Here is a 63,798-nt window from a genome sequence, read left to right as displayed (position 1 = left end):
AGAGCCGTCCAGATATAGAGGAGGTAATGACAGAGGGGATTGAGTCCAGGTGAGTCCAATAATCGCTGACGCGCGTGACGGGGGAGAGGCAGGTGTGCGTAATGATGGTGGCAGGAGTGCGAAATGCTGGGGAGCCTGGCGCCCTCGAGCGCCAGGGGGGGAAGAGCGGGAACAGGTGTGACAGATTACTTCATTGGCAAAATGGACAAACTTAAGCAGAAGATGCCAACAACAAACAGTGAGCCAACGTATTCATGCGTAGAAAAACTAATAATGAAAGAAAAGCATTGTAAGATTGAATTTTGTAAAGTTAGTGAGGGAGAGGTGGAAAAATTATTGTTATCTATCAATAATTATAAACCTCCTGGCATTGACCACTTAGATGGAAAAGCAATGAGAATAGTCGCTGACTCTATAGCCACGCCTATATGTCATATTTTTAATCTGAGCCTAGAGGAAAATGTTTGTCCTCAGGCCTGGAGGGAAGCCAAAGTCATTCTGCTACCCAAGAACGGTAATGTGGCCTTTACTGGTTCTAACAGACAACCTACTGTGTCAGCTTGCTGCCAGCTCCTGGCAAATTTGTATGTAAACAAATTAACAATAGACTTCCAGCATGCGTATAGAGAAGGGGACTCAACATTTACTGCACTGACACAAATGACTGATGATTGATTGAAAGAGATTGATCTTAAGAAGATTGTGGGATTGACCATAACCTGTTGTTGAAAAACCGTATGTGTTATGGCTTTTAAACCTTTGCCATATTGTGGATTCAGAACTATCTATCTAATAGAACAGAGAGGGTATTATTATTTATTGGAAGCTTCTCTAATGTTAAACATGCAAAGTGTGGTGTATCGCAGGGCAGCTACTCTTTTTTATTTTTTACCAATGTCCTGCCACTGGCTGATGATTCAACCCTATAGGCGTCAACAACCACAAATAGTGAAATAACTGCAACCCTAAACAAAGAGTTGTAGACAGTTTTAGAATGGGTGGCCAGTAATAAACTGGTCCTGAACATCTCTTAAACTAAGAGCATTGTATTCGGTACAAATCATTCCCTAAGTTCTAGACCTCAGCTGAATCTGGTAATGAATGGTGTGGCTGTTGAGCAAGTTGAGCAGACTAAATTAATTAGTGTTACCGTAGACTGTAAACTGTCATGGTCAAAACATATTGATTCAATGGTCGTAAAGATGGGGAGAGGTCTGTCCGTGATAAAGAGATGCTCTGCTTTTTTGACACCAGACTCCACAAAGCAAGTCCTACAGGCTTTAGTTTAATCTTATCTTGATTATTGCCCAGTCATATGGTCAAGTGCTGCAAAGTAGGACCTAGTTAAGTTGCAGCTGGCACAGAACAGAGCGTCACGTTTTGCTCTTCATTGTAATCAGAGTGCTAACATCAATAATATGCATGCCAGTCTCTCTAGGCTAAGAGTTGAGTAAGGACTGCATCGCTTCTTGTTTTTATAAGTAACATTCATATGTTGGAAATTCCAATTAGTTTGCATAGTCAGCTTATACACAGCACTGACACACACACTTACCCCACCAGACATGCCACCAGGGGTATTTTCACAGTCCCCAGGTCAAGAACAAATTCAAGGAAACGTACAGTTTTATACAGAGCCATGATTGCACGGAACTCCATTTCATCTCATATAGCACAAGTGAACAGCAAACCTGGTTTAAAAAAACCTCATAAATCAACACCTCACCGCACAACGCCTATCCCCCACGTGACCTACTCGTTGTGTATGTACTGACATGTATGTGTAAATGATAGATGCAATCACACACGCACACTACCTGTTAATATTTTTAAATGCATGTCAATTGTAAAGTATTTTTTCTGTAATGTCTTTTTCGTTTTTTGTCGGACCCCAGTAAGACTAGCCGTCGCCATCGGGGATCCTAATAAAATACACCAAATATTAATGTATAAACAGTGCAGCATACCTTGCAGCAATGGATTTTTTTGTGTAATATAGGTTACTTTTAATCATGTTGGTTCCACATTTCCACATTTCAGTGCTGAGACAGGTTATAATACAGATATTACAAAGATTATTGTGCATGCATTATATTTCCATATATTGTAGATGTTAAGACTGATACAACAGAACAAAAGTGGTTGGCTCTCAGACGATATTGAACTCGCAGACAGACGCCTTCTCAGCACGACAGCTCTCATCAAACCACTTTCCATTGGCAGTGGTGGAAAGGATGGCACAGTTGTGGGTACGTCCACCGTCTGGTTGGTTGGTAATGTCAGTCTCCCAGTTCTTAAAGCGCAGGTTGGTGCCCGCCTGGTCGAGCCATTCCCCCTCGGTCACCATGTCATTGATGCCCAGCCAAATGTGTTCCTCAGGGCCGATGCTCCGGCGTACGTAGTCAGCGAGCTGATCGTTGTCATCCCCTGTCAAAGGGGTGCTGATTGTGCCCCCTTTAGCAATGCAGTCATCGTAGGCTGTGTGGTAGATCTTCTTAGCGGCGTCGGCCAGGAAACACTTGCCAATAATCTTGATGCCTTTCAGGCAAACTGGAAGAAAATGTATATCAAAGTTGGATTATTTTTACAGCCCAATATCCACAACATCGTCACAGAAAATATTGGATTAAAATACAAGATAATGGCAGAGACTGTGGCTCTCAGATCCGTTCATATGTATTGTACTGCCATACAATGCCTTCAGAAAGTATTCACACCCCTTGACTTTTTCTACATTTTGTTGTGTTACAGCCTGAATTTACATAATAGGGGGTTTTAATTTTCTCGCCCCAAACAAAAGAGCGAGGTGTAAACCTCTAAATAATACACGGGACAAGACTCGTAAAACAAGTGCACAATAACACATAGCATGGAAGCCGATACAACAGCACAGGTGCTCACAAGACCAACAGACATGGTAACAATAACCGACAAGGACAATGGGGAACAGAGGGCACATATATACACATACTAATCGGCGGGAATGGGAACCAGGTGTGCGTAATGAGACAAGACAGTCCGGGGTTGGTGGTAATGAATCCAGTTCAGTGGCGCTTTAAAATGCCGGTGACGTAGACCTCCGGAGCTGGTGAACGGAATGAGCAGCAGTACCGGGGGGATCCGTGACACAAATATTGTACAATCCAGGTGTGCAAAGCTCTTAGAGACTTACCCAGAAAGACTCACAGCTGTAATCGCTGCCAAAGGTGATTCTAACATGTTTTACTCAGGGGTATGAATACTGATGTAAATTAGATATGTCTGTATTTCCTTTTCAATAAATGTGATAACATCTCTAAAAACAACACATTTTCATTTTGTCATTATGGGGTATTGTAGAAAGATGGATGAGAACAAACAAACAAATTCAGGCTGTAACACAACAAAACGTGGAACAAGTCAAGGGGTATGAATACTTTCTGAAGGCACTGTACATATCAATACATGCATGCTTTATGGGCATACTTTATAATCTAGACCAACTGTTTGAACATAACATATCCTTCTGTTAGTACTTTAAATATTCATGTTAAGGCAACACCCCAAATTGAATGCAGACTAAACAACGTCCCTTGACCAATGCAATACATTCCCTGTTGCGGGGCACAGGAGCTCCCTGTCATGTGAAGTGGTCTCTAAGATCGCTTTAGGGCACCACAATAGAATAGGACAACCAGATCACTTGTGACTTGCATTTTCACTATGCTTCACTGAGACTAGAGTACATTTTCAATATCAACAGTAACATATCCCTTACCTGATTGCAAGGCTTGCTGCTCTTTCAATAGATTCAACTCCACCACTATGTTATCAATCTGTTTCTTCAGCTCCTCAATGGCAGCGTTATTTTCAGCATCTATGTTGAAGAAATTGGAGAAGAATCAACAAAGTTTTACAACTAAAACTGTACCAAGGAGGATGGTTCACGTTTGAGCAGTATTGTGCTCAACCTCTTATCTACCCAAAATAAATGATAAACTAACATTGACTCAAACATATTGAGCATTTATTTTTTTTAAACATAGAGATAAAATATGTGTCCTACCTTTCTTTCCGCCCTTTTTCTTAGATGAGGTCTGTTGGAATGTGGATTGCCCGAGGAGGAGAAGGCAAAACAACAATTGCACACCACTGACATGCATGATGTATATCTTAGTAGCCTATAGTTCCACTGATATGATGTGTAAATGAAAAATATGTTTCGAGAATTGCCACTGTGGGAGTCGACAGAGGAAATCTCAACTTGGAGAGAACAAATGTTTTACAGATGTCAAACTGGCGTTTGTTCTTTTATTCCCTTTTTATTTTTACAAGGGGTGGCGCAGGATGTTCATTAATGACTTTTTAACCCTGTTGAGGCGGGGGTGACATTAGTTCTCTGTGTTAACATAGGTTACCCATATGTTTCCTTTTTGGTTCCCATAATAAAACATTTAAGGGCCATTTTGTATTTTATCATTGGCCTATGTATTTCCCCTGCACCTTGTATTCTAAATTGAACAACAAGTTGTCGGGCTATTAGAATTAAATGATCAAAGCAGCATTAGTATAATCTTGTATAAACATTAGGCCTATAACTGTTAGCCTATGCATTTATTACCGTAACAAAATGTGACAAAGTTGTATTAGTAAACTCGGGCACTCTTTATACACATCTGTTATAATTGTAGTAGAATACTGGCTGAGGTCCAGGGAGTATGTTTCCTTTGTTCCAGGGGCTCCAATGGTCTATGTGTTGGGTGGATTGGGAGCTCCATAGACCCTGCATCTGGTTGTTCTCAGCTAGCTGGACAAGGTTTTGCTGACACGTGGCAGCCTTACACCGTGAAAAAAGAGTGTGCTTTGGATTGTGTGTTTGTTTTTGTATTTCACATGCACAGACCACAGATTCCCATTGTCTCAAACTTGTGGCCACGCCAAAATGCAAATATATCTCACACACTTCATTGCTGTTGTCACGCCCTGACCATAGTTTGCTTTGTATGTTTTGTTTGGTCAGGGTGTGATCTGAGTGGGCATTCTATGTTGTATGTCTAGTTTGTCTATTTCTATGTGTTTGGCCTGATATGGTTCTCAATCAGAGGCAGGTGTTAGTCGTTATCTGATTGGGAACCATATTTAGGTAGCCTGTTTTGTATTGTGGGTTGTGGGTGATTGTTCCTGTTTCTGTGTCTTTGTGTGTGTCACCATACGGGACTGTTGCGTTTTCGTTCGTTTGTCCGTTTATTGTTTTGTTCTTTGTTTTCAAGTTTTCTAATTAAAATGGATAATCATCACGCTGCATTTTGGTCCTCCGATCTTTCTTACTACTCCTCCTCAGATGAGGAGGACGACGTTCGTGACAGCTGTGGGGAGTATAAGAAGAGTTTATTTCCAAAATGCTATCAACACATTTTTCACATTTGTGTTTTTTCATCAGAAGTTATTACTTATGGTACCTTTGTGTGTGTGTAAAATATTACTGTTCTCAGATTTTTTAAAAAATAGATTTTAGATGTGTTAAAAAAAGTTTTTTTTTGCAAAACACTATACAGTGCCTGCAGTATTTACACGCCTTGACTTTTTCCAAATTTTGTTGTGTTACAGCCTGAATTTAAAATTGATTAAATGTAGATTTTTTGCACTGGCCTACACACAATACCCCATAATGCCAAAGTGGTATTATGTTTTTAGAAATCTTTACAAATGATAAAAAATGAAAAGCTGAAATGTCTTGAGTCAATAAGTATTCAACCCCTTTGTTATGGCAAGCCAAAATAAGTTCAGGAGTATAAATTGGCTTAACAAGTCACATAATAAGTTGCATGGACTCACTCTATGTGCAATAATAGTGTTTAACATTATTTTTGAATGACTACCTCATCTCTGTACTCCACACAAACAATGATCTGTAAGGGACCTCAGTTGAGCATTGAATTTCAAACACAGATTCAACAACAAAGACCAGGGAGGATTTTCTGATGCCTTGCAAAGAAGGGCACCCACTGGTAGATGGGTAAAAAAGCAGACATTGAAAATCCCTTTGAGCATGGTGAAGTTATTAATTACCCAGGAAATTGCTCTGGGATTTCACCATGAGGCCAATGGTGACTTTAAAACAGTTACAGAGTTAAATGGCTGTGACAGCAGAAAAAAGAGAATGGATCAACAACATTGTAGTTACTCCACAATACTAACCTAAATGACATAGTAAAAATAATGAAGCCTGTAGAGAATACAAATATTCCAAAACATGCATCCTTGTTTGCAACAAGGCACTAAAGTAATACTGCAAATATTTTGCAAAGCAATTCACATTTTGTCAAGAGTACAAAGTGTTATGTTTGGGGCAAATCCAATACAACACATTACCGGGTACCACTCTCCATATTTGCAAGCATAGTGGTGGCTGCTTCATGTTATGGGTATGCTTGTAATCGTTAAGGACTGGGGAGTTTTTCAGCATAAAAAATAAATGTAATGGAGCTAAGCACAGGCAAAATCCTAGAGGAAAACCTGGTCTGCTTTCCACGATACACTGGGAGATTAATTCAAATCTACACTGGAGTTGCTTACTAAGAAGACAGTGAATATTCCTGAGTGGCCGAGTTACAGTTTTGACTTAAATCTATGTGACAATCTATGGCAAGACTTGAAAATGGTTGTCTAGCAATGACCAACAACCAATTTGACAGAGCTTGAAGAATTTAGAAAATAATAATGGGCAAATATTTTACAATCCAGGTGTGGAAAACTCTTAGAGACTTACCGAGAAAGACTCAGCTGTAATCACTACCAAAGGTGCTTCTGCAAAGTATTGACTCAGGGGTTTGAATACTTATGTAAATGAGACGTTTCTGTATTTTATTTTCAATACATTTGCAAACATTTCTAAAAACTTGTTTTTACTTTGTCACTATGGGGTATTGTATGTAGATTGGTGAGATAAAAAAATATATATATATACATTTTTTATTCAAGCTGTAACACAACAAAATGTGGAATAAGTCAAGGGGTATGAACACTTTCTGAAGGCGCTGTATATCCATTGTTTCGGTGGAATGGAATATTTGTATACTGTATATTTGACTGTGATATGTGGTTGTCTCACCAAGCTGTCTTAATATGAATGCACTTAGTCGCTCAAGATAAGCGCATCTGCTAAATGTTTCATATATAGATCTCATATTACTGTATTTAATTATTTATTTTATATATATATATATATATATATATATATATATATATATATATATATATATATATACACACACTACCATTCAAAAGTTTGGGGTCACTTAGAAATGTCCTTGTTTTTGAAAGAAAAGCACATTTTTTGTCCATTAAAATAACATCAAATGGATCATAAATACAGTGCAGACATTGTTAATGTTGTAAATGACTATTGTAGCTGGAAACGGCTTTTTATGGAATATCTACATTGGCGTACAGAGGCCTAAATTCAGCAACCATCACTCCTGTGTTCCAATGGCACGTTGTGTTAGCTATCCCAAGTTTATTATTTTAAAAGGCTCATTTTTGAACTGTGGTGTATATTCTTAATTTTCTACATTGTAGAATAATAGTGAAGACATCAAAACTATGAAATAACACTTGGAATCATGTAGTAACCAAAAAAGTGTTAAAAAAATTATTCAAAGTAGCCACCCTTTGTCTTGATGACAGCTTTGCACATTCTTGGCATTCTCTCAACCAGCTTCATGAGATAACAGGCGTGCCTTGTTAAAAGTTAAATTTGTGGAATTTCTTTCCTTCTTTTTCAAATGTTTTTCTTCAAAAAATGTAACCCCTTTTTCTCCCCAATTTGTGGTATCCAATTGGTAGTTACAGTCTTGTCTCAACGCAGCAACTCTCATACGGACTCTGGAAAGGCGAAGGTCGAGAGCCGTGCGTCCTCCGAAACACAACCCAACCAAACCACACTGCTTCTTGACACAATGCCGTACACCTGGCGACCGTGGCAGCGTGCACTGCGCCGGCCTGCCACAGGAGTCGCTAGTGCGCGATGGGACAAGGACATCTCTGCCATCTAAACCCTCCCCTAACCCGGACGACGCTGGGCCAATTGTGCGCCGTCCCATGAGTCTCCCGGTTGCAACAGAACCTGGACTTGAACCCAGAATCTCTAGTGGCACTTAGACCACTCTGCCACTCGGGAGGCAATTTCTTTCCTTCTTAGTGCGTTTGAGCCAATCAGTTGTGTTGTGACAAGTTAGGGTTGGTAGGAACTGGACTGTGTTTACAGGCAGTTGCAACATCAGGAAGGAAGATGGCGGACTGAACGTAGTTATGTAGAGCACCTCAAGATAAAAACATAATATTCAATATCGGTAAGTTAGACTAAATATTAGCACTACACAATCTGGTGGGTGATAACCTTCAATCTGGATAACAACACAAAACAAATCTTAAGACTAGAGAAATGTATAGACAAATATTACGAAAACAAGCAACACCAAAACATGATGAATAGTAAGACAGGGGAACCTATTTCAAAACGAAAACATGACTCTTCTACAGAGAGACAATTTAATATTTTCACCACCGGGAATGGTAAAGGTCGAAACCGATCTGTTAAAATCAATAAATGACAAACTGGGTATACTTGAACTAGTCAGTAAGGATATAAGAGAGATGAAGTCCAAGCCTTGAGATGAGGGATGAAAAAGCTGCGACATTGGAGAAAGACACAAACAAGCTAAAAGTGACAGTCAATAAGATTGAAACCGAAGTTAATGAACTTAAAAAGGAGAACACCGTTCTGAGAGAAGCCTTACTTGACATACAGACTAGATCCATGAGAGAGAATCTGGTACTTACAGGTATTCAAGAGAAAGAAGAAGAAGTTCCTGAATCTGTAGTTAGAGAGTTCCTTCGTACATCGCTTCAGGTTCCACGCGAAGCTATCGACAAAATCCAACTCGAACATGTACACCGCTTCGGGCGGAGAGGGCAGTGGTATGAACGCCCAATCGTTACCAAATTTGCTTTCTTTAAAGATAAAATAATGGTTAAAAGCCTGGGTAAAATCTTGCTGGCACAAAAATTTGCATGAATGACCAGTTCCCGAAGGAAATTGCAGAACGGCGTAAAGTTCTGTATCCAATTTTCAAGGAAAATAGATTAAAATGGAAATGAGTAGCTCTCGTCGTCGATAAACTATATATTGATAACCAGTTGTTCAGAGACACAGACTACTCAATGGCTATTTAAAAAATTACAAAGTTCTTATAGACGAGGGATTTAATGAAACACACATTTCTTGCCCGATTATGGATTGTAATAATACAACAAAAAATATAGCTTTTCTATATATCTTCAAATATAACTAATTGGAACAAAAAAGCACTAATTCAACATGGTGAAGATAAAAACTCAGTAAACAGAAGGCACAGTATGTGTGGATGGTGTGGTGTGTGTTTTTTGGTGTTTGGGAAAGTGTGGCGTTGAGTGAGAAAGGAAATGGTTGCATATTCCAGAACCAATGTATTGCTGTGAGCAGGGGTTGTGAGAGAGCTTTCAATGTTGTTCAGATGATGGATATACTTTTTATAATGAATTATTCATCTTATTTATTTATTTATTGTCCTATCATGGTGGAACAGCGTTTTAAAATAAATTATACATGTAATGTATTTATTGTCCTATCACGGGGAACCAGTTTTTTAAAATGAATTATACATCTAATTTATTTATTTATGATCCTATATTGATGGAACGGTCCACATTTAATCTCTTCAGGGCTACGGGATCCGGGGGGTCGGGGGTGGTCTGCCGAGCATTGGGATGACAACCCAACTCGGGATGAGGAGGGCTTATAACGGGTGGAATAGTGGGGACCAATTGGAGGTTTACTTAGTAGCAATGCAAATATCATGGTACAGCTATATAGACACTCAATCATCATGTTACTTTTTAATGGTACGTTTACAAACATATATTTTGATAAATAGAATTGAAAGTTGTGTCTCATTATGGTAAGTGGTGAAATAAGTATAGCCAGTTATAATTGTAATGGCTTAGCAGATAATAAGAAAAGACGATCAGTATTTACTTGGCTAAAAGAGAAGGAATATAATATCTATTGTTTACAGGAAACTCATTCAACAATTTTAGATAAAGTTTTGTGGAAAATGGACTGGGGTGGAAAAATATATTTCTCCCATGGGCAAAGAAATTCAAAAAGGGTGATGGTATTAATTAACAGTAATTTTGATCCAAACGTGCAAATTGTCCAAACAGATCATCAAGGTTGATGGATTATTTTAAATATGTTATTGTACAATAAACAGATATGTCTTATTAACCTATACGGTCCAAATAACGATGATCCAAGCTTCTTTTAAAAAATATATAAGAATTTATCAACTCTACAAGCAACACTAGACTCTATTATTATGGTGGGAGATTTTAATATGGTCTTAAATACCTCTATGGACCGTAAAGGAAATCACACTACAAACTATCACCCTCAGGCACTTAAGGAAATCATGAATGTCATGGATATATTGGAATTATTGGATATATGGAGACTTAAATACCCTGACCTAGTGAGATATACATGGCGGAGGATTAATCAAGCTAGTCGTCTTGATTACTTTCTTATGCCATTCTCTCTGGCACCAAAAGTTTAAAAAGTGTTGATAAGGGACAGAATGCGGTGGGATCATCACATAATTGGCATATATATTACTCTTACAGAATTTCCACATGGGCGAGGATATTGGAAATTGAATCAAAGCCTACTAGATGATAACTTATTTAGAACTAGGACAGAATAATGTATAACTGACTTTTCAGACATAATATAGGTACAGCAGATCCCCTTATTGTATGGGACACTTTTAAATGTGCATTTAGAGGCCATGCAATTCAGTACTCATCTATAAAACAAAAGCAATTTAGATGAAAATAATCCATATTCACAAAGGAAATTGAAGGACTAACAGTACAGTTAGATAGCAATAAAAACTGTACCATAGAGGCACAGAATAAGTTAGAAGAAAAACAAAAAGAAACAAAGGAAGTTATTCAAGAAAGATCCAGTGTAATATATTATAAAAATAAAGCGAACTGGATGGAATATGGGGAAAAATGCACCAAATTATTTTTAAATCTTCAATATAGAAATGCTACCATTTTTTTAAAAATTGAAACTTGTTACAAATGATGGAGTCACGCATTATTCACCGAATTATATTTTGAAAGAGGAAGTAAAGTACTTTAAGAATATGTTTTCGTTTCAGTCTCCTCCATCTCCACTAACCGAAGCTAATTGTATGGATTTTTTTCACTAATAATAATGTAAAATTAACACCTGTACAGAAATACTAATGTGAAGGCCAAATTACAGAGGATTAACTTATTTATGCAATTAAAGCCTTTAAGTCTGGGAAAACTCCAGGGCTGGATGGCATACCAGTGGAAGTATATCAAACTTTTTTTGATATACTCAGAGAACCATTATTAGCATGTTTTAACCACTCCTATATAAATGGTAGATTATCAGACACGCAACAAGAAGGTCTGATATCATTATTACTGAAACAGGACCCAAGTGGTAAATATAAAGATCCAGTCCATAAAAAAATTGGAGGACTCTTACACTTCAGTGTTGTGATGCAAAAATCCTAGCTAAATGCTTGGCACATAGAATTAAAAAAGTATTGTCAGATATTATTCAGCCTAATCAGACAGGTTTTTTACATGGACAATACAACGGAGATGATATAAGACAAGTACTGGAAACAATAGAATTGTATCAAGAAGCAGTGCGGCTCTCGACCTTCACCTCTCCCGAGTCCGTACGGGAGTTGCAGCGATGAGACAAGACTGTAACTACTACCAATTGGATACCATGAAATTGGGGAGAAAAAAAGGGGGTAATATAACATTTTTTTAAATTTAGTTATTTATTACATTTGACTATGTAAAACCTAGCAGTACTACTTATTTCTCTGAGTGAGGTAGATATATAGCATTTTGCAAAAAAAACATGACTATTTGTCTCTGAAATGAAATCCTCAAGTGATCAATTTTACACAAATACATGTCTGTCATTGAACCACACCATGCCATGATTAGATAGTGAAAAACACACCAATCTCTTTTAATTTCTTTAAACAATAAAAGTTAATTTACTGACATATATATGGTAAATCATATATCATTTTGGAATGAACCTCTTCATATGTTTTTTGCAGATAAGGCCTCTATTAAACATGAGATATTCTGTCATGTCTCCATTCATATGCTCCATTTAGCAATAGTGAATGAGTTTATCTCAGTTTACCATGATGAAAATCTGATCATCTTAGATATCAATATCAGTTTCCTATCTTGAAATGTAACTCCATTTGGATATAATTTGAAGCAGTGATATTATCTCTAGACATGATCTTTGTGTTTCATTCTCATTCCAAACAATAGTGATATTCTTGTGGTATCTTTAAGTTCTTCATGGGGTGCCATGTGTTGGTTTGACTGTCACATGGCCTAATTTGGCATATATCATCCCACACATCATGCAATCATGTTCCCACCGGTAGCTACCTACTAGCTTGGCCTAGCTGCCAAAATACCCTTTCATTTATTTATTTCATCTGGATCCTCTCAGCTAGCTGGACATGGTTCGGCTGACACATGGCCAGCTGATAATGAAACAACAGTGTGTTTTTGTATTTCATGTGTATTATATGCACGTGTGAGTTACTCTTATCCTCAAGTATCAAGAAGCCTACTGCTGAGGTGAAAGAAACTGGTACCAAAGGAGCCATCTCTCTCACATTAGCACAAACCATTTGTTGTTCCTCTTTCCAATGTTTTTCTCCTAGTTGGAGTGAAAAATTGTGTTTATTGTCAATATTTCGTGTTCAATATAACACTAGCTTTATGATTTCCCATGTTCCAATGAGGATTAGACTACAGTGGCATTGAAAGAGCATGGTTACCTGTTACAATATTAAAAGCATTGGCTGGGGGTATTGGCTAAAAGCAAGGTTGGGTTTGCATAACTAAATAAGTTTTCTATGTTGTTCCATATCATTGTCATTGACGAGTAGCTGGAGTAGGCTGTATGAGCAAGGAGAAAAAAAGGGAGTTGACTCAGTAATGAAACAAAACCAGATTAAATTGGGTTTATCATTGACTTTATACATTTATTTGAAATAAAATATTTACAAAATAAATTAAGAGTTTAGCAGATAAGTAGCTTAGTATAATAACTTTTGGTTAACAATAAGTCAATGTACAAAAAATTCTGGCAAATACAAAGGCATCTTAATTTCTTGTGTATAGAAATATAATAATGCCCAGCCTTCACAGACTGGCCAGGTCTGGGCTGCATGGTGCCTCTGATTCAGGGCTTCAGTGAGTCATTATTTACTCAAATGCATAGCTAGTAGTCACATCAGTGCTCTGTAATTAATTACAGTTCTGTTCACATTACCTTTGCAATTCCTTCTAAGTATGACAACAATGGTACTACTACAGTATTTAGCTATGACTAAAAAATATATGTGCAGTGCTTTTAGGGAGGCCAAATGGTGGACTGAGTTGTGTAGACATTTTTTTGTATTTAGTTCAAGGTTTATTTTATTAATGAAATGTGTTTAAGCACTTTTAAAGTAATCTAAAATGTTTCATATCCCTGATATTACAAGTGCTGGGGAGTGTAGCTCAGTCGTTTCTGAGACCTTCAGATTAGCTTAATCCAATTAAGACAAACCTTTGGATATGAGTAGCTTCGATCTTACTTCAGGGCCAAAAATGTAAGGCTCCCTATCGTCCAAAAGGCTGTTGAAATCAGCCACATACAGTAGATGCTACACTAGAATGTATGAGTATCTTTCTTATGACTTTGAGTACTGAATTTGACACTGTACTTAAAGTTTAAAAAATAAATAAAAAATACTTGAAGTAGTCAAATAAACAAGGTTTGTGAAATCCCCATGCTCAACACGGAGAAAATAAAACTGTATGAGCTATAAAACATCTATGGGTGTTACACAAAAAGGAGCAACTGGTAAAATACCATGCATTATTAAGAATAAATGAAGTGTGGTTATGTTTTTATTTTTTATACACTGAGCAAGTCCTCTTCATTTTGCTTGTTGACATTGAAATCAGATCCCTCACCTCGTTTCCAAAATGTCAGTTATTGTCCTTCCAGTCTATGTTGGACAAATCACTGTGGAAAAAACACATATTAATGAGTATGGCTGAGACTAGGTGTGAATGCCAGTTAGGCTACTACGGGAAAATACAAAGTAAAAAATAGAACAGGCTTGGGTGGAGAAAAAGGAATGAAATAGTAAAACAGAAATAAATAACCAAGTACCTGTATCTAGGTTTGATCAGGAAAACAGTCTCAAGGAATCCAAACACACTTGAAACAGATACGGCAACAATACACAATATGCCAATACAGCCATTTAGTATTCAGTGAGCCCAGAAAGAAAAATTGGTTCCGATGGTTGTAAAAGTAGTGATTCCCAGGGAGCGTTTTAGTAGAACCTGTAAGGTCCATTTGGGATCACTTGAGGATGTGAAGGGTTAGGCAAAGCAAGGTCGTGGGTCAGGGATAACTTTGTGACACCAACAGGAGCAGCAATGGGGTCTACCATACCCTAAACAGCAGTAGTGTGACAGTGAGGGGTGGGGCAGGGCAGTGACAGGACACAACGGCAGAGTACAGTTACATTACACTAAAGCTCAGTGGCCACTAGGGGTGCTCTCACGCAATGAGTGAACTACACCACACAGTACAGTGTCTGAATGTGTGCCACAAACCTCTCTGTCCATGGCTCTCACACCAGAGCTAGCAAGTACAATGCAGCGAGACATTGAACAGAAAATTAAGAATGAAGAGAATTTGTTTTAAAGAAATGAATGAAGGAAAAAGGAGATCACTCAACTGTAAATTGCCCTGTACAATACACACAAAAGAAAAGGCACAACAACTTAAACAGTAGAAAAGCCTAGCTTAAAATAGCCTAATGTGAAAATCATGAGTTATCAATAAACGTTATGTTCTTGAATTCTACAAAAATGCAGAGACAACCATATGCCAACCACACATAACTCACTGTAATATAGCCTACTAATGTTAAAATGTACATAGAGAGAGGCTGAGTGTATTCACCTTTGAGAATGTAGTCTGTCAGAAGGCTGGGCACCTTGTCACTGTCGTCTCTCATAGCTTGCAGGACTGCAACAGAAACACAAACCAATCAGAAAAAGGTATTTATTCCAGGAATGTATTTGACCAGGGTATGTCAAACATCTATAACACTAGATAAACAACTGTACCCTGTACTTCAAGTAGCACAAATGTTTTCATTTATTTAAGATTCATGTGATGGGTGGGGGATAAATGCTCTGCACCTTACAGGTGCTACTTACTAAGGTGCCACTTACTTTGGGTAAGGATCTGAAGATCTTCCACCGATGGAGGACCTCCTTTCTTCTCATATGGGATGACTGTGGTCAGATACTAAGAGAGACCATGGGGTAGAAACAATAGAGAAAAAGAGAGAGAATAAGTACAGTGCCTAGTGAAAGTGTAAACACCCCTTGTACACGTTTCACATTTTTCTGCCTTAAAATTCAATTACACATTATATTGTTTTCCTACTGATCTACACAACCTATCCCACATTTTCAAAGTGAAAGAAGATTTACAGAACATTTTCCAAATTAATACAAATAAAAATACAAGTCTTGATTGCATATGTCTTCACACCCCAGAGTTAATACTTGGTGGAACCACCATCGGCAGGCATTACAGCTGTGAATAATTTTGAATGAGATCCTACCAACTTTACACAAATGTTAATCTCACAGCTGTAATGGCTGCCAAAAGTTATTCCACCAAGTATTAACTATGGTGTGTGAAGACATACGCAATCAAAGCACCTTTGTTTTTTATTCTATTTAATTAAGAACATTTTCTATAATTTTCCTTTACATTGAAATTGTGTAGTAGGTTGTGTAGATTGGTCAGAGAAAAAAAATCTAATTTAATCCCTTTTTACATGTAATTTTAAGGCAGAAAAAAACGTGAAAACTGTGCAAGGGGTATGAAGACTTTTCACGAGGCACTATACATGCTAAATACAATTGTTCAATTGCTGCTCCAATGTAGAAAGGCAAATAGTGATGTTCGTTAAGACTCCTTCTTAAATACAGCAGAGGTGAGACAGCGAGTAATTCATGCTCAGTTTATGGAAATGTGACGCTGGGCGAATCAGCATTTTTAGGTGGGACTTGCGAAGCAAAAGTCCAGACTTTAAATCTTCGTCATAGTTCTGACATGTTATTATTATTATTTAGCACGTACTGGTCAGAACCAGTGTGCTTACATACAACTTTAAAAAATATATATTTAATACTTTTTTAATACTTTTTAAGTTGTAAATTTTTTTGTCCTTCATCCACTTTCATGGCAATTTCCTCAACATTCTAAAGGCCCCATTGTGACATCATCAATTCCAACATTCCATTCACTGTAAATGAAACAATGCAACTTTTTACACAAATCATCTAATTTAACCCCTTAGTCAACAACTATTACAAAATGTTAGAGCATATGAAATCTTCATCTACTTCTCTGCTTTTCAAATCTGAATGCAAAACAAAAATATCTTATTCTGATACAAAGTTACAGCTGTTTTAGTAACAACATCAACAACATTTTCTGAAACTTTGTATAAACAACTGAAATGTGTACCACTTTAGGCAAAAAGTTATGGGTATGACACTTCGTCTACTTCTCTGCTATTCAAATCTGGCAACGGATTAAGAATAGTTTCTACCAATCAATCGATAGAGCTGTTTTAGTAACCCATCAACTGCTCTCTTTATAGATGCTGTTAGTCATGTCAGAAGCTAGCAGGTTCATTACTTACCAACAACAGCTGCATATTCCATTAAAACTGAAACACGTTTTGAAGTTCACTTTCCTTGCTTTGTCTAACAACACTATCATGAATCTAGCAAATAACTTTTGTGGGTCAGAGTGCGGTATTTATTTAGTGTCAAAGCACAAATGTTTGTTAGCATGTTTTCACACTGGCTTTAGCCATGGAGGGAGCAGGCCTGCCAAGGCAACTGTTGCCTAGAAACTTTTGCCTTGGAAAACAACTGCCACTGTTCACCCTCTTCATATTTCACCCAATCACTTCTCATCATTTTTTTTCTCCACTTCTCATCAATGTTGTCATGTTCGCAGTTTCCTGGACAAATTGGGCTACTTGGAAAACAATGTCGGGGTGAAAATGTACTGGTCGCGGGTTTTTGGGCTATTTCTAAATTGCACCGCAGCCGCCATGGCATTTTTCTTAAAACATATATATTTCACTGTGACCTGCTCCTGACTGTAGGCATTGAGTCATGCAGTTGCTGAGCGATTGAGAGATCAGGAGTGGTGTGTGTGTTGAGAGAGCACTACAGTTATTGGCTGAGTCAGGTGAGCGAGAGGAACGAGAGCAGCACGCGCGTAAATTGTGACAACTTTTTACCACTTGTAGGTAGGCTATTTAGATTGTCATTATGGAGCCACCTTTTTTCCATAAAATATGTTCATACTCTAGAACTGATGCACATCAAGAAATAATGGAGACAAAGCACTGGAAAATGACTTTGGGCGCACTAGAACGCATGACATAAATCCGCTTGGTTTAAACTGCATCCTAAAGTTGACTGCTTAGGTATCAAGCAAAGCGCTTTATGCATGCTCAGTTCATGGGTCTCAGGGGCTGCCCGAGTGGACATTTTAAATGGTAGTTATGGAACTTCCTCGCCTGGTTCTTTTTATGGGGAAAAGTCTTCAATGAAACTGACATTATACATTTGCCTCTGTTGGCCATCAAGTAAACCTAGTAATATATATGCCATTGTAGGCTACCATTTTATACAATAAATATGTTGAAATGACGATATCACTGGAGTCATTGCAAATCAATTTGGTTCGCACTAGCTCTGGTCTGCACTATAAATTATAAACACTTAAATTAACATAAAATACCCACCAACAATAATTGTAACTCTTGAACCGTTCAAGCTAGAGACACCAAACCAGCTTTCACAAGTTCAGGCTATCCTAACCTCCCAACTAACCAATCAAACAATATTTTCATCTACCTACCTTTTGAACTATAACCAGTCACCACCATTACTACTGCAGACACTACCGCCAACTTTCACATGTTCAGGCTTTCCTAACTTAAAATTCTTTAAAACTTTTATAAACTATAACTACAGTATATACAATTGGATACATTTCCGTAAAAGAACCCACCAACAGCAACTTCTGAACCGTTCAAGCTAGATACACCAAACCAACTTTCATATGTTCAGACTATCCTAGCTTTTCATCTACCTTCTTTTTCAACTATAACCAATCACCAACATTACTACTGCAGGCACTACCACTACTATAACGTATTTAACATATAACATACACACTATAAAACAAGATAGCAAACACACCGTGTTAACTTCAGGAAATGTACTTTTAGCATAAGAAAATTATTTATTAGCTGGAATTACAGCTAGCTATCAGTAGGTCTACATACAAATCTATTATACATACAGTGTAGGGCTGTCCCCGACTAAAACAAATCTTAGTTGACCAAGAGTCGTCTGATTTGGTCCAAAAAATTTAAATTGTATTTACATCCTATGTTTGAATAAAATCAACTATATGTAGGCTACTGAGCTTGTCTGATGCTTTAAGCACCGCAATTAAAAATGAGGACATAAATTACTAAAGAGAGAGCCAGAGATCAATATAGCCTACCCAGAAGAAAAACACCTGTTCCTGACTTTCCTCCTCCCGTTGTTGCTGGCTTTCTCAGATTCTGTCTCTGCTGTTAAGCTCCTGAAGTTGCCGGTAATGGGCTACACCAGCGGTCGGCAACCTTTTCCATTTGGAGTGCCAAGTTATCATACCATTTCTACTGAGCCAGTTATGATTTTAATATGCACATTTACATGGAACTTTAATTTAATGTAATTTATAATAAAGTCTTCATATCTCAAAATGAATGTTATGTGGTATTATATCTAAATGAAAATGATACATCTAAAAGTAACTTTTATTTTCATTGCCAATATGTAAAAATAGCCTACAACAAATAAAAACATTGCAACCTGCAGGTAGAAAATATCCTGATAAAAATAAATATAATCTAAATCACATTGGCTATGCATGACCTGTCTGCAAGGAACTTGCATTGTGTCAGCTATTATATTAACTTGGTCTGGCCTGAAGCTCCTGCTAGCAAACTTGCAACATTGTATAAAATATTCTGGTTCCTCAGAGTTTCCAGCTCCAGTGAACTCTAGACAGACAGACACAGCTGCAGGCTATTTTGCACAAGGGATAAGAAGTAATCAGGTAGACCTATTTTATGACGCTTCCACCGGATCAGAGCATGACATTTCTTCCCCTTTCATGCTGAGCGGTAATCGAAAGGGAGCGAGCTGGAAAGATGTTTCAAATAGGCTGTGTTGAGGAACAACTGTCATTTTCAATGGATGTAAAAACAGACTTTGTCTACTCGCTGCTTGATGTGAAGAAAAAATTACTTTCAGAAATTCCACAGTGATGGTGAGTTAAGACAATCATAAATAGTATTAGATCCTGAAATGGGCACAATTATAGACAAACATTTGCTCGCAGACCAAGTAGACTAGTCCTACTTCCATATGCGTAATCAGTTGTGTGTCCCTTACTCAAGATTGATAGGAGTGCTCCAAACAAAAGACAATTAATAAATTGACAACTCATAAATGGAATGAAATAGACCATAACTTTTTTTCTCACCGCCTAAATTGTGGGCTCTGCAAACAACGTGTCCACTCCTACAATGACAATGGTAAAACTGTAATAATAATAATAATAATAATATATTGAGTGCATTAACAGAAATTACCAAGGCCAAACAAACATTGTAGATTAGAAATTATGGGAGTTAACAGTAAATGTACTACTGATACTGGTGTGCCATCCCCGCGGCCTCTGCAATAGATTAGTCTACTCAGACAGGCGTGAATCAGACAGGTTTCTTGTGTGCCATAATTTGTTTATATACTCTACATGGCCAAATGTATGCGGACACCCCTTCAAATTAGTGGATTTAGCTATTTCAGCCACACCCGTTGCTGACAGGTGTATAAATTCGAGCACACCGCCATGCAATCTCCATAGACAAACATTGGCAGTAGAATGAAGAGCTCAGTGACTTTCAACATGGCAACGTTATAGGATGCCACCTTTCCAACAAGTCAGTTCGTCAAATTTCTGCCCTGCTAGAGCTGCCCCGGTCAACTGTAAGTGCTGATATTGTGAAGTGGAAACGTCTAGGAGCAACAATGGCTCACCCGCAAACAACGGCTCAACCGAGTGCTGAAGTGCGTAGCGCGTAAAAATCCTGTCTTCGGTTGCAAAACACTCACTGCCGAATGGAAGCAAGTCCCTGCAGCAATGTTCCAACATCTAGTGGAAAATAGGGCTAGGCTATATATCGAATTAATGTTTTTACACGACATTCCAAATGCCTGTATCGCAGAATCAAGGTTTTTTGTATTTTTCGTTTTCATGAGCACTTATGTCCGCTTGTTCTCATGTTGTCTTTTTGGTCTCGTCTCGTCTCGTTCGCTCCCTTCTGTGCTGTGCACCTTCCCATTTACACCAGAGATCTGTATATAATGACAAGATGTTCATGTCTCCGCCCTAACAACAGGAGTCGTTTTTTTGAAAGGAGGGAGTGCAGGCGACAAGCTTAGGTTCAAAATAAGCGCATGGAAACACATTGGCCTTATTTTGGACAGATTTTAGCGAGAGTGAAACCTCTCATTTAACCTCTTTCTCCCAAGACCCTCCCCCTACAACTCACAAAAACAAAGATGAGAGATCACTTCTTCCTCTCTGACAAACGGTTTCAACTTGCTATTTGCATTTGAGGTTTGGCCCAACAGAATCGGTCACATGGACACCGAAACACATGGAGACATTATTTTACTGTAATAGAGGAGAAGGTAACCTTTCGAACCATACCCTGTTTATGTTTTAACTCCTCAAATTTCAAGCAGAGTAGACTACTAAAACGGATGTACCAATGAACATTCATTCTGGAAAATGAATGATCAGTTTGTAGCACGCACATTACGGTACCATGTATCGCTAGCAGCATTTTTGTCAAATAAAGATAGTTATACCAGCTGTTTAGTCTGTGTTTTATAAATGTGCAATAAGAATAAAACAATTATATAAGGAATTGGCAACTCGTTCTCATTCTGAGAAAGAAGGTAGGCCACTTTATTTCAACATCTGTTCAAATAGTTGGAGACGGACAGAAGGTTGTGTTCGTAACAATTCAACTGTTTTGCCTTGTCAGCTGAATTCAGAGCTTGTGAAATTATACCTAGATCCAATTTGGCTAAACTTGAAATATAAATATTAGCTGGCTACTTACTAGCACGTGGGCTTGTGCTTGAGAGATTGTTTATGAGACCGGTGTTAATTTTCTATAATGCCTGATACATTATTAATTGATGTGCATTATGCATGGATCTGGTTAATTTGAAACAAAAATAGCATTTTTATAGACAGACCTGAAAGCCAGATCAGTGATTATTACAAAAAAGAAGGTACAACTATTTTGATTAAATAATTTAATTATTAGTGGGTCTTATGGTTGTTTTAAGGCATATATTCAGCCTGGGTATAATTTCACTAGTTCTGTATTCATTAGATTATTGCTGACTGTTTAAAATACAGTGTATTTTACCTTTAAATTGTACAACAAAGCTTATTTAGAGAAAACATTTAAAAAAAATGTAGATATATATATATTGTGAATCTCCCATAAGTTTGAGAAAATCGAGATATGAGTTTTAGGCCATATCGCCCAGCCCTAGTGGAAAGCCTTCCCATAAGTGTGGAGGCTGTTATAGCAGCAAAGGGGGGGACCAACTCCATATTAATGTCCATGATTTTTGAATTGAGATGTTTGACGAGCAGGTATCCACATACTTTTGGTCATGTAGTGTATATTTTCCACTGCTCGACTAAATAAATCTCGGTCGACCAACAGCCTATCGACCAAACAATCAACTAACTGGGGTCAGCCTTAATACACTGCTTTCAGAAAGTATTCATACCCCTTGACTTATTCCACATTATGTTGTGTTACAGCCTGAATTCAAAATGGATTAAATATTTATTTTTCTCACCCATCTACACACCCCATAACAACAAAGTGAAAACATGTTTTTGGAAATGTTAGTATACTTAAAAAAAAAAAAAAAATACAGAAATATCTAATTTACATAAATAAGTATTAACACCCCTGAGTCAATACATGTTAGAATCCCCTTTGGCAGCAATTACAGCTGTGAGTCTATCTGGGTAAGTCTCTAAGAGCTTTGCACACCTGGATTGTACAATATTTGCACATTATTCTTTTTTAAATTCTTCAAGCTCTGTCAAGTTGGTTGTTGAACATTACTAGACAGCCATTTTCAAGTCTTGCCATAGGTTTTCAAGACGATTTAAGTCAAAACTGTAACTAGGCCACTCAGGAACATTCAATGTCATCTTGGTAAGCATCTCCAGTGTATATTTGGCCTTGTGTTTTAGGTTATTGTCCTGCTGAAAGGTGAATTTGTCTCCCAGTGTCTGTAGGAAAGCAGACTGAACCACGTTTTCCTGTAGGATTTTGCCTGTACTTAGCTCTGTTCCGTATCTTTTTATCCTAAAACACTCCATAGTCCTTGCTGATGACAAGCATACCCATAACATGATGCAGCCACCCACATGCTTAAAAATTATGTGTTGTGTTGGATTTGCCCCAAACACAACACTGTGTATTGAGGACATGAAGTTAATTTCTTTGCCACATTTTTTGCAGTTTTAATTTAGTGCCTTATTGCAAACAGGATGCATGTTTTGGAATATTTGTATTCTGTACAGGCTTCCTTCTTTATTCTCTGTCATTTAGGTTAATATTGTGGAGTAACTAGTATTGTGGGCCAGTGACACGAAATCTCAATTTAATCCATTTAAAATTCAGGCTGTACCACAACAAAATATGGAAAAAGTCAAGGGGTGTGAATACTTTCTGAAGGCACTGTAGTTCTTCAACTACCACACAAATACTTTTAAAGAGTTGTCACCACTAGATATTTCTCTCCCAAAATAATAGCGTACAACTTTTTAATCATTACATCATCATTCACCTAAAATCAAACTTCAAATGTAAATCGTGCATCTATTTATCTGAAACCCACAGCATGATTGATTCAGAGTTTCTTTGCTTTCCTAAGAGTGTTGTCCACATGATCCTGCTTTTTATTCCCATCTTCTAACAAAAGAATGCTTTGTTCTATGTTTCTTCTTTTAGTTTTCACACGCAACAACTGTAACTGAGACATTTTTGTGATCTAACTGCCCTACAATCCAAATCAATACGGTTGATATAGTAGTTTATCAAAGTAATTATTTTACTACAATAAACGTTGACTATATGCAACTGCTTTGCTTTAAATAGTAAAGTAAAACGTTTTAAACTTCTACCACTAACACAAAAATACTACTAAAGAGTTAAAGCAAGTCCCACCAATTGTACTTCATGTACAATTACCATCTAGTTGACCAACAAAAACACACACAGCACCAATGAAGAGGGCAACAGACAGAGAGAAAGATAGAAATATAGGCACCTGTCTTTCAATGTCACCACTCCCAAAAGTTTGCCGGAAGCCATTTTGAATGGCAGAGGAGAGCCCCTCCATACTGAAGCGCTAGAGAGGAAGGAAGTGGGCAGAGTAACGGGAAGTAAGAGGCACACAAACAGGAAACAAGCAGGTGAAGAGAGAAGGAACCATATGCAAGGTTTAAAAGGTCAATATCCCCAAAACAATAAACCAGTAAATTAGTTTGTAAAAAGAGCAAAGTAATACGGTATCAAGATAGTAATAAGGGGTGACATCTGCACAAGCAAGAAATTAGTTGTATAAGGTTTGAATACATTTTAAAAGGTTACTAAAACTGTCCACTCTGAATGTAAGCAATGCCATAAAACAGTGGATCAGCAGGCATTGTGTGTGTGTTTGTGTGTGTGTGTGTGTGTGCACGCACAGCATGGATGGTGTCACTCACTGATCCTAGTGCTTGTGTTCTCTCTGGTCGGCCCTGCGGCGCCCCGGCACCACTCTTGAGTTTTTTCTTTTTCTTCAGTAGTTCCTTGTGTTCCTTTTGTCTGTTCTGCACATCTATCAGGATAGAGATGAAGCTGTTCTTCACCTCTTTTTCAAAGTCCAGTTCGTCCCTGAGGGCCAGGTGTTGAATCAGCTCCTCACTGTAACGTCTGATGGCCGTCTCCACCTCCTCTAGTCTCTCATTCAGCTCTGATACACACAGGGTCCTCTCTCCTGCACACACACACACACACACACACACACACACACACACACACACACACACACACACACACACACACACACACACACACACACACACACACACACACACACACACACACACACACACACAGAAATGTAGCATAAGAATGCAAACACACTTTCACCTCCCTCTCCCACTCCCTCACACCATTTACACACACATACACACACACACACACAGACACACACACACACACACACACACACACACACACACACACACACACACACACACACACACACACACACACACACACACACACACACACACACACACACACACACACACACACACCTAACTGACAGAGATATACTCACGCTCTTCATAGCTGTGGTTTGTTCTGGAGCGCTGGATGTCTAGAGAGAGCATGGAGAGGTCTGACTGAGAGGGGTGGTTCTGCTCTGCCTCCAGGTCAGGAGAGTCCTGCATCATCTCCTCTATCTCCTCAATAACCTACAATACACACGGTAACAGCACACATTTGGGATCAATTCCATTTCTATTCCTGTCTGTTGCATTGGACATAGAATTTCTCCATGTAGTGCTATTCCATACATTTTATTCCTGAATTGACTGGAAATGTCAATAGAATAGACCCCAACTCTGGTTAACACACAAACACCGGCTCAGTCCACCTGTCATCTGTCTATGTGAAGCATATTCAAGCAACAGGCACAAGCCCCATACCCAGCTCTGCTCCACTGTATTCTATCTTTGATAAAGTGCAGGTCAATCTTGGTCTATTCCAGGAAGAGCTGTGGGTTGGTAGGTTGGTAAATTGGTGGGTAGCCCTACCTGTTCTGCGGTGAAGAGGGGTTCGTCATTGAGGCAGGAGACGATGATGGTGTGCATATCCATCTGTTCCCTCAGCTCCTCATCGTCGGACAGCTCCAGTGTTACATCATCCACCCTCTGACAGTTCAGGGGGAGGGGATTTAATCAAAACTAAATCCTGGCACAATGAAATCTGAATTTTAGATTGGAGCGATAAACAGATTGGACAGGAAGGTAGGGGCAGGGAGAGGGAGTGGTGGGGATATAGGGAGAAAGAGAGAGAGAGAGAGAGTGGGGGTGGAAGGAAAGGGGCAAAGAGAGAGCCCTCTATGAAGCAAGAACTTGACTCACTGGTTTGTTTTCGAGGTTTAGACTGGGGAGATGGAGGGAGCGCGTTCTAGACTGTTTCCAGTCCACTGCCATGACATTACCATAATTATCTGCAAGAGCATTCCAGATCCTGTGGCGGAAATGAGATGAGAGACACATAAACGTGAACACCACCATCTGTAGGTCCAAAGCCCATGTAGAGAAGTGATCGCTAACTTCTAATAATGGTCAACAGTGGTTATTTTTGTGATAATGATGCTGCACTGTGCATGTAGCCAAATATTGGTTGCTAAGTGACAGATGCCACAAAGGTCACAAACATCTTACAAAAGATTTACCCAGATGATGCTGTACATTTTCAATCAAAAACATACATTGGAAGCAGTAAAATGAGGACTAATCCTCTAGCTGTGCGATATGTTTGGGCTGTTGATTATGCTACAGCCGCACTGCTTTAAGACAGTATTATGAATAGTGAAAAGGGGAAGGGTGAGGCATTAATAACTAATGTATAATTTATAAACAGCATAGTATTAGGCTAACTATTTATTAACCACCAACAGATCAGTGGGATCAACTATCTCTACCCAAGACATTATCCAAATCTTTTATCTTTTAGGAGGGGATAAATGTGAATTGTCCTATTTATTCTGAACTCCAGGGAAGGGTATTTGGGTCAACATTCTAATCTAGAGTTTAGTGGGATGTCTTTGTTGGGCATATTTGGGACACTATGCACGGACATGTTTTCAACTGAGATTATGTGAGTTCTAAAATCTAGTTTGACGGAGAAGTCACATGACCACTGATAACATTGCTTAATGACAAATCATCAGCATAACTGACAGTGTGCATAGCAACAATAATGCATGAAAAGCATAATTATAAACGTAAACTTTTAGTGAAATGTATGTAGCATTACTGTAAGCCTATAGCAATATTCTTGAATAGGTGTAAATATGATATACGCCTTTCTAATACAATGTTGAATGTTGGCAGCCAGCTATAAAGTATCAATACACGTGACTGCATGTATGGGGGGAACGCAATTATGCAGAGCGAGACATTGACATTTGATAGTATGTTGCAAGGGACGAACTAACTTTGGCCACGAGTCACTTCGCATACTCACTCGTCGTTCCTCAGTGTTGTATCCTCGGCGATAATGTTTACAGGGGCAATGTTCTCAGTTTTGGTGTTGAAATTTCGGAAACACACTGTCAATTTCTCGTCGAAATTGTTCACCAGATCTTCCATGGACTTTAAACTGCCCATTTCGCCCGAAAAGCTGTTGTTAAGCTCTGGGAGGACCATCACAACGCCTGTCACCTGCTCGACAACCAAGTTTACTCGGTCCATACGAGTCCCCTGCTCTGAAACCGGCTCAAATTCCTTAAAATCGTGCCACTCATCATCGAAATGCGCAAGGGGCACCGCCATGGCTGCCGCGCGAAACACCCTATGGGCCTCTGATGAATGATGTATGCGGCGATGGAATGTCAGGACACAGCATCCTCCAGTGGGAGCTGTGTCTCTGTGGACCGGTCCGAAAACTATTTTTCGCCACCTCCAAGGTCCTAACCTCTTGGGGTTTGCAGATCTATACAAACAGGATAGGTGCAATCAATATGGTAATATAACAACATTCGGGGAGCATACGCGTTATTGCTTACACCCTTCTGGGGTTTACAGATCTGCAATCACTGAACACTAAGGTCAAAGGGAAATGGAGGCAGGGGTTTCTTTCAGTCCGGGCTTCCCTCTCACAAAATGACCCTTTGACACAAAAACGTAACCAAATGTACTGACAAAGATAGAGGCCAAACAAATGATCTGGCAGTTTATTTTCAATAATCTAGAACATTAAATAATTTGTGGTCCCAAGACACAAACTATGGAATTTAATGACATTTACACAATAATAGTAGATAAGCTATTCTCCAGTCAAATTCAGACCAGTCACCAGAGAATGACTAGACATTTTGATGCTTCAGGGACTAATTTTACATTGGTTTGCAAACATTCTGAGCCAACACCATTTTGCTCTTGTATAGCAACACTACAAAGCAGCACCCCAACATCTGAAACAGAAGAAATAGGTTTCCTTAGAAAGACTGAGAGAATGTTCAACTGCACAACACATGCATTACAACATAATTCTTTCATACTAATTAGCCTATTGTTAGGTAACACTTTCCTTGACACCCAGCTTCATAACATGTTATGACAGTCATAACCCTGTCATAATATGGCATAACAGCTGACATAACCTGTCATATCACTGTCATGACATATATTGCGTTATTTTATGTTTGGTTATGACACCTACATAAGAGTGTCAAAACCCACATTTATTCAAATGTATTTTTTCCCTGCCAAGAAGTTTCCTTTTGTTTGAAAATGTGTTTCTTAAGTCCTTTGTTGTTCTTGTTGTAATTAATTCTTTACAGTCATGTTTTTTTTCATCATATCTTAAATAACTTGTAGAAAATACACTGTCATGAAGCATTATGACCATCCTGTGCCACTTTACTTGGACTAAGAAAATACACTTTATGACACTGTCAAGAAGCTTTATGACCATCCGATGTCACTTTACTTGGACTAAGAAAATACACTTTATGACACTGTCAAGAAGCTTTATGACCATCCGATGTCACTTTACTTGGACTAAGAAAATACACTTTATGACACTGTCAAGAAGCATTATGACCATCATAATCATATAGGCCTATCACGTACATGCCCTTATGTCAGTCATCAGTCAAAAAAAGGGTGTCTTGTCCTGCTTCTGAAATCTGCTCCTGCATTCATCCCAGCAAAAGAGCATTAGGGTAGGTGCATGTCTGACATCAATTTAGGCATAATTGCAATAATAATTTAACATGGTCAATTTCAGTAAATGTTATATAACAAACATAATGTTGGCAAGTAGGCTATAGTGTAATGGAAGTCGCTCTAGATAACGGCGTCTGCTAAATGACTCAAATGGAAAATGGAAAAGGAAAGGTTTGTCTTGTGTGGTAGGTTTTGTGAGTTTTGACACTCTTATGTAGGTGTCATAAGCAGCCATAAACTAACTACCGTGGTAGGTTTTGTGAGTTTTGACAGTCTTATGTAGGTGTCATAACCATCCATAAAACAACCTAATATTGTCACAACGGTTTAAATATATGTGTCAGTGTTATGGCCATATTATGACAGGTTATGACAAGTTATGTCAGCTGTTATGACATGGTTATGACCGTGTCATAACGTGTTATGATGCTGGGTGTCAAGTAAAGTTGTTATTTATGTTGTCCTATAGGCTATTACTGTGTTAGTCTGGTGCTATTATAATTGAGTAATCTTTGCAGTGATAAACACTTTACCTTAGATTTTACCATTGCCTTATCAGTGCCAGAGGGACTATCTGTAACGGGTGTCGTCGTCGGATGAGGAATTGGACCAAAGCGCAGCGTGGTAAGTGTTCATGATTTTTATTTACACTGAACACTAGAACAAAAATAACAAAGTGAGAAACGAAACCGAAACAGTCCTGTCAGGTGCTGAACACTAAACAGAAAACAACTACCCACAAAGCATAGGTGGGGAAAAGCTACCAAAGTATGGTTCCCAATCAGATACAATGATAGACAGCTGTCCCTGATTGAGAACCATACCCGGCAAAAACAAAGAAATACAAAACATAGAAAAAGGAACATAGAATGCCCACCCAAATCACACCCTGACCAAACCAAAATAGAGACATAAAAAGCTCTCTACGGTCAGGGCGTGACACTATTTTTCTGCACCTCTCCCTTTTTGCAATTGGTTAGTCTGATCCGTGCATTCAAGATGAATTCCTTTCCAATCATAATTTACATGAATGACAAGAAAAAGTTCATTGGTTCAGAAACAATCATACATTAGACAACAACATACAGTAGGCTACAGCTATTGCTGACAACCATTATCATTACAGCATGACCAATAGAAAACAAACAGCAGAACCTTACACAATTTCTATAACCATACAACCAAAAAGTGTGTGCTCAGCATACACTCCCAATTTTAGGGGAAACTCTGGCGAGCTCACCTGAAGCAGTTTGTACTTAAAGTTAAGCACTTTGTAGAGATACTCCTCATTAGATTTTTGGTTTAATGAGCCCAGAGCAAAGGCCATAGCTTCATTGCCCTCTAGCTGGACATTATATCCCAGTATGCTTATAGTTGCCAGCAATAAACAAAGCAGTACCAATACCTGCAACTTTGGCACCGCCATGTGTAATTTCAATTCTCAAGTTACATTTACTTTGTAACTCAAGCAAGGCTGCATACTACTCTGCAATGGAATCTCTGACCTCCAAAATACACTAAAGAGTAATGGAGAATGGGTGTGGTGGCAGGAAATTTCACCATTCACTTTACTAATAAAAACATTTAATCAAACCATGCAATCACAGTCTAATATTTGTACTACTGCGACATGTATTCATTGATATAAATGTTACGATGGCATTTGTGATGCATATGAGAGTGAAAAGTAGCCAAACAATATGACTGTCTAGATAGAGTGTGTGAAATAGAAAGATTGCGTGACCAACCTGTGTTTTGAGACCGATATACAGGCAATGACTGAAGAAACCTTTCAGAGAGCAAACTCTCTCCTTGTTCACAAAGCTGAAACTATATTGGCTGGTGTTTTGCAGGTACTATTTAATAAAGCTGCCAGTTGAGGACTTACGAGGTGTCTGTTTTTCAAACTATACACTAATATACCTGTCCTCTTGCTCAGTTGTGCACCGGGGCCTCCCACTCCTCTTTCTATTCTGGTTAGAGCCAGTTTGCGCTGTTCTGTGAAGGGAGTAGTACACAGCATTGTACGAGATCTTCAGTTTCTTGGCAATTTCTCGCATGGAATAGCCTTCATTTCGCAGAACAAGACTAAACTGACGAGTTTCAGAAGGAAGTTCTTTGTTTCTGGCCATTTTGAGCCGGTTATCGAACCCACAAATGCTGATGCTCTAGATCAGGGGTGTCAAACTCATTCCACGGAGGGCCTAGTGTCTGCAGGTTTTTGGTTTTTCCTTTCAATAAAGCCCTAGACAACCAGGTGTGGGGAGTTCCTAACTAATTAGTGATGTTAATTCATCAATCAAGTACAAGGGAGGAGCGAAAACCCGCAGACACTCGGCCCCCCGTGGAATGAGTTTGACACCTGTGCTCTAGATACTCAACTAATCTAAAGAAGGCCAGTTTTATTGCTTCTTTAATCAGGACGACAGTTTTCAGCTGTGCTAACATAATTGCAAAAGGGTTTTCTAATGATCAATTAGCCTTTTTAAATGATAAACTTGGATTAGCTAACACAACGTGCCATTGGAACACAGGAGTGATGGTTGCTGATAATGGGCCTCTGTACACCTATGTAGATATTCCATTAAAGAATCTGACATTTCCAGCTACAATAGTCATTTACAATATTAACAATGACTACAATGTATTTCTGATCAATTTGATGTTATTTTAATGGACAAAAAATTAGCTTTTCTTTCAAAAACAAGGACATTTCTAAGTGACCCCAAACTTTTGAACGGTAGTGTATGTTTGTTTGTTTATTAGCATTCAATGCACCACTGTAGTGCATTTCAGGTTACCATGGTAAATTGCCCATACAGCTCCATATCTTGAGTTTAAGTACATACAGTGCTTATAGAAAGTCTACACCTCCTTGAACAAAAAAACAAAAATGTGAGTTACAAAGTGGGATTGAAATAGATTTAATTGCATTTTTTGTCATTGATATACACAAAATACTCCATAATGTCAAAGTGAAAAGAAAATTCTACAAATTAAATAACTCAAATATAGTAATTTCATAAGTATTCCCCCATTTTTTTAGGCTAGCCTAAATGAGTCCAGAAGTAATATTTGGCTTAACAAATCACATACGTTATATAGACTCACTCTGTATGAAATAATAGGGGTTGACATGATTTTTTAATAACTACCCCTTCCTCTGTCCCCCAAACATACAACATCTGTAAGTTACCTCAGTCAAGTATTGAATTTCAAGCAAAGATTCAACTACAAAGACAAAGGAGCTTTTCGAAAGCCTCATAAAGAAGGGCAGTGATTTGTTGATGGGTAAGAATAACAAATCAGACATTGAACATATCTTTATGCATGGTGACGTTAATAATTATGCTGTGGATGATGTATTAAACCACCCAGACACATCAAAGATGCAGTCGTCCTTCTGATCTGAGCTGCAGGACAGGAAGGAAACAGCTTCACCATGAGACCATTGGTGATTTTATTGTTGACTTCAATGGCTGTGATGGGAGAAAACTGAGAACTGATAAACAACATTATAGTGACTCCACAATACTGACTTAACAGAGTGAAAAGAAATTAAATGAAATGAAAGAAATGAAAAATATGCATATGTATGCAACAAGGCACTAAAGTAATATGCAAAAAACAGCATAGGAATACACTTTTTGGACTAAATGCAAAGCCTTATGTGTACTTCTTCTTCTTTGCTATCATGGCGTTCGCACATTTTGATTGTGCATACCGCCACCTACTGTGCGGTAGTGTGTGGTCAATCACTTACATTTTGTGATAAAACAATAAAAAAGAAAGGGGGAAAGGAAAATACTGCACCACCAACTAACCTTACACGCATAGTACCAGTCAACCAGCTTCATGAGGTAGTCACCTGGAATGCATTTCAATTAACAGGTGTGCCTTGTTAAAAGTTAATTTATGGAATTTCTTTCTTTATTAATGTGTTTGAGCCAATCAGTTGTGTTGTGACAAGGTAGGGTTGGTATACAGAAGACAGCCCTATTTAGTAAAAGACCAAGTCCATATTATGGCAAGAACAGCTCAAATAAGCAAAGAGAAATTAAAGTCCATCATTACTTTAAGGCATGAAGGTCAGTCAATCTGGAAAATGTCAAGAACTTTGAAAGTTTTTCAAGTGCAGTCGCTAAAACCATCAAGCGCTATGATGAAACTGGCTCTCATGTGGACCGCCACAGGAAAGGATGATCCAGAGTTACCTCTGCTGCAGAGGATAAGTTCATTAGAGTTACCAGCCTCAGAAATCGGCAATTAACTGCACCTCAGATTGCAGCCTAAATAAATGCTTCAGAGTTCAAGAAACAGACACATCTCAACATCAACTGTTCAGAGGAGAAGGTGTGAATCAGGCCTTCGTGGTCAATTTGCTGAAAGAAACCACTACTAAAGGACACCAATAAGAAGAAGAAACTTGCTTGGGCCAAGAAACACGAGTAATGGACATTAGACCGGTGGAAATCTGTCCTTTGGTCTGATGAGTCCAAATTTGAGATTTTTGGTTCCAACCGCCATGTCTTTATGAGATGCAGAGTTGGTGAACGGATGATCTCTGCATGTGTGGTTCCCACTGTGAAGCATGGAGGAGGAGGTGTGATGGTGTGGGAGTGCTTTGCTTTATTTAGAATTCAAGGCACACTTAACCAGCATGGCTACCACAGCATTCTGCAGCGATATGCCATCCAATCTGTTTTGTGCTTAGTGGGACTATCATTTGTTTTTCAACCCAAAGCACACCTCCAGGCTGTGTAAGGGTTATTTGACCAAGACGTAGAGTGATAGAGTGCTGCATCAGATGACCTGGCCTCTACAATCACCCGACCTCAACGCAATTGAGATGGTTTGGGATAAGTTGGACCGCAGAGTGAAGGAAAAGCAGCCAACAAGAGCTCAGCATATGTGGGAACTCCTTCAAGACTGTTGGAAAAGCAATCCAGGTGACTACCTCATTGAGAGAATACCAAGCGTGTGCAAAGCTGTCATCAAGACAAAGGGTTGCTACTTTGAAGAATCTAAAATATAACATGTTTAACACTTTTTTGTTTACCACATGATTCCCTTTGTGTAATTTGGTAGTTTTGATGTCTACAATGTAGAAAACAGTAAAAATAAAGAAAAACCCTTGAATGAGTAGGTGTGTCCAAACTTTTGAATGGTACTGTATATACACCACTATTTAATACAAATCTAAATCGCCACCCCATTCCACTACTTTGTCCCTAACTGATCCTACACAAGGCCAACGGACTGGGAGAAAGGGACTCTTTGGTTCAACACACCTCGAAACTCTTCTGCAGTAAACCCTTGTACACCCAAGTACTTCTCTGCAGCTGATAACCATGGCAATGAACGCTAAGAAGCAAAACTTACTGACGAACAAATTTGTATCACTCTGTATTAGCCTAGGCCTACTACTCACCCTTGACCAATCATCCTCAACTCTCTTCACTGCCTCAGTATACGACACCTTCTGTTCTACTCTGACCCTGGCAACCTCAACCTTTCTCTCTCTCACACCGGGCACTTCTGATCCCCAGCAACATGGGCACCCCCACAATTGACAGTTTTTTCCACTGATACTACAAATTTGTTCGTCCCATACCATCCTGCACACTTCTCACATATCCTAATCTCCCTCCTACACACTGCTGCAACATGACCGTAAACTTGGCATCTGAAACACCTCAGTGGTTTCGGCACAAGTTATTTGGACTGACTGGATAACTGACATATCCTAACATGACTTTATCAGGTAAAGATTCTGCTTCAAAACTCAAAAGGACAGACAATGTCTTCTCAGTTTCACCACGCTTACCACCGGGTCTGCGTCGTACCAATCAGAGGGCGTCACAGACACAGAGAATTTTCCATTTCAGTTGCTCCACCTCAATGCCACCCCAGTAATCACTCCTTTCAAAGGCTTCCTGCTCCGAAAAAGCAAAGCAAGTCACAGGTCTTGTCCCTAGTCACGTGAAACAAGACATCTGCTCCCTCTGGACAGAAAAACATCACAAGTCCACTTCGAGCTACCTTTACAGATTTAACAGTACCAAAATCATTTTCTACCCAGCCTGAGACTACAGCCAAACGGCAGGGATCCACTTTCTCCAAAAATGTTCCTCCCACTGTGTCACCTTGCTTGTAGAAAAGTGGAGCAGAGCATGCTGAGCGATCTCCAGCTCTGAGGAGAAGGAAGTAACTAGAGAAAAGTTATAAGTTCCAGTCATCTCCTGTGATTTCCTTTAGTTAGCATTCTTTGTTTTTGCCAAGGCCAGTGTGCATCCTTCAGAAATGTGAGTACATATTTCTTACTCTTCATGTGTGTATGTTGTGGACACACTCTGCTATGATTATTTTGTTTCTCTTTGTTATACTAATTGGTGTTTTTCAGCACAATAAGAGCTAAGACGCTAATATTTGTGGTAAACTCTAAACAGTTGTGTTCTGTGAGTGTCACTAAGTAGGCGGATACCCCATTTCACGGGTGCACAATTCATAGGTTAGGCTGCAGAGAGCAGTATGAATGGCCAATACACACAATAGATTGATTGGAAAGGTGATTTCCCACAGTCAAAGTCCTGCAATAAGAGCTAAGACAGATGTTATGGATGTTAAACTGGTGAGTTTTTTATGCTACCAAACACGCATTTGCACACTGCAGTCAGTGCACAACAGAGCCAGAGACGCTGTTAATGTCATTAGCAAGCAATTTGTTTTCTCAGCAGTTTGAGTAGTGTCCTGTCTGACAGTGAAATGTGGCTAAGTTAGCTAGCTCTTACTGTAACTTGGACTATGGAGTAGCTAGCTACTAGTAGTGTTACAAAAATGTAGGACTGGCATTTGGATGTAAACTAACTTTAGCTAGCTTCTGAGTCAAGGTCAGCAGTTGTTGTTTGGCTCTAGCTAGCTAGCTAATGGCTGAAGTTATTTGTGTAACAAACCTTCCATAAACAAATGTAGCTAACGCCCTTTCTTTGCCTTTTCGCTAGCTGACTTGTGTTAGCTAGCTACGGAGGTTAGCTGCTGGACTTTGGATAAGCAAGCTAGCTAGCTAATAATGTTAACAGCAGCTGTGTTGTTGCAGAGCAACCGAGTTGCTGACCTGGTTAAATAGAACTCTGAGATTTGGCTGAGTTGATTTGCAAATTTAAAAAAAGGTGGTATCTCGAACCTAAAAGAGTTCATTGGCTGTCCCCATAGGATAACCCTTTGAAAAACCCTTTTTGGTTCCAGATAGAACCTATTGGTTCCATGTAGAACCCTTCCCGCAGAGGAGTCTACATGGAACCCCAAAGGGTTCTACCTGGAGCCAAAAAGGGTTCTTCAAAGGGTGCACCTATGGGGTTAGCCGAAGGACCCCTTTGGAACACTAAGAGTGTAGTGTAGGTAGATCCAATTGATATAGCACCGCTTCTAATAGAATAACTTTGTAAAGCAAATCAAATCCTATTTTATCTCGCCTTTTTTTTTCAGGTGCAAAACCCTTGTGTCCTGATTCAACAGACACCTACCTCGGTGAGTCATGTAAATATTCTTCCTCTTCTCTCTTGCTCATTCTCCCTGTCGCTCACTCAAACTCACATACGTGCGCAGTTGCAGAAAAGAGGAAGAGATTTGCCAATAACACCCATTTCTAACAATGTTTGTTGCAGAAATGATATGTCAGACAACTTTTGAACAAGATAATGTTGTTGTCTCCTTATTGCCTCTTTACACATACTTACATTTTTACATGTAGCTTTCTTTTTTTAAGACTGCCAAGCTGTCCTCAATTGGGGAAACCTCTGTCAGGGACAATGTCCTCAGGATTATGGAGTGTGTGTTTCTAAAAGGTTGTATGAATATCACAACATGTATTAGGATTAAGCAAAACTTTACCATTTAAAATGGGTTAAAAATTGTCATTATCCAACTTCTGTCTAATGTTAATATCCTCTTTCTTAAAATGTTTCAGATTGATGACTAATTCATTAAATTCCCACTTCAATATGAAGGGACAGAGGAGCAAACATGCCTTTGCTACGACTTTTTGTCGATTCTGTTAAAGATATTTTACTGTGCGTTACTGTTCTGTCGTGTTGTCATGACTGTCTTGTGAGGATCACAATGGGTCAGATCAGCGTGGAAATGGCTGACAATAACCAGACCTTCTCCCACCCGCAGAGGGGAGGATGGAACTGGTGTGGGTGTTTTGATGATACCTCCACACCCGGTCGTAAATTAAGCAATAGAGGACTCTCTCTCTACCCTCCAGTATTGGCTAAAGGAATGTCCCTTTGTCTCCAGAGACTTTTGCCCACCCAAAACTCTAATGTGCAAAAAGTGGATAATGGAACAATAATTCTAACATAAAGAATGTTGGGAATAGACAGTGGGGAAATGTAGAAAACTAATGTCATATTGTTTTTCATTGTGTGATGTCATTAAAAACTGTATGGATGAAATTCTGTAACTTGGAAAGGAAACCCCCTTTATCTGTCAAGTTTCCATCCAATACCTTGTGCATAGGATATGAACAATGATGAAAGTATCTTTGTTAAGATAGGGATCTGATTTTAGGAGTCATAAGAGATAACTTCTAATCATACCCGTTGCACATTAATTAGCCACACCCTGAGTGAGGTCAGAAGAGCGTGTCAGACGGAAGGAGCCGTCCCTTTGGCCAGTGTGCATAACAAGTCTTGGTAATGAAATTCACATTAGAGTGGAGCAATCGCTACACGTCTGAAATGTTTGGAACTTTGAACCTCAACACGAGGTGAAGAAATAAACTAATCTTCCTTTAGACCAGAGAGACGAAGAGCTGCAGCTCATGTCCATAGTGGTCAGAATCCTGAACCCTGAATAATCAACACGAGGAGGAGGTTCAGAATTATGAATATGATAAGAGGTAATGTATACAGTTGAAGTCAGAAGTTTACATACACCTTAGCCAAATACATTTAAACTCAGTTTTTCACAATTCCTGATATTTAATCCTGATATTTAAACCATTTATTCCATGGTGCCCCAAATCCTAATGAGCTAATTGTTACATGATTAATTTAATCGGGTAACAATTCAACATAGTTAGTGGATTAAATAAATAAGTCATCAGATTACTGAAGGTAAAGTCGCGACAATGTCCTGCATGCCCACATTATGCCTATCATTAATTTATTTTCTTCTCTTTTTATGCTTACAGTAAGTGCCATGAAAAGCCAGAAAACTCAGTAGGTTGATCTGTTGCTGGAAAGTCCTAAAATATGCCCCTGACCGCAGTGGTGTAGAAGGGTGCAAACTATGTATATGAGCATCTTGCTCTTTTTTAAAGACATCTTTAAGCTATAACTGCAACAAAATGTGTCAACTAGCACCATGGGAATACCTATAGGCAGCGGATTCCACAAAGTTTCTTCAAGAATGTCCTTTTCTAGTTTTCTTTTAAAATCTCAAATTGATACAGATGTAATGCGCTGATTCTCTTCATTGCAGATCTGACACATCACATGACTCTTCAAGAGAGCCACTATGCTCCAGATTGCCTTCTGTGCTCAGAAGACCTTGTGAGGCTCTGCCCCATCAAACCATGCTTATCAATCATTAATCAAATAAGACAATGGGACTTTATATGTGTCCCAGTCTTTATATTCATGTAATATCTGTGGGTGAATTTTGAAACAATTACTGTATGCAGATGTGCAAAAAATGGTGATGTAGATTTGTTTTTGCCATTGTTTGATCCATTTCAAATGTAAGAATATGTTGCAGATTAACTTTAATTGGTGACTATGGAAACAAATAGAAATGTAATGAACAATGTTTTCAATATACAACTTTATCCTCAGCAATACATTTTACAGTACACTCTTAGAAAAAAAGTGTAGGTTATAAGCAGTAGTCAGGTGGTTATGACCAGTAGGCTGCATAATATAGTGGTCACAATTATGACCAACTGGTCGTATGGTGGTCAGAAAAAATACGTTATATTCTGGTCAGTAAAAATATGGTAATGACCTGGCTAGATCCTAAATGAACAAATGTTCAGACAGAGGATTGCGTTCACGAATTCCCGATGTATTAACCAAACTCATCACAGGCTACTGTTTGGCCGTAACCCACGCCAAATAAATCAAGGAAAACAGTATCAAACAAAGGTGACCCATCACTCAAAGGTGACCAGATGTAAAGAGGGAGAACAATGACTAAGTATGGTCTTAAATTTGCGGCGCTCCACCCCCTTCCAAACGATCTACTACAGTACGAGAGGTGGCAGTATAGTTAAAACCTGACCCTTTGCACCAATTTCAAAATAACCGGAAATAGCAGTGAATGCGGAAGACGAAAGATGGAGGCGGCTGTGTTCATTCTATCGCTGGTCGACTGCTGTGCTCTGATTTTTCTGGCGGTGTACTTCGTATCCTTTTCTTGAACATTAGCTAATACGTTGTGTAATGGATCTCTATTACTATCCTTTGTTACAATCAATACGTTTTGGCGCTCGTGCTTTGTGGGTACCTGTCTGTGGCAGACAAGTGCTAGTTAACGTTGGCCGTGGTTTAAGCATGATCAAACGTATCAATCCAATCCGTAGTGCTCTGTCTTGATAAACGGACGTTAGCGAACTAGCCAGCAAGGGCCAGTTAGCCAACGCCCTGTTCGTCCTTTGCATTTTAAAATGTCGATATTCTGGCTGTCAACAGCAGTGTTGCCATATTTTAGATGCAGTGTCTGCTGCTTGTTTTTTCCTAGCAAAAGTTCAGTGGTTAAACAGACCGTCAGTCCTAGTTACTCACACATTCCTAAGTATTCAATGGCTTCCTCGCTTGAGTTAGCTGACATTCAGAATATAGAGAAACTATTACTGTATAGCTAAACGTTAGCCTTATACATCTCTGCCCAGACAGTTTACATACCTTAACTTCATGAATAGGTCATTACCCTCTCCGATCTAGAATGTGACTACATCAATGCTCGAGCCTGCTGTTCGAAGTTAAACAGAGTAAGCACACTTGTCATGGGTAATTTCCTTTCAAATATATATTTTTGCATGTACACACAGCTAGCTAGCTCTCGAGAACCTAGGGGGCATAGCCTCCCTTTAGGGCTTTCGGTTAAATGTGTAGACCACAACTGGCTCACTGTAAACTATAATCCCGACACTGTTTTAACGGTTCGAAACATAAAATCTCGTTTGCGATAAGGTTTTGGAAACATTTGGGATTTAACTTTCACATCAGCAAGAAATATTTCAAATTCCAAAAGATACATTTGTGAATCGCAAATCGAGCATCACCGGGCCACATTTTGGTGTGCCGACGTTTCCCAATGTTCTTTAATTTCGGATTTCGTTTTAAGTAATTGTTATATATGGCAGAGTACCCCGCTAATAAAGCGAGATATCCCACCTTGTTACCCACTCCACAAAGCCGGGAGGCAGCCTGTGGTCAAAACGAATACAATCATTTTTTACACGGATAAACGCCCCCTACCGGGTCAATCGGGTGAGCTAAATCGAACTCCCGCCATTGGATTTTTTTTTTTTTTTTAACACAGCGGGGTGTAACTTTGATAAACTGTACAGTAAGTGTATTTTTTGTGTTTTTTCGTCGCTGATATGAAAGTTAGCAGCAATATGTAACTTGTTGGCCACTGGGTCAAATTCCCATAGAAATGTGTGTTATAGCTCTGTCATTCTCATTGAAAGCAAGTCTAAGAAGAGGTAGATATGTTTTATGTGCGAATTCTGTGCTTCCGTTTCGTTTTTGCGTCTTTACTTTAGGTTTTGTACACCATTTTCATTCAAACAAATTAAATTACAATATTTTTGGTTATGGAAGATATATTTCACAGCGGTTTAGATGGTACAATGATTCTCTACACTATACTTGCTGTTTAGTCAGAAATTGAAATGTTTAAGTTCCAAACATTTCCAAAACCCTATCACAAGTGAGGCGTATTTACGTTTAGACAGAGCATTTGGGTAGGGACAGGACATTTCCCACTGCAAAAAGGATGTGGAATGCCATAGAGCCCCACAGTGGAGGTGATATAATACCCATAACCTAATGGTCAAACAGGAAAGTGGTTCCAATCGTTTTCCACCCATCTAAAAATCACCTATGTGAAAAATGAAACACTTAAAATAAGTGCTGTGTTTCGTGTAGGCTTACCCTGGCGTGATGTTTTGATAACCATGTTCTATCTCGGACAAGGTGATTTGTCAATATATTCTGTTCCATTAACTCTGACTCGAAAATGCTAATTAAGATCAAAGTAGACATCATGCAAAACTACAAATCCCTGCAAGCACCTGCAGACCATCGCAAGCTGACACCTTTGCTAACAGGTACTGTGTCAATTTAAAACTTGCACAAGACAGTTCACAGAATTGTCAATTTAAAGAAATTCAGCCAATTTATTCATTACTACATTTACCTAACATTAGATAGTTAATCTATAGATCCTACATTTTGCCTTGATTCGGCAGTCTCGTCCAGATCATTATGGCATTTGTAGTTCTTTATGATAGCCACATTAGCAGCTAACTAGCCTTTCATTTTGGGGGGGTAAATGCAGGCAAATATATTGATAAAAGTAACTTTATCCTAGAGCAGGCGTGGCAAAGGCCGACCTGCGACCTGATTCAATATGGCCCGCGGACTCAGGCTCAGATCACATAAAGAATTTGCGATAGTAAAGTATTTGTTATTCAAATTAAAAGCATAATGATTTAACTCCGACCGCTTGAGGGACATTTATTTTGAAGGCACTTATAAGTAACAACTACACGAGGACAGGCAGTGACTGACAGGCTGACACACGTTACAAATAGTAGCTAGCTAGAAGTTGCGCTAAAATGAGTTTTTCAAAGAAAAGGAAAGTAGACAATGAATGTAGGGTGTTACAGCAAGAGTGGACTTCGAAATATTTCTTTGAGGTATCAGGGAAAGCTGTGTGCAAGGAGAGCATCGCAGTCTTGAAAGACTACAACTTGTCCTGACACTTCCAGACGAAGCATGCAGAGAAATATAGGAATATGTCTTCTGAGCAGAGGGCAAGTGCATCGAAATAGTTGCTTTCTCAGTTGCAAAAGCAGCAAGGACTTTTAACAAAACTGCATTCAGCAAACGACGGAATTGCGAGAGCTATCTATGTACTGTCCTACACAATTGCGAAACATAGCAAACCATTTGCTGAGGGCGAATTCATTAAATAATGTTTCATTGACTCTGCAGCAATACTTTGCCCCGACAAGAAAGCTGTTTGAAAATGTTTCCCTGTCAAGACGAACAGTGACACGGCATGTTGAGTACATCACAGAGAATAAGGAACAACAGTTGAAAGACAAGGCAAAGGATTTCACCTATTTCTCCTTGGCCCTGGATGAGAGCAGTGATGCATGTGACACAGCGCAGTTATTGATATTCTTATGAGGCATAACACCAGACTTTGAAATTGCAGAGGAGCTTGCTTCGGTGCAGTCAATGAAGAGCACAACCACAGTGAAAGATTCATTGGAGGAGGTTAATAATTGTGTGGCAAAGCTGGGACTGAGTTTAGAAAGTTAACCGGTGTGACCACTGATGGGTGCCCAAACTTAACAGGAAAAAACGTTGGCCTTTTGAAAATGATACAAGATCAAGTAGCTGAGCTGAACCTAGATCAGAACATTATTTCACTGCATTGCATTATTCATCAGCAGGTTCTCTGTAAATGTGTTCTGAAAATGAGCCGTGTTGTGGATGCCGTCACTAAAGTGGTAAACTTCATAAGAGCAAAATCTTTAAACCACAGGCAATTTGTCTCACTGTTGGAAGAGACAGAGTCGGATCATGCAGATTTCCCCTTAAACACAAACGTGAGATGGCTGAGTTTGGGGAAGGTGCTTAAAAGGGTGTGGGACCTGAAGTCGGAGATTGCTGAGTTTTTGCAAATTAAAGGAAAATGTGTGGATTTCCATCAATTGCAAGATAAAGAATGGTTGGCTGATTTTTGCCTTCACTGTGGACATCATGGCCCTCATGAATGAACTGAATTCCAAACTACAAGGGAAGGGCCTTTTTGCACATCAGATGTACAGCCTTGTCAAAGCCTTCAAGGGAAAGTTACTCTTCCTGACCTGCCAAGTAGAAGCCAACAATCTCGCCCACCTTCCGACACTACTAGTCTGTTCCCTGTCAGATGACCAGCGGGAGAAGTATACATCGCTGCTGCGTGCTTTGAGCGGTGAGTTTTCTCGTCGTTTTGAGTATTTCAAATGTTGGAAAATGACATGCTGTTGGTTTCCTTTCAACTTCAATGTGGATAACGCTCCCACTGACCTGCAACTTGTGCTTATCGATCTTCAGTCTGATGCAGTGATTGGAGAACTTTTCAGAACATTGTCCCTGACGAGGTTCTAAGCATCTCTCGATGAACAAAACTTTCCAAAGATTAGGAGTCATGCTCAGATGTTTGTACTGTTTGGGTCAACCTATGTATGTGAACAGACATTTTCAGTGATGAAATATAACAAGTCAAGGCACAGATCATCTCTTACTGACTCGCACCTCTCAGAAATCCTGCGCATAGCGATGTCAGAAACTAAACCTGACTGCACTGCTGTAGTTAATGCCCATCAGAGACTTCACTCCACACTGATTGAGTAGTTGAAATGTAATGTTGAGCTCTCTCTCTTTCTTGTGTTTTTGTACATACCCGTTAACAAGAGTTCTGTCCGTGGTGCTGAATGCACAGTGTACTTTTCCCTCCGTGTAGTGCATTGCATGTTTAATAATGAAAATGCCTACCAAAAGGAGAACATGGATGTGGTTTATTTCTGTGCATTTAAAAAAAAAGTGAAATAAGTAGCATATCTGGATGTGATTTACAGTAGATATATCTGTTAACAGTCATACACATGATGTATAATCCTGTAATATGATTTAGGCCTGCGATGGCTAAAATATATTCGAATGTGGCCCTCCATGGAAAATAATTGCCCAGGCCTGTCCTAGAGAGATTTACACAGTTATCAAGAAGTCACTCAAGGGTAAGCCTACATGAGAAACAGCCTTTATTTGAAGTGTTTCTAAAATCCCCTATGGGAAAAATGAATGGTGGAAAAATTCTTGGAACCGTTTCCCTGTTCGACCGCTAGGTTTCATGGGTATTATGACTCATACTGTGGTATTTTACAGGACTCATGATAAGTACAAGCTGTGCACCTGAGTGCAGAGCAGACATGAGAAAGAACGTCATATTTTGTTAATGTTGGTATAGGTTAAGGGAGTGAACGATATTTAAAATAAAGTTTACATGGAGAAAATGGACCTCTCTGAAATAAATGGATGGCCCTACCTTCAGTAAAGTGTAAAAAAAAAAAACCCTCCCCTGTACCCAAAATAATAATTAAAACAAAAAGTAGATGGCAACTTTGATTCTCCTGAACTGCCCCCATAGTCCTACACAGCACAGCCATTGGTTAAACTGCACACAAAAATGTTTTTGATTACCAAGAGCAGAGCTGAGCAGGCCAGGGCTCAGGGTTGGATTATCCATTGCAGTGTGTAATGCAGCCTAGTTTCATTTACACCATCCCAGCAGCTATCTTAGAAATATAACTTTGCTCTGTGCTTTTCGAGCATGCATTTCGTAGCCTATAGGCTATGGATCGTTTGATTGAGAACACACTAAATAGACTATAGGCGCACTTGATATTGAGTGCCCAGCGGAGAATCCGAGATGAGGGGCGGCATCGGGCACACATTGATTTATAGCCTAATAAGCAACTACTTCTAAAATACAAAGAAATATTGACATTTCAATCCATTACAAATTACATGACCCTCCCCTGGACTAGATTGAATAAAACACTAAACCCTCCGCTTGACTAATTGAAAAAGCATGACCCTCCCCCATTTTCCCCCAGGTAACCATTCTATAAATGTCGATCCATCCCTAAATCCATTTGAATTCAAATCACTTTTAGTCAGGATCCCTTTTGATTTAAGTAAAACTTTCCATACATGGTTGTCCATGGAAAAAGTGGTCTGAAAGTGACTTTTTGGACCTGACTGCCAAAAGGTTCAGGAGATAAAGGTGCTAAGAGTTTACCAATTATGCGTACCCCACCATACCATGAGACATCCATGTCTTCTTCACTAGAAAGATAGTTTAGTGTGATATCATTTTAAAAGCTTACAAACAGTGTTGTCAAACTATTTTATTTATTTGAAAAATATGTATGCAATACAGAATGTCATTTTGAAACCTTGAACATCAATTATCAAAAAAAGTTTTAAAAAATCTTCATATTCTCATATCCTATTTCACATCATCTGAGGTTTTTGTGTTGTGCTCGCCATTGGTTGAGACACAACATGCCCTTGAATACAAGGGGGGGTGTCATTTCAATCATAGAAATATAATTCATAGAATGGAACCAAGCCTTCAGACCACTGTAATTTAGCTGGTACACTATTGACATTTAAAATGAATTGACATTTGTACTTCTAATTTCTACCACAAAGATGACCGCCCATCGTCGACTGTCAACTTAGTTATGTCTATTCTATTATCTATATTTCTATGATTTCAATAGGTTTCCTATGGATGATTGACAGTATAATTTAAAACAACATATATTCCCATTCAAGTCAACATTCTCTGATGTGTGGACCTCCAACCATCTTTGTGGTACCATTCAAAATTTGACATTTCAATTTTATTCCCATATTTGAACATTTATCAGCCAAAACATGACACCCACCTTGTATTCAACACAAACATCTTAGACTATGTAAAATAGGGTCTAAGGTACAACATATGCGAATAGCATTTTTAGATAATTGATGTTAAAGGACATTATAAAAATAAATCTAGAAATTGTCAAACAATTTGACAACCCTGTTTTGTAAGGTTTTAAATTATATAAATCTCAACTGCTTATCTTTTACAGTGATGACGACAATGTGTGGTGGGGTGGTAATGGTGAGATATGCAAAATGGGTTAACTTTGAGCACCTTTTATCTCATGAATGGTTTGGAATTCAGGTTCCTAAAGTCATTTTCTGAGCACTTCTCCAGTGGTTAAATAGGCCTATGTATGGAAGGTTTCGTTCAAATCAAAAGGTGTGCAGTCAAAAAGTTATTAAATTCAAATGGATTTACCCTACATGTAGTTAGTAACTTTCAGCTTCCTGACTTATACCTCTGTGGCCCATTGTCTTTTATTTATTGTGTCCTGTATGCTTGTGCTCATATACTTTTCATAATGTGCATCTGCAGTGGGTTGTACCAGAGCTGGTAGGCCAGGCCCTGGCAACAGTGCTGATGCTTGTCTCCCTGCACTGGTTTGTCTTCCTACTCAACCTGCCTGTGGCCGCCTGGAACATGTACAGGTAAGTACGCTGTACCTATTGTTTGTGATGACAACTGAATGTTAATGACCAACGGGATCTTCTTTGCCTATGTGAGCCGTAAAGACACTTTTGTGTTTGAGGAGTGAGGGGTTCCACTCAGAGCTGTCATCAGTGGCTGTGTTGTAAACCTTATGATAAGATATACTTTATTTTACATTTACATTGAAATTCATTTCGCGACGTCAGCATACGAACACAACACAATATACAGTTGAAGTCGGAAGTTTACATACACCTTAGCAAATACATTTAAACTCAGTTTTTCCACAATTCCTGACATTTAATGCCAGTAAAAATTCTTAGGTCAAGTTAGGATCACCACTTTATTTTAAGAAATGTCAGAAAAGTAGTAGAGAATGATTTATTTCAGCTTTTATTTCTTTCATCACATTCCCAGTGGGTCAGAAGTTTACATACACTCAATTAGTATTTGGTAGCATTGCCTTTAAATTGTTTAACTTGGGTCAAGCGTTTCGGGTAGCCTTCCACAAGCTTCCCACAATAAGTTGGGTGAATTTTGGCCCATTCCTCCTGACAGAGCTGGTGTAACTGAGTCAGGTTTGTAGGCCTCCTTGCTCGCACACGCTTTTTCAGTTCTGCCCACAAATGTTCTATAGGATTGAGGTCAGGGCTTTGTGATGGCCAGTCCAATACCTTAACCGTGTTGTCCTTAAGCCATTTTGCCACAACTTTGGAAGTATGCTTGGGGTCATTGTCCGTTTGGAAGACCCATTTGCGACCAAGCTTTAACTTCCTGACTGATGTCTTGATGTTGCTTCAATATATCCACATAATTTTTCTGCCTCATGATGACATCTATTTTGTGAAGTGCACCAGTCCCTCCTGCAGCAAAGCAATATGCTGCTGCCACCCCTGTGCTTCACGGTTGGGACGGTGTTCTTCGGCTTGCAAGCCTCCCCCTTTTCCCTCCAAACATAACGATGGTCATTATGGCCAAACAGTTCTATTTTTGTTTCATCAGACCAGAGGACATTTCTCCAAAAAGTACGACCTTTTTTATGGCTGTTTTGGAGCAGTGGCTTCTTCCTTGCTGAGCGGCCTTTCAGGTTATGTCGATATAGGACTCGTTTTACTGTGGATATTGATACTTTTGTGCCTGTTTCCTCCAGCATGTCAAGCAAAGAGGCACTGAGTTTTGAAGGTAGGCCTTGAAATACATCCACAGGTACACCTCCAATTGACTCAAATTATGTCAGTTAGCCTATCAGAAGCTTCTAAAGCCATTATATAATTTTCTGGAATTTCCCAAGCTGTTTAAAGGCACAGTCAACTTAGTGTACCGGTATGTAAACTGCTGACCCACTGGAATTGTGATACAGTGAATTATAAGTTAAATAATCTGTCTGTAAACAATTGTTGTAAAAATTACTTGTCATGCACAAAGTAGATGTCCTAACTGACTTGCCAAAACTATAGTTTGTTAACAAGAAATTTGTGGAGTAGTTGAAAAACACGTTTTAACTGTATTACATGCGGTACTGGAAAGTTAGTATACAATTCACCCATTTACATTTTCACATTCTACTGTCCGACAGTGTATTGGGCCTGCTCTGTCCTATGTCCCACTGTTTAGCAGGCCTTGCTCCTATTCTTACTGAACAGTGGGACCCTTAATCTCCTGCTGGAGGGCAGCAGCTCAAATCGTTGCGCAAGATTGTGTGTGGGGTCCTCTATGATGCTCTTGGCCTTGTCTCTTGCCTGTTTATCATAGTGGCTCTGAAGACCCCTGCATTGCAGCCCGTAGAGCTTGGACCCCAGGTTCACAGTCCGGGATACCCTTATTAGCCACTGACTGCCCACCGTACCAGGCCAGGAAACAGAAAGTCAGCACACTATATGGCAGGTGTAGTAGTTGGAGAGTATCTAGGTGTTGACGTTCAGTTGTCTGTCTGCTCAGGAGGTACAGTTGTGGTTGGTATTTTTTATTGATGTTCTGAGTTTTGGCATTAAAAGGGTGTGCTGTCCATGATGGTTCCCAGGTACCTACAACTCAACACTCTTTATCTTTCACCAATCAGGACTAGGTGGCTCACTGAGTCTGCCTTCCCCATGAAATCAGTAAGCAGTTTTGTTGAGTTTGGGGTAGTTATTGCACCAGTCATGAACCCTGTTTACATCTGTTTGGAAATGCAGTGTGTCATCTGAGGGTGCCTGGTGGTGTCTGCATATTTCACTGCCAACCAGTTCCCATCAGAGCCTTTCAGGTCATTGGTGCATATGAATAATAGCACTGTATAGATGACAGTTCCTTTTGGGGAACCGGTAGATATACACAGAGGAAGTGATGTTGTTGAACTTGACATATTGCCCCCTGCTCAGCAGGAAGTCCAGCACCCACAAGTAATACTATAACTACCCTAGCCCATGTAAGCCCCTTACAAACTCCCCAACTCTTAGAGAAAAAGCCCACACCCAAGCTGTTACCTACAATGCTATGGTTGTTCTAATGTCTCGAGTGTTGTGTCTACCTATTGTTTATCTGACAGGGTTTGGAAGGTGCCCATGGGAAACATGGGGGTGTTTGACCCCACTGAGATCCACAACCGGGGACAACTAAAGTCTCACATGAAAGAGTCCATGATCAAACTCGGCTTCCACCTGCTCTGCTTCTTCATCTACCTGTACAGGTAAGAGACTGGCCCTTGCTGTCTGGGATTCTATATGCTAGCCGCTGTCACATGTTACAGTACTAACATAGCTAATCTTACTGCTCCTTTATTTATTGCTTAGTACAGGATAACTTCTGTTTAGCCTGAGCTTAAGTTTTGTTTTAAAGTAATTTCTTCACTTGTCACACGCTTCCTTTCACCCCCACAGCATGATCCTGGCACTGATCAACGATTGAGATCCCCATGGCCATTTTAATCCAATCGGCCAAATCACAAACTATTCAGTATGTGGTGTTCAATATGTCCTGGTCCTCAGTCCTCTGCTCAGCTGGAGTCACGTGACATTACACTCCCCTTGGACACCTAATCATTGCTCAGACCCCCCCCCCCCCCCCCTCCATTACGTACTTCTGTGTTCTTATAACTGCCCTGGAATTGTGTGTGTGCTTTCGTTCAGCCTTTGTCCAACAATGCTGTCCATGCACTGCTCCTCTAGGCAGATGGAAAACATGACAATCGTACAGGCTAGATGGTGCATACGATTGGGTAACACATTTCCGGCCAAGAGCCAATCACAACAGCTAGCACATCCTCTTGCAGCCTGCCGAACATCATCTTTGATAGTCATATTTATTTTTTTGTCTCTTGTCAACATGCTGGAAAATCCTTGAATTGAATATCCTTTGCAGAATAATAACCTGTGTTTTGGCGATCTATTTCTATTATATTTTCTTGCCGTCTCTTAACATCAATAAGTTATAGATCTGACATCCCCTGACTGCTGAAAGGTGCACATTTGATTGGTATTATAAAATAAAGTGTTCTCAGGGGAATACATGCACCTGGGTTGGAAAATGTTTTTCAACCCTATTTTTTCACTCGACTGTGTATCAATGGGCAATATAACCTCGATTCAAGCCGTAGCGCAATTTCAAGGTAATTTCCAATTGAGCTGACATGTAACACTGTCTTTAAATTTGTGTGGTGCTTCAGATTGAATCAAATCCCTTGTCTGTATCCTAGTTGTATTACATTTCACTGTGTATGACAGAAGCACATTTACTACACATCACTATGTATGTTATTTGTGCAGTTTGAGAATGTTCCAGCCAAATGTATTTCACCATGGGGAAGGGTGCGTGTTCAGATTGTTTAAATCAAACTAAAATTACTCATTTTTTTTATTTGTGCTTTTGAAAATAATTTGTGGGGTTTCTTAAATAAACTTGAAAGAGAACAATTGGTGTCTTTTTCTTGTGAGATTATATTGAGGTAGGGCTAATACTGTAGTCCAAAGTCATGTTCTGAGAATATAATTTCCGTGACTGTTTCTCGTAAGCTGCTAATCATTAAAGCCATCACTGTCTTAAAACCCTGAATGCTTTATTGAAAATATGCATACATAACTTCTCCTACACAACGTTACATAACAGTACAATCACTTTTTGTAATAACACTTAAATGCAAAACGGATTCTTCCGAACCTAGCTAACAAACAAACCTAATAATGGCTTCTCACCTCGCCAAGCATTTACAGCAAGGAGAAGGAAATAAGAAGCCCCAAAATAAGGTACGTCTCAAAAGAACAACTTGCATAAGCTGAACCTAGAACACATCTGTGATTGTTTTCGTGTTCGACCTGTACTGAGGTGTGTATACATATTTTTATATCGATCAGTCTTCTGTAATAGAACAAGCTGGTGGTGGCTGTAATGACCTGTGGGCAGGCGCTCGCCTGATGCAGGGGAGATCTGTCACAGAAAAATGCTTAGCCTATACGCTGTTCTTACACGATCTCATTATACATGCCATAACACATCAGAAAAGCTTATTTTGCTTGACTGTCCAACAGGAACAATTTGTACATGTTCAGAATTATCTGATACACACATGTTAAATGTTTGAAGAGGCCAATGATAGTACAGGGAAAATGAGAAACAAATGAAAACTAGTAACAAAATTAAGAGCCATAAACAGATAAGCAAGTTTTTTCAAAGACATTTTATGTCAGCCTGTATTGAATACATAAATCAGGAAAAGGAAAAACAAACAAAGCAGCAAATAAATGCTAATTTCACCACAGCTAGAGAAAAAAAGTGGATACACCAAAAATGTAAGCGATAAAGATGAGGGAAATGGAGGTAAAATGAAAACAGCACAATGGTGGACACAAATCAGATCAAGTCAAGGAAAACCCAGTTAACCCCATTGCTGTTAAGGGTGATACAACCCAGTTCAAACAGCAAGTTTAAGCAATTCCTCCTCCACTACCTAACCTCTCCACAACTAAACTCAGCAAAAAAAGAAACGTCCCTTTCTCAGGACCCGGTCTTTCAAAGATAATTCGTAAAAATCCAAATAACTTCACAGATCTTCATTGTAAAGGGTTTACACACTGTTTCCCATGCACCATAAACAATTAATGAACATGCACCTGTGGAGCGGTCATTAAGACACTAACAGCTTACAGACAGTAGGAAATTAAGGTCAGTTATGAAAACTTAGGACACTAAAGAGGCCTTTATACTGACTCTGAAAAACACCAAAAGAAAGATGCCCAGGGTCCCTGCTCATCTGCGTGAACGTGCCTTAGGCATGCTGCAAGGAGGCATGAGGACTGCAGATGTGGGCAGGGCAATGAACTGCAATGTCCGCACTGTGAGACGCCTAAGTCAGCGCTACAGGGAGGCAGGACGGACAGTTGATCGTCCTCGCAGTGGCAGACCACGTGTAACAACACCTGCACAGGATCGGTACATCCGAACATCACACCTGCGGAACAGGTACAGGATGGCAACAACAACTGCTCGAGTTACACCAGGAATGCACAATCCCTCTATCAGTGCTCAGACTGTCCGCAATAGGCTGAGAGAGGCTGGACTGGGGGCTTGTAGGCCTGTTGTAAGGCAGGTCCTCACCAGACATCACCGGCAACAACGTTGCCTATGGGCACAAACCCACCGTCGCTGGACTGGCAAAAAGTGCTCTTCACTGACGAGTCGCTGTTTTGGGGTGGTGGTCGGACTCGCGTTTATCGTCGAAGGAATGAGCGTTACACCGAGGCCTGTACTCTGGAGTAGTATCGATTTGGAGGTGGAGGGTCCATCATGGTCTGGGGCGGTGTGTCACAGCATCATCGGACTGAGCTTGTTGTCATTGCAGGCAATCTCAATGCTGTGCGTTACAGGGAAGACATCCTCCTCCCTCATGTGGTACCCTTCCTGCAGGCTCATTCTGACATCGCCCTCCAGCATGACAATGCCATACTGCTCGTTCTGTGCGTAATTTCCTGCAAGACAGGAATGTCAGTGTTCTGCCATGGCCAGTGAAGAGCCCGGATCTCAATCCCATTGAGCACGTCTGGGACCTGTTGGATCGGAGGGTGAGGGCTAGGGCCATTCCCCCCAGAAATGTCCGGGAACTTGCAGGTGCCTTTGTGGAAGAGTGGGGTACCATCTTACAGAAAGAACTGGCAAATCTGGTGCAGTCCATGAGAAGATGGACTGTAGTACTTAATGCAGCTGGTGGCCACACCAGATACTGACTGTTACTTTTGATTTTGACCCCCCCCTTTGATCAGGGACACATTATTCAATTTCTGTTAGTCACATGTCTGTGGAACTTGTTCAGTTTATGTCTCAGTTGTTGAATCTTGTTATGTTCATACAAATATTTACACATGTTAAGTTTGCTGAAAATAAACGCAGTTGACAGTGAGACGTTTCTTTTTTTGCTCAGTTTATAACCTCCTAAACATTCCCATTAGAAAGTTAGCCTCAGCACGTGCTTCACTAGGTCTAGCATGGACTCTGAAGAGTAAGAGCATAGCCACCATATAATCAAATGCTATTTAGCTATGAACCACAGGTGGTCAAAATGGTTTCTTCTGGCAGCAGTGAGGCCTAAGCAACATGCACATCAATCTCACCATCCCATCCTTTGGGGAAACAAAGCTACATCCAATTTAAAAGTGTATTTTACTGTGTTAAAAAACACCAAACAAACGTAATAATCATAACCATATAAGCATCTCCAAGATTCACTTAGATTTGTGGATTTTATATCCATCCGATTCAGTTAAAATGCCTGTAAGTCCTGTCATTTAAAAATAGCTAAAAGTTTGAGGTGAACCAAATACGTCATTATTTCACCGTGTGAAAACCCCAATCTCATATACATTGAGGTTCATTAGAGGCAATGAATAAACCAATAAAAAATGACTTTCCTGTTGGAAGAACAACATAGATATACAGTGCCGTGAAAAGTATTTGCCCCCTTCCTGATTTTGGCATATTTTTGATACTGAATGTTATCAGATCTTCAATCAAAACCCAATATTAGATAAAGGGAACCTGAGTTTACAAAAAAAATTATTAACAAAGTTATGCAACACCCAATTACCCTGTGTGAAAAAGTAATTGCCCCCTTTACACTCTTTAACTGGTTGTGCCACCTTTAGATGCAATGACTGCAACCAAATGCTTCCTGTAGTTATTGATCAGTCTCTCACATCGCCGTGGAGGAATTTTGGCCCACTCTTGCATGCAGAACTGCTTTAACTCGGCGATATTTTGGGATTTTCAAGCATGAACTGCTTTTGTCAAGTCCTGCCACAACATCTCAATTGGGATTAGGTCTGGACTTTGACTAATCCATTCCAAAACATAAAATGTGTTACTTTTTAACCATTTTCATGTAGACTTGATTGGGTGTTTAGGATCATTGTCTTGCTGCATGACCCAGCTGCGCTTCAGCTCACAGACTGATGGCCTGATATTCTCCTGTAGAATTCTCTGATAATAGAAGGAACCATGATTTCTGCTCTAAGGCAAGTCGTCCAGCTCCTAAGGCAGCAAAGCATCCCCAAACCATCCCACTACCAGCACCATGCTTGACCGTTGGTATGAGTTTCTTATTGTGGTGTTTGGTTTTCGCTAGACATAACGGGACCCTTATTCACAAAGTTGACTCAAGTTTGCCAAAATGCACATGGACTTTCATTAAGACTCTTGGAAGAATGTTCTATGGACAGATGATTCAAAAGTATAACTTTTATGATGACATGTGTCCCATTACGCCTGGCGAAAACCAAACACTGCATTCCACAATAAAAACCTTAAGTATGATGGTGGTAGTGTGATAGTTTGGGGATGCTTTGCTGCCTCAGGACCTGGGTGACTTGCCTTAATAGAACAAACCATGAATTCTGCTCTGTATCAGAGAATTCTACAGGAGATTGTCAGGCTATCCATCCGTGAGCTGAAGCTGAAACGCAGCTGGGTCATGCAGCAAGACATGATCCAAAACACACAATCAAGTCTACATGAAAATGGCTAAAAAGCAACAAATTTGAAGTTTTGGAATGGCCTAGTCAAAGTCCAGACCTAATCCCAATTGAGATGTTGTGGCAAGACTTGAAAACCTACAAATGTCGCCGAGTTAAAGCAGTTCTGCATGGAAGAGTGGGCCAAAATTCCTCCACAGCGACATGAGAAACTGATCAACAACTACAGGAAGCGTTTGGTTCGAGTCATTGTAGCTAAAGGTGGCATAACCAGTTACTGAGTGTAAGGGTGCAATTACTTTTTCACACAGGGGAATTGGGTGTTGCATAACTTTGGTTATGAAATGAGTATGTAATTGTTGAGTTATTTGTTCACTCAGGTTCCCTTTATCTAATATTCGGTTTTGGTTGAAGATCTGATAACATTTAGTATCAAAAATATGCAAAAGTAGAGAATTAAAAAGGGGCAAATACTTTTTCACAGCACTGTATATACCCTTACCACTCTCCACCACTACAGCCCTCTCTCTATATATCAACGTACTAATCATGACAATAAATAATACTATCAATAATAAATAATAAACTCTCGACGAGGCAGGTGAAAGGTGGCAGTCCTGGGGTTAGCTCCAAGACGAAAGAGGATGGGGCCTGGCTGAACACAGGAGGTGCAACAGACATCAGACACTGTGAGCCACACAGGTAAGAGGAGGTGGGAGGTCAGTCAAGGTGGCTGCTTGGTAATCAGTTAATTTAAGTGATTTGTCTGACATCTCCGTGTGTTTGACGTTATCACCTGCCGCTGGAGCACAGCCCCAGACCAGAGCCAAACCTTCAGAAAGCAGCTGCCAAAACGCAATAGTTTCTCTGCTTCATTCGTTAGAGTTTAGTGTTTTTCTCCTGGATTCGAGAAGTAGTGTCTTCTGCTCCAAGGTCATCATCAGCTGTCCATGCTACAACATTCTTTCAGGGAGAGAGAGAGAAACAGAACAGCATTTTCATTTATTGTTTATTTTTTGAACATTTATTTTTGCCCATCCCCTTCTTCGGATGACAAAAATAAACGTTGTTCTTACAGTTTTTTTATTTTCTTGTTACATGTAGTCTACACACGTTTTACATAGATGCCACTTCTTTATTTTTTACAGTAGTTACATAGCAAGAATAAAATAATATTTTTTATATGCATTATATCTATATAGAATAGTACTTATTTATACATTACGTTGTCAGTCATAACTATTATAGAACATGAGCTTTAAAAACCCCCCCTCAGCTACTCTCAGTCCATCCCACCTATCGCCGTAAACTGCCCTCGTATGATTTCCATGTGCCATATATTTTTCAACTGTGCTGTATCACATAAATTCTGAACCTGTCTAATCCTATAGGATCTACAGATTGTATGTTAAAGATACACATTTTTACCCAAAGTACAATTATACTGTTGATTGATTATGGCTTTCCAAATCTCCCAACAATGCCGTATGTGGAGTTAATTATAGAAGAGCACTTGCATGTATATTACCTTAACTTCTTGGTCCACCCCTACACAATAGACTTAAAAACCTTTCAAATTGTATTTTACACCACTTTGTCTCATAATTACAGTGTAGAGGCTATGGTAATAATAGACACTGAACCCAAAAACATATGGCAGATATAAAGAAGGCTCTAGGCCACTAGTTAAAGTATGATGACCAGTCAAATAAATCCGTACCGTTTAGCCCCTCAGCGTCCTGGACATCAAGGAAAGGGGCGGGCCCCCAGATTCGGACGGTGCCGTCGTCTGAGGCGCTGGCCAGGAGACCGGGCACTACAGGATTCCAGCTCACACAGTTCACTGTACGTGAATGACCTGTCAACTCTGCGATGGGCAGCTCACTACGCCTGTGCCAGATGTACACTTTGTGATCTGTAGATGGAGGACACACAGTATAAACCAGACCATGTGAGTGTTAAACATTCGCCTCTACCTTATCCTGGGTCATGTTCATTAGGCAACAAATGGAAGAAAACAGACAAACAGGGAGGGACTACCTGGCCTTACAAAAATAAATGTTAATTTTCCTTTGCAAACTGTTTGAAAACGTTTTCCGTTGCATGAGCTAATAAACAGCCCTGGTGTGTGAGTGAGTTAGTGTGGTTATACTGACAGGTTAACAAATAATACTGAAAGTAATGTCAAAGCATAATTTGGACACATCGACTAGAAGAGGACGTGGCCTTACCCTCACTCCCACTGGCGATGAAGTCTTCGTTGTGTCCTCCAAAGCAGGAGTGGATGGTGTAGAAGCCCTGTGTCACACCCTGATACTTCCTCACCAGCACCCGGTCATGTAGGTCCCACAGGTGCACACCCTACAGACAGACAGAATATTGACCGGTGTACTCTCAGACAGCTCGACATAATCCTGACCAAACCAACCCCCCCCCCCCCAAAGAAAAGCCAAACCACTCACCTGAGTAGCCACATTCAGCAGAGCTAACCTCCCGTTCTTTGAAACTGTGAAAGACATGATTGGATGGTCCTCCTGGACTCTGTGGAAGTGCAGCACAAACACAGAACTTGTATAAGCACAGGATGGGCCTCGTGCATATAGAAACAATGATTAGATATGACAATGGATGGGACTAACTCACATGTTTCTGTCCGTAAGGTCCTCAAAGTTGTAACCACGGATACGCTGGTGTGTGTCTGATGCCAGGACGGTCCGAGCGTCACCCAGGCACCACAGGCACTGAACCCTTACTCCTTCCCACGAGTCCAGCAGGTTACCATCCAGATCCTGGGGATAAGGTTATATCAACCTAAATGCACTGATTCGTCCCAACACACACAATAGCTCAATCTGCCCTTATGCTGAGACAGACAGGTCACACCCTGATGGAAGACACTCACACACTGGTAGAATTGGCCCCTCTGGCCTCCGGTGACGAAGCGTTTGCCGTCTGGATTCCAAGCCACACTGGTCAGACTGTCCTCGTGTGATTGGCTCATTTTTGTCCGCAACTCACCCGTCTGGCCAATGACAAGAGACATGGGTGAGTGAGCAGGGAGGACTTTTTAAAAAAACCTTTAAACTTTTTTAATGCCTAGTAATAACATGACAATAACAACTACCATTTTCATCCTGGTGAGAGTGAGATGTGGAAGTCATCTCTAATTTACCCGCAACACAATCATTGACGAATAGAACTTTGTAGAGGACTTTTGATCTTTCCAACAGCAAGCTTTCTGGATAAAAAGTAAATCCAACGTTACCTGTACATTCCACAGCCACAGCTCTGAGCAGTCATCGGGGCCACAGGCAATCAAGTAAGTGTCATCAGGGCTCCAGGCCAGGTATGAGACACCGTAGGCGTGGCCCTCTAGAGTCTTCATCAGCTTCAACTGGTGACTCTCCTGTCAATCAGCAGCACAGTTATCACCTCAGCTAATAATTTCCCCCAAAGTTCACATCTTCCCGCCTCCGCTACCCCTTTGAAACCCCCCTCTCTTATATGCTCTGTTTACTAAAACCTGATACACTTATCAGCGTGATAATGGTTCATCTGTAATGAGAAAGGTTCCTACTGTGTTGACATGCCACACGATGACTGTGGTGTCTTTGGATCCCGTGGCCAGTTTGGTGCCGTCATTGGAGAACTTGCAGAACCACACTTCATTGCAGTGTTCGGTGAGGATCTGCTGGGTGTAGCAAGGGAACTGTTTCCTGTAGATAACAACACTCAGACGTCAGGGAGAGAGGACATATAGGAGAGAATATATAGGAGAGAATAAGGTTTTGTTAATTCCAGGAATAGACCTTATCACCCTGAACGTTCTACCCAGCTAGTGTGGGTACCTAATATACACTGCTCAAAAAAATAAAGGGAACACTAAAATAACACATCCTAGATCTGAATGAATGAAATATTCTTATTAAATACTTTTTTCTTTACATAGTTGAATGTGCTGACAACAAAATCACACAAAAATTATCAATGGAAATCAAATTTATCAACCCATGGAGGTCTGGATTTGGAGTCACACTCAAAATTAAAGTGGAAAACCACACTACAGGCTGATCCAACTTTGATGTAATGGCCTTAAAACAAGTCAAAATGAGGCTCAGTAGTGTGTGTGGCCTCCACGTGCCTGTATGACCTCCCTACAACGCCTGGGCATGCTCCTGATGAGGTGGCGGATGGTCTCCTGAGGGATCTCCTCCCAGACCTGGACTAAAGCATCAGCCAACTCCTGGACAGTCTGTGGTGCAACGTGGCGTTGGTGGATGGAGCGAGACATGATGTCCCAGATGTGCTCAATTGGATTCAGGTCTGGGGAACGGGCGGGCCAGTCCATAGCATCAATGCCTTCCTCTTGCAGGAACTGCTGACACACTCTAGCCACATGAGGTCTAGCATTGTCTTGCATTAGGAGGAACCCAGGGCCAACCGCACCAGCATATGGTCTCACAAGGGGTCTGAGGATCTCATCTCGGTACCTAATGGCAGTCCGGCTACCTCTGGCGAGCACATGGAGGGCTGCGCGGCCCCCCAAAGAAATGCCACCCCACACCATGACTGACCCACCGCCAAACCGGTCATGCTGGAGGATGTTGCAGGCAGCAGAACGTTCTCCACGGCGTCTCCAGACTCTGTCACGTCTGTCAAATGTGCTCAGTGTGAACCTGCTTTCATCTGTGAAGAGCACAAGGCGCCAGTGGCGAATGTGCCAATCTTGGTGTTCTCTGGCAAATGCCAAACGTCCTGCACGGTGTTGGGCTGTAAGCACAACCCCCACCTGTGGACGTCGGGCCCTCATACCACCCTCATGGAGTCTGTTTCTGACCGTTTGAGCAGACACATGCACATTTGTGGCCTGCTGGAGGTCATTTTGCAGGGCTCTGGCAGTGCTCCTCCTGCTCCTCCTTGCACAAAGGCGGAGGTAGCGGTCCTGCTGCTGGGTTGTTGCCCTCCTACGGCCTCCTCCACGTCTCCTGATGTACTGGCCTGTCTCCTGGTAGCGCCTCCATGCTCTGGACACTAGAGTGCCATCCTGGATGAGCTGCACTACCTGAGCCTCTTGTGTGGGTTGTAGACTCCGTCTCATGCTACCACTAGAGTGAAAGCACCGCCAGCATTCAAAAGTGACCAAAACATCAGCCAGGAAGCATAGGAACTGAGAAGTGGTCTGTGGTCACCACCTGCAGAACCACTCCTTTATTGGGGGTGTCTTGCTAATTGCCTATAATTTCCACCTGTTGTCTATTCCATTTGCACAACAGCATGTGAAATGTATTGTCAATCAGTGTCCTAAGTGGACAGTTTGATTTCACAGAAGTGTGATTGACTTGGAGTTACATTGTGTTGTTTAAGTGTTCCCTTTATTTTTTTGAGCAGTGTATATATTTTTAAACCAGGGCAGATAATGACAATGCGGTAAGGTTTTAGCATTGGTTTAAAGGAAGCACTTAATTTCCTACCCAGTTAGAAAATGTGACCGTCAGAAAACGAACATTAGTCAATGGCACGTGAATACATATGATCTATACATACAATCTTGTGACATAACCACAATAGAAGCAAAACAAACTATTACTGGGAAGTAAGACCATTACAGCTACGGTCTAAGGCAAGGCAATTTTGACAGCCAAATTAAGGGAATGAACACAGAAAGGACAGACAAATATAGACAGAGTATAGAGTGAAGAGCCTTACCGGCTGCAGGCGTGGTCCAGGAGGAGGGACACAGAGTCCAAGCCACTGTCCAGTTTGGTGTTGTGGTAGAGGCAACGCTCTCTCTGCAGCTCCACAGCCTGCCTCAGCAGGGTCTGCAGCCGGCGCGGAGGCAGCATCACAGAGGGAGGCAGGTACGCTGCAGACAGGAGAAGGGAGGGAATGAGGCACAGTGTGATAAGATAGGAATGAGGGGAACAAAGATAGAGGGAGAGAGATACATTGTTTAAAAGAAAGTCTCTTCTTAAAATGTCACTCGGAAAAGAAGAGGAACAAAATATGTGTTTAAAGACCATCAATTCTGTTTCTAATCTGGAGAGTGTTAGGTTCTACATGAACCTATTAAAACTCACGGACGCTTAATAAAGCTCAAACCAAACATTTTCACATAAGCACTGATATTGAACCCTTTCTCCTATGCTGAGTCTCCTACACATCTGAACAGCCAATGCATCGCGGTTGCTAGACAGAACCTTAGTGATATCCGTTCTTCCTCACTTCATCTGACCTGACCTCTGCCCCAAAGTGCTCACTCCTTCCCAACTCACGGCTGTCATGTTGACTCGTACCAGACTGTGTCTTTTCTCCTCCCATAGGATCCCTGATGGCTAACAATAACATATCCAGACAGAATGTAAACGTTATACATTTCCCTCTCTCCCTCGGTGACATGAATAAGTATATTTCATATTCACAGAACAGAACAAGAGAAATTAATTTGATAATAAAGGTGCACTCATCTTAAAACCAGGGGGGGAAGGCTGAATGGGAGGGTGTGTGTGTGTGTGTGTGTGTGTGTGTGTGTGTGTGTGTGTGTGTGTGTGTGTGAGATGTGCGTGTGTGTGTGTGTGTGTGTGTGTGTGTGTGTGTGTGTGTGTGCGTGTGTGTGTGTGTGCGTGTGTGCGTGTGTGAGATGTGCGTGTGTATGTGTGCGTGTAAGATGGCACTCACTCTGTAACTTGTCCAGGAGTTTAGTGCGGGAGGCAGTGCCTTTGCCCTCCCACTCTGCCTTTGCTCTCAGGTCCTCTGCATGGCTGCACATCAGGTACCTTGGAAATAGATGACATCAGTATTAGGCTGCCCTGCAGGACTCGCCCCCAGCACCACGGAGACAGTCAGCTAGAATAATGGGATTCCCTGTCTAACTCAAAATCAGCTAAAATTCAAAGAGGAGCAAAAAAATGTGTCGTTAACAAATCCATACCATCGACCATACTGAATGAGGATTTGGCTGTACTCCAACACAAACACTCCTCACTGATGGAATAGTTAGTTGTCACATTGCAATGGACGTGGATCAAATTAGTTTTAAAAGGCACTACAAGTGACAGCGGTTTCAATTTCAAAAAAGGCTTAGCTATATCTCTGTGATCTAGGCCATTTCTTTAGGGTGTGGTAGGGCATTAGGACTGTTGATCAGAGGTAGCTACCCGCTCAGGATGTGGATGCGCTCTGTGTTGTACTTGAGGGGAGTGAGCTCAGCTCTCAGGACCTGCAGCGCCTCCAGGACCTTGGCATCCTCCAGATACTCCAGGTACTTCTGCTGCAGGAGCAGGAACTTCATCCGCTATAGAGGAGAAAATAAGACAGACAGGGGAGGAAAATGAGTGCATTATGAGTTAAGCACATGCATCTTAAAACATTTCAAAATGGTTGTCTATGAAGAAAATGTAGCCCACACATCCTACTACGAACTGCACAATGTAGTAGGGATTTTCCAACAGGCCAATATTCTACATAGTTTGGGGCAGAAAACATGGTAATTACCTACAATGACCATAATCAAGAGACAGAAGAACACACAATCAATAGGGATAGAGAGCAGTTGCTTTGTGTGGTATCGCTATCTGTAAATACATAATCTAAGATTGATAGTTGGTAGCAGTCATAAAAGTATGCCTTATTTATTACTGTGAAGAACTACTAAAATAGTGATTTTGTCAGACAGCATAAGCATCAGCTCTATAGAGATGAGATGATGACGTGGAATGAAATAATAGCAATCAAATAGGCCTAAAACAAATGTAACATACAAAACAACTGAAATATTTTATTAAATGTGTATAGATTATGGTTAATAAGTGATAAGCAGTAATTCATTGTTTTATTCTGTGGTACAGCATTTATGCATTTAATGTTAAAAAACAAGAATTTAAACGTTTTTTTATTTTTTATATATAATCAAAACCGACCTCAAAATGCACCAATCACTCAGCACTAACTGTAGCACTGTTGGGCTTACCACAATAGCACTTGGAGAATGCATCAATGCTTTTAGCTCATTCAGGTCACTTTCAGCCTATATTCAAACAAAAGTGACACAGGTTATTGACACAGGTTATTTTCTGTTTTCTAACTACTGTACATTTCAACTTAATAAGCAAAATTGTTGTTTAAAAAGTTTGAGAGAAATTTATAAAATAAGTCAACAAGTAGAATAGATGTGTTGTGTACCTCTAAGGTTAGATGATTAAAAATAAAAACATCTAAAATGGTTTCATCACCTTGTCCCACTCTCCTTCCACCACATGGTTGCGGAACTTTGTGGCAGAGGGATGCTCCAGTCTGCAGCCAGACTCCTGCATCAACAGGTCCACTGTCTGACTGTAGATGAGAGGGGGAGGGTGAGAACTTGCAAAGGAGAAATACAAAGTATTTGCAAATAGCATTATTTTATGTACATATATTCAACACAAATATTTGTTCAATTTCTTATTTTGTCAGAGTCCTGACCAAGTTATAAAAAAGTAATTAATTTGAATCATGTTTACTAACTTATTACTTGGTCAAGTATAACATCACGATGCCTGATCATTGTATCTTTATCAATGACTTGACAAAGTCCTAAACAATTCGACTTGTGCTGTATCAAATATGTAGACATATCTTTAACGTTGGAGGCAAATGTTGTGACCGTTCAATTTTCAAAATTCTTAACGAAAACAGATCGATTTCACGTGACCTTGTGGCTTGATTGACATGCAAATACTATCGAGTAACCAAACATTCTCAAAGCATTATGGACTAGATTTGACCGTTTCCATGGTCTTGGCAACTCCCAAGAGTAATATCATTATGAGCATATTTTTAATTACACTTAAAAATATATAAGTATGCATATGGCTGATGATTAGGGAAGTGTTGTTTCTTTAGGCAACTTAACGAGAAAACTGCATGTTCTTGTCATTTCATGAAGTCCCATTTCTGGACCCCAAAGTAACAGTTAACGTTAGCTAGCTTCCTACCAAGACGAGCTAAATTGTGCAATAATGGGCCATCTTTCTCCCTCAATTTTCTAAAGGACCCGTGCTGTATTCCATTTACCTCTACAAATCCCCTCTGTTTATCTCACCGACCTAGTCGCTGTCAACATGATGACTTGCTTTATTCGCGTTTATTATGAAGGACATGATTTAGCATCAGCTGACAGCTAGCTAGGAAGCGAACGTTAGCTAACGTTACTTACTTAAGTCCTAAATCGTGTAAATGTTGCCCTATAAGTCTAATGACATCTTCCTCTGACTGAGAAAGACATTTCTTCTTTTTCACGGAGTTTGCATCCGAAGACACGGTGTTGTTGGATGCTGCTGGGGCTGGGATACCGTCGTTGTTACTGACAGAGTTCCCATTGTTTGTTGTGGACAGTCCATTAACGTTAGTGTGAGCTTCCCCGGCGGAGGACGACTCTCCGTTTTGCGCACTGTTGTTTAGGCAGGACAGCTCCGAATCTTGACCCTGCCCTGCCCCGTTGGCCTGCATGTTATTAATGTTGATGTGGGCTACACTGTGCGGATTGAATCGAATGATAGGAGCAACGGGTGAATTGGGAAAAGTTAAAATCCCCACAACTGTAGACAGGGCCGCTGACCCAATTGCAGCCCCAAGCCCCCCTGCTCCCTCCGCCACCGAAGCTCGGTATTTCTTCAGCGGTGGCGGCGACGTTCCGCCGGTTTCCGAGTCGGAGGAAGCGGAGGCCAGAGTTAATTCACCAAGAGTGTTGGTGACAGAATGATGTGAAGTTGGGGCTAGCAAAGGTGTCAGAGACGAGACAATAACTCGTTTTATCGCTGAGCTTCTCTTGTTATTGTTGCTCTCCAGACAGCTGCAGACCCATTATGGATATTGAGACGCAGTGACGTCACCGGAAATTCCGACACTCCCTTGTGTCCGGGTAGTCCATAGGTGGTGCCCTTGAAGTTCATACTGAACTTTGTTTGTTTCACAAGTTAATATATATTTTTAAATGTATATGTATTTGTTTTATATTTTATTGATTAATTATATCTCGGGAAAATTATAAGTTGTTTACGATAAAAGGGTAAATCTGCAGTTCTAACAATAAGGCCCGTCCTG

General features: G+C 40.1%; 4 protein-coding genes and 1 long non-coding RNA gene across 7 annotated transcripts; 2 read left to right on the top strand and 3 right to left on the bottom strand.

Moving 5' to 3' along the window:
* Positions 1–1,990: 1,990 nt before the first annotated feature.
* clec3ba (C-type lectin domain family 3, member Ba) lies at positions 1,991–4,205 on the bottom strand. Its single transcript, XM_038993056.1, has 3 exons — positions 4,046–4,205; positions 3,758–3,856; positions 1,991–2,550 (listed from the first exon to the last, which is right to left on the bottom strand). Exons 1-3 carry the CDS (start codon positions 4,140–4,142, stop codon positions 2,150–2,152), a joined length of 597 nt encoding a protein of 198 aa, XP_038848984.1. The 5' UTR covers positions 4,143–4,205; the 3' UTR covers positions 1,991–2,149.
* Positions 4,206–15,005: 10,800 nt separating this feature from the next.
* On the bottom strand, positions 15,006–27,013 carry LOC120047103 (fasciculation and elongation protein zeta-2-like). Its single transcript, XM_038992644.1, has 8 exons — positions 26,706–27,013; positions 25,595–25,703; positions 25,265–25,381; positions 24,787–24,922; positions 24,167–24,438; positions 15,418–15,493; positions 15,143–15,208; positions 15,006–15,040 (listed from the first exon to the last, which is right to left on the bottom strand). Exons 1-8 carry the CDS (start codon positions 27,011–27,013, stop codon positions 15,006–15,008), a joined length of 1,119 nt encoding a protein of 372 aa, XP_038848572.1.
* Positions 27,014–34,942: 7,929 nt separating this feature from the next.
* LOC120047813 lies at positions 34,943–36,260 on the top strand. The gene is made up of 3 exons (XR_005476935.1): positions 34,943–35,042; positions 35,897–35,938; positions 36,177–36,260. It is a non-coding gene; the product is annotated as an uncharacterized LOC120047813 (long non-coding RNA).
* Positions 36,261–38,732: 2,472 nt separating this feature from the next.
* LOC120048258 (protein cornichon homolog 4) lies at positions 38,733–49,677 on the top strand. Of its 3 annotated transcripts, XM_038994095.1 has the most exons (5): positions 38,733–38,819; positions 39,336–39,404; positions 45,674–45,786; positions 48,315–48,455; positions 48,646–49,677. In XM_038994095.1, exons 1-5 carry the CDS (start codon positions 38,751–38,753, stop codon positions 48,671–48,673), a joined length of 420 nt encoding a protein of 139 aa, XP_038850023.1. In that variant the 5' UTR covers positions 38,733–38,750; the 3' UTR covers positions 48,674–49,677. The 3 variants fall into 3 exon arrangements, with proteins under 3 accessions (XP_038850023.1, XP_038850024.1, XP_038850025.1); XM_038994096.1 differs by lacking the exon at positions 38,733–38,819 and having other exon boundaries at positions 39,341–39,423; XM_038994097.1 differs by lacking the exons at positions 38,733–38,819; positions 39,336–39,404 and adding an exon at positions 42,612–42,631.
* A 4,465-nt stretch (positions 49,678–54,142) lies between these two features.
* LOC120047529 (WD repeat-containing protein 26-like) lies at positions 54,143–63,577 on the bottom strand. Its single transcript, XM_038993055.1, has 14 exons — positions 62,912–63,577; positions 61,950–62,049; positions 61,688–61,744; positions 60,876–61,012; positions 60,397–60,494; positions 59,428–59,584; positions 57,299–57,437; positions 56,987–57,127; positions 56,624–56,743; positions 56,365–56,510; positions 56,184–56,262; positions 55,953–56,082; positions 55,442–55,636; positions 54,143–54,684 (listed from the first exon to the last, which is right to left on the bottom strand). The coding sequence occupies exons 1-14, from the start codon at positions 63,202–63,204 to the stop codon at positions 54,662–54,664; spliced, it is 1,815 nt and encodes a 604-aa protein (XP_038848983.1). The 5' UTR covers positions 63,205–63,577; the 3' UTR covers positions 54,143–54,661.
* Positions 63,578–63,798: the final 221 nt, after the last annotated feature.

Source organism: Salvelinus namaycush, chromosome 5 (assembly GCF_016432855.1).
Source record: "Salvelinus namaycush isolate Seneca chromosome 5, SaNama_1.0, whole genome shotgun sequence".
Classification (NCBI taxonomy): Eukaryota; Metazoa; Chordata; class Actinopteri; order Salmoniformes; family Salmonidae; genus Salvelinus; species Salvelinus namaycush.
The sequence above is the reverse complement of the archived record's forward strand: the minus strand, read 5'-3'. Positions and strand labels throughout refer to the sequence as shown.

What these genes read in the sequence shown, in the direction of transcription:
- LOC120047103 (XM_038992644.1), bottom strand. Translation starts at nt 27,013, where the DNA reads ATGGCGGTGCCCCTTGCGCATTTCGATGATGAGTGGCACGATTTTAAG. An exon ending in CCCTCTTCACCGCAGAACAG is followed by an intron (nt 24,923 to 25,264) that starts GTAGGGCTACCC and finishes TGTGTATTGTAG; the next exon opens with GTTATTGAGGAGATAGAGGA. An exon ending in TCTTCAGATCCTTACCCAAA is followed by an intron (nt 15,209 to 15,417) that starts GTAAGTGGCACC and finishes TTTCTGTTGCAG; the next exon opens with TCCTGCAAGCTATGAGAGAC.
- LOC120047529 (XM_038993055.1), bottom strand. Translation starts at nt 63,204, where the DNA reads ATGCAGGCCAACGGGGCAGGGCAGGGTCAAGATTCGGAGCTGTCCTGC. An exon ending in TGTGGCTGTGGAATGTACAG is followed by an intron (nt 56,744 to 56,986) that starts GTAACGTTGGAT and finishes GTCATTGGCCAG; the next exon opens with ACGGGTGAGTTGCGGACAAA. An exon ending in CATCGCCAGTGGGAGTGAGG is followed by an intron (nt 55,637 to 55,952) that starts GTAAGGCCACGT and finishes CTCCATCTACAG; the next exon opens with ATCACAAAGTGTACATCTGG.
- LOC120048258 (XM_038994095.1), top strand. Translation starts at nt 38,751, where the DNA reads ATGGAGGCGGCTGTGTTCATTCTATCGCTGGTCGACTGCTGTGCTCTG. An exon ending in GCTGTTCGAAGTTAAACAGA is followed by an intron (nt 39,405 to 45,673) that starts GTAAGCACACTT and finishes GTGCATCTGCAG; the next exon opens with TGGGTTGTACCAGAGCTGGT. An exon ending in TTCTTCATCTACCTGTACAG is followed by an intron (nt 48,456 to 48,645) that starts GTAAGAGACTGG and finishes TCACCCCCACAG; the next exon opens with CATGATCCTGGCACTGATCA.
- clec3ba (XM_038993056.1), bottom strand. Translation starts at nt 4,142, where the DNA reads ATGCATGTCAGTGGTGTGCAATTGTTGTTTTGCCTTCTCCTCCTCGGG. An exon ending in GAAAAAGGGCGGAAAGAAAG is followed by an intron (nt 3,857 to 4,045) that starts GTAGGACACATA and finishes TCTTCAACATAG; the next exon opens with ATGCTGAAAATAACGCTGCC. An exon ending in GCAGCAAGCCTTGCAATCAG is followed by an intron (nt 2,551 to 3,757) that starts GTAAGGGATATG and finishes ATTTTCTTCCAG; the next exon opens with TTTGCCTGAAAGGCATCAAG.